A 72,089-nucleotide genomic window follows, 5' to 3' on the forward strand; every position below is an offset into this window, starting at 1 on the left:
GACTTTTTCTAGTAAACAATTCAGAATTATACCCAAACTGGGTATACCCTTTGACCTGGCACTATTCTGTTAGGCATATACCCTCAAATGATCAAAGAAAGAGTGGCAAGACCATATGAATGAAAATATTTATAGCAGCACTTTTTGTTATAGCAAAAATAGCAGCAAAATAGATGTTCATCAATTGTGGAATAGCTAGATAAGTTGTGGTAAATTAATGTAACAAAATGCTAATATACCCTAAGAAATAGTGAAAGGAATGCATTCAGAGAAATATGGGAAGATTTGTATTGTGAAATGAATAGAACCAGAACAATTTGTATGTTGATTACAACATTGTAAAGGATAGATTTGAAAAACTTAAGAACTCTAAATCAATGTAATGACCACTCTACATTTAGGAGGTCAATAATAAGCATGCTTCCCACCTTTTCGAGGTAATGAACTATAGGCATAGGAAGAGACATACATTTTTTAGACATGCCTAAAACAGCACAGATTTATTTTGACTATTCTCATTTGTTACAAGAGAAGACTTTTATATGGATGTTGAAACTTATCAATGGGAGTTAAGAATAGTGATAATAATGCCCCTTCTTCCTCCAATAAAAAAAGAAAAAGAAAAGAAAAGAGATCAATGAGATATTTTTTTCAAGCACAGAGAAGAAAATAGAAGGAAGTTCAGAAAAGGACAGAGACAAGAACAACAAGATGGATAGTATCATATTAAAGATGATATTATTTAAATTTAAACATAGTAGATTAAAATTTTCACATGCAATACCCTTCTCTGTTGATTGTATATGGAAAAATTGAAAATAAAACAAACAAACTTCCTCATATCAGCTACTCAGGAGTCTGAGTTCCCAGAACATTTTATCAATTCTTTGTACTATTATAGGATCATAGCATTTTAGAACTGGAAGAAACTTTAGAGGTCATCTAGAACAATGTCTGTATTTTGCAGTTGAGTAAACAAAGGTCATGAGAAAGGAAATAACTTATCAAAGAAAAAAAAAAAAACCCCTTTTTTCACAGAAAAATAACTTCAGTCATAATTTCTAGTAATAATGATGTGGATTTGGAATGTGAGGCCCAGCAAAGGAAGTTTCTTAGATGAGCAAGCATGAATTAAGCTTTAAGGAAGTATTGAGTGTGTATGTAAGCAATTTCTTATTGAGTCTATTTACCCTGTATAGCAATGTAAAGGTCTTATACATGCAACATGCAAATATATGGAAGATATCAAAAAGGATCTTAGGAAGTTTATTTCAATTTTTACCAATTACATTAAGTATCTACTACTGGAAACTTATGAATAGAGACATTGGAAACCCAGGTTTCAAAAAACTGACAATTCAATAGGAAGAGAGTTGGGAGTGGGAGAAGGAGAGAGCAAGAGTGAGAGACAGATGGAGATAGAAAGAGAGAGATGTTTATACCTACATGTGATGTGCTAGAAAGCAAAACCAGAAATGAAATAATTTTAAAAATTTATTGTCATCCAGCAAAGGGGAGAGACCAAAAAAATGGGTAGCCAAGTATCTGTAAGTTACATATAACACAAGATTCAAACAAAGGAACAAAGATTTCCAAATAAGAAATGTGGATTGCTTGAGATGTATAATGGGAAAAAACTCCTTATATTAATCTTCCCATCTGAGTTTCTAGTCAGCATAGCCCAGGACCTAAGTGAAACATTAAATAAACATGGTCTAAAAGCAAAAGGTTTGTTTCTTCTTTATCCATGCAGTACTAGGTTCAAAGCAATACAATAAACTTTTTCCACACTTGCTTTTATATCCATATATGTATAAATATGTGTGTGTAATTTAAAAATTAATTATAATACAAGAAAAAAATAAGCACAAAGGACAAATCCAGTAAAATATTATGAGGAATTTTGGGGGTTAGGGAGAGAGCAAGACAAATCTTAAGATTAAGATTATAAATAATATCTAAATAACTTTGGACCAAATTTTACAAAATTTATATCACATATCCAGCACAGTTCATACAATTTTACAAATTACCTAATATACAACTTAGAAAGCAACCTAGTGGTTTAAATATATTTCATCTAATTAGGAGATATAAACATGTGATCTCTTTAGGCAAGTTGCCAGAGAGCCAAAAAATTTTTAAACTTAAATCAAATACAAATTTAATTTTTTAGTAATAATATTTAAATACCAATCTATACATATTTCTAATATCTTATACCAGAATAAACAAATTCACAATTTTAGCATGTATTAATTAATAGTAATTATCTCATACAATTTCAAAATCAGAATTCCAATTTAAACACACATATAGCCCCAAAATTTAAGGTGGCAGAAAACTGCCCTTTCAAGTCCATCTACAGGGCTTTAAGAAATTGGTAAACTTTAGGACCTTGGGGAAGAGGGTCAAAGAAATTTGAACCCACATGTCTGGCTGCAGCTGTGGCCCAGTGATTAGCCCACCTTCTATGCCAGAAATGCAGGGAGGGGATGTCAAAGATGTTGGGGCCTCACTGCAAACCCCAAAAGAATCCAGGCCAGTGAGGGATACCAGAGTAGCCAGGACAGATTCCACAAGCCTCTTCAAGGAAGAGAACCTTAGAAAATCCCCAAAGAAGGAGGTTTCTTCCATTTTGAAGTTTTTCTGTAAGCCTCAGGTTCAGACCTTCAGAAGGCCTAACTACATATGTGTTAGTCATGTAAATTAGGCCTACTTAAAAATAAAATAGACTAACTCAAGTTAGCTGATTGATAGTGCCAAGCAACTTAAAACTTAGTCTCAAAAACCCCAGAATCTGCTAAAATGTTTTAGCAGTTCTATTACTTTAACTATTTCTGCGCATCCAAATTGGCCAGTTCTAGGTCCACAGAAATGCCAAATCTTTTTTCTTTTTGATGTGCTAGTTAAAAACTTTCCCCATTTCAGAACTAGTCTTTCCTCTCTCTAGCTAAAACATACAAAACAAGTGCCTTTAAATCCCAAATAGCCAGATTTTTTCCTTTGTAATTGAGCTGACTGAGAGAAACACATTAGACAAAACACAAGCTCAGATACACACACACACACACACACACACACACACACACACACACACTGTTTTCTAAGTCAATCAAGCTTCCATTCTCAGCCCCACCTTGGGGTAGAATCAAGGAGGGAAGTTCTGGAGCCAAAGCCATAAGAGCCAGGTATTGAAGACTCCTTTGAACTTATACATTTCAATACTTTATCCCAATTCTTCCTAAATGGTTTGATAAAAAGAGCCAGCTACCTTAGATTGTGATGGAGGACTCACCCAATCTTACTAAAGGAAAATGGGGGCACCCTTATGGACTTGAACCACTTAGAATTTCCCACTATTAAAGGGAAATTGGAGCATTTTAAACACCTAAATTCTCCCAATCACAATCCCAGTCACCCAAGTGGCTCACCAGTTCTTGGCAAAGGAAAAGTCCTCTTAACCACTCAGAGTTTCCCCCTCCCCCCCAGTTGTTTGCCCTACCTGAGTTGTTTCTTTCCAAGATTCACAGTATCTTATCCTCTTTTCAAACTTTTCTCAGTTGGCTTATCTCTTGAACTGAATTAATCTTCTATCTTTGCTAGCCCATTTTTATTTTTGCTTTCTCCAAGTGTCTCTCTTTGGGAATTTACCCAAATGGAGCAGGAGTTACTGAGCTGAGTCCAAAACCACTGGAGAACTCTCCATAGGGCACCTGCCCATTCGGTACAGAAGAAACCCCTCACGAACAGGAAATATCCCAGAACAAGCCTCTCCTCCACACTGCCCCCCCCCCCCACCTGTGAACCTTACCCAAATTAAAATCAGAGATTTTCAAGATTAAAAAAATAATAAAAAAGCAAAAGGGATTTATTACAGTCTCATGAGAAAGGACAGCTCCTGACAAAGTGTCAGTAGAGAAGTGCAAAGCACAAACTGCAAAACACAAGATTAAATAGACTCTAAATGCAGAAACCTTCCCTGTATCTTTTCTCCCATTGTCTGGGAGAGTCCAGGTTTACACTCTAAACACAGAAATCTATTCCAGAAACAAAAGAATAAATAGCAAACTCTTAATTCAAATTTCCCTAGAGAACTGCTATACAAGCAGATATTCTTGGGTGAGTGAATTCTGTTACCTCAATTCCCAAAGCCATCGTTGCCCTTTAAAGAAGTACTTACATGCTAATTAAGAAACGGAGGGAAACAGGGTGGGGAATGTTCATCCAAGACAATCGAATATCTTCAGCTTTTTAGCTAGAGTTCAACTTATTACTGCAAAATCTCAAGTCACAATTAGGCCACATTCCCATGAGAGGTCTTCACTCAGTTTATCCCATTCAATCCCCAGCTTGTACAGAACTAGGGTCCACAGGAAAAAAAAGTCAGACCCTTTCCCTTTATAAGGTGGGAGTCAAAGAGTTAAGAAATCTTTCCCAGTGTTCTAACTACAGCATAGAAATTTTTTCTTCCTGACTGCATTTTAAATCTTTCCTGGTAACAAAATCTAGGTCACAGAATAAACATGACACAGACATTCTGCACAGAGCTGCAAATACAGACAAAAATGAAATAGAAGAGAACTGTTCCATCTTTTCCAAAAGCCATAAAATTTCTATTTCTATAGCACTTGGCCTCCTCTGGCATCTCAGGGAGGGTGAAAAGGTAGCAAAGGTTCCATAGATAGGAAGGAGCTTTGTTGAAGGTGCAAGAATTTTCAAATCTAGTTATTTTCAGTCAAGGAAAGTTTTCCGAGTATGGAACTCAAGATGATCCAAACAAGCCTTAAAATTCCTAGGAGTTTGGTGTCCCAGTTTCAGGATCAAAGGAGAAAAGAATGGGTTGAGGGGGCTTACCATAAAAAGAGAGGTTGAATCCAGGGGAGAGCAGACTCTCCCTATACAGAGACACAAAATATTGAGGTTCAAAGGAGACCTCAAAAGGTTGGGATTTCAGACCAGTGTCATGAAGTATCTCAAAAGAATTTGTAGGCTCAAACCCATCTCCAAGTCAAGGGGCAAAGTTTGTTATAATTGTTATGCTAATTTAAGCAGGCTAAATTCCAAAAGAATTTAGCAAAGAACCAGGAGTAAGAAAATGAATTTATAGGAAAAAAAGAGCGATTAGTTGCTTTATGTCACTGATATGCTAATTTTATGGTTTAGAGGTAGAATTAAGGAGTGGTCTTAGAGGAGAGGTTGAAGAGTAGTTTGGTATGCACTTCATTATTGTCTCAGAAACTTTATTACTGATTAATAGATTGTTTTCTGATATATTGTTTGTGGACTACAACACTCCTAAGACCAGGTAGCCTTAGGGTTACCATCACATCTTCTCTAGAAGCTGTACCCCATTTTTTCCTACTTGTTAGAAGGCAGGTTTATTATGAGAAGAGGTTACAGTCAAAATGAAGAAGTGAAATAGACACCAGGAGTGGTAAATATGAAATAGATTTGGGAGAGCATATAGTTAACAAGAAAAGGAATTTTAACAATTAACAATGGAAAAGACAACTTCTCCAGTGGAACTCATAATTAACCAGGAGAAAGGGAATAAATACACTGTGAGTTAGGAATACCCCATTGACTGGAGGGCTAAATCCACAGAAGGACTTTAATATCCTAAAAGAGTTAGGTAGTTATAAGAATGAAAAAGACTCTATGAGGCAGAATATTGTGGGGAGCTAACCCAAAAGGGACAAATAAGGAAATTTAATCTATTTAGCCTATACCAACACCATCATTTGGTGCTAATTGCTTTCCTGAATCTTATTAGTATTAATTGCCTGTCTCCAGATGAGTCCCTGGGGATGTAGCTCCTACTCATAGGTATTGTTGTTAGGCCTTCATTCTGGAAAGGGACCATCACATTAGGGAGGTGATGCCATATAAGTCAATTTAATTCATGTGAGGGAGGGCTATACAAAGTCACCATTTTCTCCTCTGGAGTCATTTGAGTCCAGTGGCAAGAAATAGATCAGGATGACTGGACATGACTGGAATTTATCAGAAGACTTTGATCTTTTTAAGCTAATGTTTTTGACAGGTTTTTTCAGTTTGACTGAGGGGAATGCTCAATCAATGATTAAGTCTAGGTAAGAAATCAGGCAGAGATTGTCTTCTTTTACCCAGTCAAACAAGAAAAAAAAACCAAAGGGGAGGGGAAGACCATCAGGGTTTCTAGATAAAACAGAAACAATTGTTATTTACATTCACTTTGAGCCCAAACAATGGCCAACTGGGGCTTAGTCTGGGATCTCTTGTTGATCAATCAATGAGAGCCACAGTGATTTGGGTTTAAGGAATGATCCTAGCCCCAAGATATTTTGCAAGGTTTTAGGAATCAAAATTTGCATTACCTTGGACAAAGCATCCACAGATAAGGATATGGTACCCTATGTGGATAAAAGGAAAGAAAAGAGGAGCTGTACTGTTCAACTGACCAGTTCTAGTTGGTTCCCCCATGAGGAGCTCCTGCTCTTACAGAGGTTGTGTGTCCTTTGCTGTTGAAGAAGATCATGTTATCAGAGAAGTGATGCTATGACATGCAAATAAAAGAGGGAAAACTGTGCAAGTCACCAGCCTCAATTTCTCCTCCACTTGGGTAACACACCTTCTTTCCTTTCTTCATTTCACTTCATTTCTCTTTCTCCTTTCCCTTCTGTCTCTTCTGTCCACCTAGGGCATCATATCCTTATCTGTAGATGCATTTTCTAAAGGAATGTAAATTTTAATTTCTGTTGCTCTTACTGATATCTAGACTCAACTTTGCCTCTGATATCTACTGACAGTGTGTCCATATACAAATCAAATACCCATGCCTCTGGGAACTCTCTTACATTTCTAGTTTATGAGGTTTCATAGAAATTCAAAGGTATTTAAAAAAAAACACCCTTAGTTTATGCGTAAATGATATTCTCATTTTCTGCTCTTCCCATTCTCTTTTTCTCTTCCATTAGTTTTTTCCGCCTATAGCTAAGGTGGCACCAGTAGTAATGAGCAGAACCTAGTTCTTTCTGGTCCAAGCCCAATTCCTCTTGTTCCAAATTCTTTATTCTTTCCTTTTCCCATTCCTTTATTTGAAATTTTAAAACAACTCTAAAGTCTTAATGAGGGAAATTCAGAGAAAAGGGTGACATCATTAAAAACAAAACAGGAAGCTTTAGAGAATATAAAGGGAAAAGAAATTCTCAAGAGGGAGTGGCCCAGTTCTGCCTATCTCTAGAAGACAGAAAGCCTGCCTGAAGAACTTCATTGTTTCACTTTAAGGAAAGGAAGAAGTTCCTAGTACTAAAGAGTAAGTTCTTTATCTTACAATTATATTTCACATTCTTCATTCTGAAACTCAATTAAAGCTTCTTCGGATGCAGCTTCTTCTCATAGATTACAGTCAGCCTAGAGTTTGGTTGGATGGGTGGTGGAAAGTATGTTAGGGTATATGAGAGCTGTTGAAAGAATACAGGGATGACAGTAATAGAATTGGAAATCCCGAGAACTTCAGTTGGAATTAGAGTGTAATTAAATCATCCTTCTTTAAGCTGAGACTTTCATCATGAAAGAGCTGACTTGTAAAAATTAAATAACTAGTCAACGGAATAAATTTTCTCTTTTGCAAATTTTGACAAGGTGACTGACAGTCAACATGAATTTATTTAACAGTTACTATGTTCTAGGCACTGAGGATACAAAGAAAAGCAAAAACAATCTAATGGGGAAGACAGAACTCAAACTGTACAGACAAGATATACATACATACATACATACATATATATATAAAATGATTCAGAGGTAATCTCAGAGAGAGGGCACTACTATTAAAGGGGACCAAAAAAGGCTTGTTATATAAGGTAGAATTTTAGCTGAAACTTGAAGGAAGCCAGGATAAAGAGAAAGCACTGATTCTCCATCAGTGACATTTCCCAGAATTGGGAAATGGGGTTTGAAAGTCAAGAGTCCTATATTTTTGTATTTGTACAGTGCTTAGAGAGGAAAATGTGTGAGACTGGAAAGGTATAAAGAGATAAAGAGGGTTAGGGTTTTAAAAACCAACTAATCAATCAATTTTAAGAATTTATCATGTACCAGTCACTGTGCTAATAAGCTCTGAAGAGTGATAGATTAAGCTTAATGATTGCAATTTCATAGTAAATTGGAATTTACTCTGAGCCTCTCATTCAAGCTCCCAATCCTATAAGAGTCTCAAAATTACAGCAAGTCTTGTCATTTTAACTCCTAAGTTTCTGAAGCTTGCTTAGGCATTTCAGGCATCATGGATGATGTCCTATATAGTTGTATGAAGAATAGAAGTGGTATGTTGAGCATGGAAGTACAGAAATACAGTTTATATCATCTAATTCCTTTGATAGCAATTTCAGAGCAAAGAGAAGAGTCCTAAAACATCTCTAGGCCTTTATATTCTAGAGAAGATGAAATTTCAGCCTGAGTCAGTCTTTTATATTACCTAAGTAGGTAGGTAGTAGCAAGCATAGTAGGCAGTTGACTGTATGATAAAATTCAAAATGCATTAGGAAACCTTTCTCTTTCCTAAAGAACACTACTCTCACCAGCTTTCCAGCATTTGAAACTCCAATGGAAATTCATTTCTTTAAATGTAGACTTCTTGCTCCTTGTTCAAATCAATTCAATTTAATAAGTACTGATTCAGCACCTAAGAAAAAACATTAAGAAGTCTTTGCCTTCAAGGGGCTTGCATTATATTTAATGGATATAATATATGTACAGATAAGAATAACATATAACTCATAAGGAAATAAGATAAGGAAAAGAGAACTTAGCAAAATATGACAAGATCATGAGTCATACATATAAGAAAATATGAATACAGTGAAGGGAGAGATCATTTCTGGTCAGGGAGATAAAGGGAAGATTCCTTGAAGTAGTGAATTCTACTTGATGGACTGGCAAGGGAAGAAGTGATCAGACTGTACTGTAAGAATTAATTTTTTTTAATTTAACATTTTATTTTCCTCCAATTACGTAAAGCAATTTAAAATATTCATTTTAATGCTTTGAGTTTCAAATTCTCCGTCTTTCTCCATCGTAATGCCCCCTGATTAAGAAGACAAGTAAATCAATATAGGTTATATATGCATAGTCATGAAAAGCATTTCTACTTTCATAATGTAAAAGAAAATATAGACCTCCCCCCCAAAAAAAAAATTTCAAAAAAAAATAAGGAAAGGTTTATTTATTTATTTATTAAGCATGCCTTGGGGCAGTTAGGTGGTGCAATGGATGGAGCACCAGCCCTGAAGTCCGGAGGACCTGAGTTCAAATCTGGTCTCAGACACTTACCACTTCCTAGCTCTATGACCCTGGGCAAGTTACTTAACTCCAATTGCCTCAACAACAACAACAGCATGCCTCAATCTGTATTCAGACACCACCAATTCTTTCTCTGGTGATGGATAACATTTTTTATCATAAATCTTTCAGAGTTGTCTTGGGTCATTATATTATTGAGAATAGCTAAATCATTCACAGCTACGATATTGCTGTTACTTTGTACATAGTACATTTCACTCTTCATAAGCTCATGTAAGTCTTTCCATATTTTTCTGAGAGGATCTTGCTCATCATTTCTTATACTGCAACAGTATTCCACATTACAATCACATACCATAATCTGTCCATTCTTCAGCTGATGGCCATTCCCTCAGTATTCAATTCTTTGCTGCCAGGAAAGAGCTATTATCTATCTATCTATCCATCCACACACATATAGGTTTTTTCCCTTTTTGTTTTTAATCTCTTTTTAGATATAGACTATAAGTAGTATTGCTAAATCAAAAGATATGCATGGTTTTTATAACCCTTTGGTGTAGTTCCAAATTTCTTTACAGAATGGTTGAATCAGTTTACAACTCTACCAACAATGCATTAAATATCTCATTTCCCCCACATCTCTTGTACCATTTGACATTTTCCTTTTCTGTACCATTAGATAATCAGATAGGCATGAGGTGGTACCTCAGAACTGTTTTAACTTGCATTTCTCCAATCAATAGTGATTTAGAGCATTTTTTCATATGGTTATAGAAAATTTTGATTGCTTCATATGAATATTGTTCATTTATTTTAATCATTTATCAATTGAGGAATGACACTTATTTTTACAAATTTGACTCAGTTCTTTTTGTTTGAGAAATAAAGCCTTTCTCAGAGAAACTTGCTTCAAAAATTTTTCTTAGTAAATCCTATTTTAGTAAATCCATCCTATTTCCTCCACTATATATTCTTTTCTCTCTCACCCTATCTCTCCTCAAAAGTGTTTTGTTTCTGACTATTCCCTCCCTCCCTTCTATCACTTCACCTCTTTCCTTTATGCTCTTCCCCTCACTCCTACTTTCCTATAGGATAAGATAGATATCTATATCCAATAAGTGGGTATATGTTATTCTCTCTTTGAGTTAATTCTTATGAGAGTAACCTTCACTCACTCTCCTTCATTTATCCATCCCCCCTTTCACTATCCCCCTTTTTCCAATACATTCCTCATTCACCCCTTAATTTTATTTTTTAGATATTATTCCTTCATATTCATCTCAAAAATACTTCTTTTAACAGTTCTAATAATGAAAAAGTTCCTATGAATTACAAGTATCACCTTCCCTTGTAAGAAACAGTTTGATCTTATTAAGTGCCTTATGATTTCCCTTTCCTGTTTATTGTTCAAATGTTTTCTTGTGTCTTGTATATGAAAGTCAGATTTTCTATTCAACTCTGGTCTTTTCATCAACAATGTTTGAACACCCTTTATTGCATTCAACATCCATTTCCCCCTCCCTGCCTGAAGATTATAATTAGTTTTGTGAGGTAGGTGATTCTTGGTTGTAATCTTAGCTCCTTTACTCTCTAGAATATCATATTTCCAGCCATCCAATTCTTTAATGTTAAAGCTGCTGAATCTTGTGTTATTCTGATTATGGCTCCACTATAATTGAATTGTTTCTTATTCTTGCAATATTTTCTCCTTGACTTGGGAGTTTTGGAATTTGGTTAAAATATTTCTAAGAGTTTTCATCTTGGGAGGTAATCTTTTAGAAGGTAATCAGTGGATTCTTTCAATTTCTATTTTATAAAAAATCTGGTTCTAGAATATCAGGACAATTTTCCTTGATAATTAAGAGAAGCTGCCCAGACTCTTTTTGGATCATGGCTTTCAAGTAGACTAATAATTTTCCCCTTCGGTGAATTTTTGTGCCTCTTTTCTATTCAACCAATTCTTCTTTTCAAAAAATTCTTTTCTTACTTGGACTTTTGTACCTCTTTTACCATTTGGCCTACTCTGTTTTTTAAGGTGTTATTTTCTTCAGTATTTGTGTGTGTGTCCTTTACCAAGCTGTTAACTCTCCTCCCCACTGCCATGATTTTCTTATATCATTCTCATTTTTTCTTCCCAATTTTTCCTCTGTCTCTCTTATTTGATTTTCAAAAATCGTTTTTGAGCTTTTCCATGGTTAAAGAACAATTCATATTTTTTCTTGGAGGCTTTGGGGTAGGAACTTTAACTTTGTTATCTTTTTCTGGGTGTATGTTTTGATCTTCCTTATCACCATAGTGATTTTCTATGATCAAAACTTTTTTTCTGTTGTTTTCTCATTTTCTAGCCTATATCTTGACTTTTAAACTCTTTTCTTCAGTTAGAGTTTTCTGCCCTGGTTCTGTGAGAAGGATCCCTCCTCACTCTGACTACAAACTGGAGTGTGCTAGTGTTCCCCCTCATCCTGGAACTACCACTTCAGACTATTACCCAGATTTAAATATGGGCAAAACAACAGATTCTTGCCTCAGTGTTAGCAAAAAGATCCCTGTAATCTCCTTCTGACCAGTCTTCTGTTCAGTCTCTTTACTATTTGTAAGCTGAGAACTCCTGAAGCAGCTTTTGTGGCTTCCAAAGTCTGCTCCTGGTTTGCTAGGTCTGAGTCTGCACTGGTATGACCTGTGCTGGATTGTGCTCCAGTCTCTCCCAAGTGCAATAGACCTTTTCTGCCAATTGGAAAATCATTTCACCCCAGATCAGCAACTCACCTATAATTTATGATTTTAGAAAGTTGTCTGGTGCACTGAAAGGTTATGATTTGTTTGTGATAATACAACTAGAAGATATCAGACACAGAATTTGAACCCTACCTTTCCTGACTTCAGAACCAACCCTCTAGCTACTGTCATGCTGCTTTTCTATTTCTAATTAAGACCAAGGAAGTCTTTTGATCACAATTCTGATACAAATCAATAGGAACTCCATGTTTGATCAAGAAGCAAATAGAAACCTTTTTTCCACTACCTACCAATTCAGCTCCAGTCTGGATAATGAGGTTTTTTTCCTCTTAATTCATTGGAGTTCATTTTTAGATTCATTTTAGCCACCTTTGATGAATCCCATGAATCAGAATATAATGGGAGAGCATTTTAAACCAGATGGTTTCTGGTGGCTATGCATAATACATAATACATAGCTATACATAATTAAAATTCATATACAAAGCAGACTAGTATAATCTTAAAGATTCCTCAACATCCTTACCAGCAATATTTACACAATTTTAATAATTTCCATCCCAAATCTTAAACACAGTAATACAGTTAGAATTTTAACAATAATTCATCAACCACTTTCCAATTCCTCATATCAGTTCAAAGTACAGGAGCAATGGTCTCTCATTCAAAAGACTGCTTCCTGCTGCGGACAGTAGGACACTCTCAGTCCAGGGAGGGAAATGGGTATGGTGTGGTATGCTAATAATGATCAAAGCTTCCAATGGGCTGATCCCAGTCCCAGAAGCAGTTCAATATATCAGCAATTTGATCAAAATCTAGAGCAAAAACCAAATCTAACAAATAAAGGTTAGAATAGTCTGGACCTGCTACAAAATGTGGAGAGGCCACTACAGACTGGCCAGCAGCTCCTAAGTGAAGGAACAAGTTTGCTTCACAGGACAGGCAGACAGCTATAGTCCCAATAAATAGCAGTTAGGTTTCACAGACCACTGTGCTAATTGTCCTCTCATTATTTAAAACCTTAAAAAAACCCTGAATATCCACAGACACAAATATCCAGTAACAGATAGATGACCAGGCTAAATACTCATTTGCCTAAGTATTTAGGATATAATGATTACATACAATCAGATTGGAAACAGCAAGGTATGACATAATTGAATTGCATTAACAATTTCTATTGACCATTTGTTCTGATTATAGAAATCAGTTTCAGGAGGAAAAAAATGCAGGGACAAGATCATAACATAATATAAGCAGTCAAAATTGATCTTTCAGCACAAACAGGACAAAATACCCTTAACTCAGTTTTATTCCAGGTGATTGTCCCACTAACTGTAAGAGGGTGGAGCTTTAAAACTCCTGAATAGTATTAGCTATAAGCCCAAGAAATTTTACCTCCTATAACAAATCCCATTAACCAAAGTTTCAGATAAATCCCAAACAGGTATTTACCATGACCCTATATAGATAACAGTAAGAAATTTGTCCCAGTAAATTAACATAATTATCTTACATACCCAAGTAGATAGTTATAAAAGTTGAACATTATACAAATCATTTTGCTTGAAAATACCCAATACATAGAAAATTCCAAATTGCATATTGTTCATAACAGAAACATTTTTAAAAGGATGAGGAAAACTAATATTTTCAGAAGCCCTTTAAATAATGGGCATAACCTCAGGATACAATCAATACAATTAATTAAAACTTATACAAATTATACTAGTTCCACATAAAAGAATCCAAGAAGTTCTTAAAAATATTAATTAAACTTTTAGAAATAACCCTGCCAAATTATAGATCACATTTATAACCATATTCCTTAAACAAGAAAACCATTATGTATCTAAAAAAACAAATATTCAGTCAATTAACTTATTACAGTAAAAGTAGGCTGTCTCTTTTATATGACAATTTGCTTTCTGCAGCTGAGAGCCAAGCCTCTACAGAAGTCTTACATTTAGAACACTTAGGAGGGGAAGGGGATTCCACGTGGCAGACACTCCCCCACTTCCCCTCCAAAGAGGCAGCCATGGGCAGCAAGGGTGGGTGTAATGGGCTGAAGCTCAGCCGATGCACCGTGGTCCAAGCACTTGAGGCTAATTAGCAATTGGACAATACTCTATTAATATATGCTTGGAGAAAGAATGGCCCTGCCCACTCTCTGTGTAAGTTTGATGTGTTGTATAGGAGATTGAGTGGAAGATTTGGTGGGTGGAATGTGAGAGCCAGAGGCACTGCTAGTCGGATTCGTGTTGTGATTGCTCTCACTTCGTGTTGCCATTCCCCTTCACCTCCGCAAAGAATAAAGATCAAGGATTTTCCCGTATCCTGATTCCAGCTAATTTTAAAAATATCTGGGTGCTCAACGTGGTCATCACAAGTTGGGGTAGGGAACACAAGCTAAATCTTCATCCCTGAAGACAAAAGATTCTTTTCCACTCAGTTCTTTTCCACTCAAGAGTCCTCACTCAATTTTCTCTATCCTTCCATTAAAAACTTTCCTTTCCTTCTTGATACATACTTTAAATAATTTCCAACAACCTTTCTAACTAGATGCTCCATTGCTAAAGTAGTAGAAAGCTGTGTGTGTGGGGGGGGGGGGGGGGGGGGAGGGGATGTGAGTTGAATCTTTACCTTTTAAGACAAAAGATTCTCTCTCGTTTCTCCCTCCCCCACCTTTTCTCTCTCCTCCCAAATATCTTCCCAATACTTTCTCTCTCTTCTCTTAAATTACCTTCATTCTCCTGTCCTTTCCCTTCAAGACTGTTAAGATTCACAATACAGTGAACAGCTGAATGATTCCATAAAACCCCTATGTCCAACAGAACTGGATTTAAAGCATAACTTATAATGTTAACAAATTACCCAGTGTTTCAGAAGAGAACATACTTTACCCAAATAGAGCCATGTGACTCCTTTCAGGCAAGTTAAACTGAATCAAATCAAATACAGCTTTAAAAAAGGTTTTTTTTTTTTTTTTTTTTTTTTCTTTCTTCTGTCTGAGTGTTCTTCTCACAGAAATGAGCATCTCTCTTATCTGTCTAGGCAGAGCTTGAATTTTATTGCTCTGTCCCTTTAATCCTATTAGCAGGCTTTGAAAACTGCTTCTCAAGGAAAAACTCATCTGCCAGTTTTAAAAGTTTCTTAAAACTTTAACAGAGCTCTTTAACCAACAAAACAGACAAACAGGTCTCAGAGAACACAGAACACTAATCACACAAACATAGACTGCACAATCAACATTTAACAAAACATTTAGCACATCTAGCCAGATGGCACCAAACAAGGTACTCAGAATCAGATAATCAGATCCACTCTAGAATACCCAGAGTTGTGCCAACTGGCACAGAACCAGATATGTGTCTTAGAAGACACCCCGGTAGTGCCACACTGCGTACAGTGGACACTCAGAAATTAACACCTGTTGGCATCTTATTATTCTGAGAATCCAGATGCTAGTACAGACAGACAAAATAGGTAAACAGATTAGATTATGTCCTAAGACATCCAGACTTCCTCTCCTGTGGCCAAAATGAAGATGTCCACCCTCGGGCATGGCTGCAACTAAAAACTGCTCTCTTCATGGAGATTCTGGAAAAATCCAGAGGGCCAGCTTCTCCAAGCAAAGAACCCAGATCTCCAGCCACCCTGAGGCCCAAGGCAGAGATCTGAAGGTCTTTAAGCTATAATCCTGTTCTCATATCTCGCTGGGGCCTCCAAATGTACTGCTAGAGAAACTGAGGCAAAATAGATTTTTAAATTATTTTATTTAAAAGGGAGAGATTGTGCTGGAGGCATGTTGCCCCCAGGGCTATTGTCTCAAAGCATCCAGCAACCAATGTGAGTTTCCCATGAAATATATATACACATACGTGGCTCTAAGTGACCCAGGGTAGACTGAGGCAGAAATCTGAGCACTGAGAGTGGGAATGGATCATCAATCTGGTTCTGACAGGGTCAGGGGCAGGCCATAAATTCTTACAAATTGGGAGTAAAGGAGAGTGTCAAACTAGAGCCAGGAATTCTGAAGAGACAGAAGTAGATGATGCCAATTAGGTATCTGAAGTAGGACATCTGGAGTTTTATCTTTTGGAATGCCAGAGTGACCACGGCCCAAATTATCGAAGTCCTAATGAACAGGAGGGGGAGGTGTTGCAACCAGAGGGATTTAGGCAGAACAATAAAAGGATCTGAGGCAGAGCAGTTCAGGGAAACTGAGGCAGAACAATACAAGGGAACTGGGCACAACAAAATCACCCTCATAATCAATAAACTTAGGCAAGCAAAGCTAACCAAATAGGGCCATATCAAAAAATACATGTCTACAACATATGTTCATCATCTCTTAGTCAGGGGGTAGGTAACATCATAGCTCCACTGGAAACAAAATTGGTTGTGGATTTAATCAGAGTTCTTAAGGCTTGCAAAACTGTTTTTCTCTGAAATATTATTATCTTTGTGAAAACTGTTTTCTAGTTCTATTCACTATGTTCTTCTTCAATTCATATTACCCAGGATTTTTTTATTTTGATGTAATAACAAACAATACAGTGTAATATCTTGCATTATATAACACATCACAATTTGTTAAGCCTTTTCTTAATTGTCTAAGAAGTACTCTAAGGCAGTTCCTTAGATTTAAGTTCTCCAACCGTCTCTTGATAATCCTTCCCCTTTTAAATAAATGTCAAAATTTGTTTTTACATGTAATGGAGGGGAAAATAAACATTAAATTGAATTTAAAAAATTTCTTTTTGTATTTTTTTGTATTTACATCATAGTTTTTCTTGTAGTCAAGAAAAACAATTAAATCATCAAATACTGTGGCCACATATGCATTCAATATCCTGTTCTAGTAATTTGCTATCTCTGTGTTACAAGTTACTGCTTTCCTTTAACTTCTCAGAATTAGTCCCAAGACAGGGCAGAGTACAGAGGAAGAGCAGAAGTTATGAAGGCAGAGGAGGAAGAAAGATACTAAAGGTTTAGTCCTCATTTCCCCTCCACAGCCCAGAGTTATGGATCCAATTGTTACCACTTCTCTTCTGCCTTAAAACTGGTTGTATTGAACAAAAGAAGGCATTGTATATCTGGGAGAGATGAAAACAGTCACATTGTTTAAAGAATTCATAGCTCTGTCTCTATTTCTGTCTTTGGAAACAAAATTGGCTTTAGCAGAGCTATAAGAATGACTTTACAACAATTGAAGCACTTAACATTTATCTGAGGAACTAAAAGTACTGTTGAGAACATGATAACTGCCAAATGAGTGATTTACAGACTTAGACCCACATCCAAGTCAAGGAGCAAGTTTATTGTAATTGTAATGCTAATTGAAGTGAGCTAAGTTCCAAAAGAATTTAACAAAGGACAAGAGAAAGGAGACACATTTATACAGTTCTTCAAGTTATTTATATGCTAATTTTATGTCTTAGAGGTAGAACTGAGAAGTAGTCTCAGGAATCTGGTTATCACTGGCCAGTTATCTAAGGCCAGAAGACCTTAGAATCATTGACAGATTGTCAGAACAATAGTACTTTAAGGTCAGTGGATCTCAGGATCACTAATATCTTCCCTAAAGTTTAAGGGAAGAAATATCATTATATTCCTAAGCCAGAAGACTTTTACAATCATTAATGGACAAATTGTTAGAACAATAGAACTCTAAGGTGAGGGGGAAGGGGGGACCTTGGGATCACTGATTCAAAAGTCAGAAGACTTTAGAATCATTGACACATTGTTAGAACAGAAGCTTTCTAAGGTGTGTGTGGGGGAGCGAAGAGGGAGACCCCCCCCCCTTACTGCTGTTTTCCCTAGAAGCTATGCTCCTCTATTACCAATGTGTTGTTAGTGGAGCTGTGAACTGATCCAGCCATTCTGGAGAGCAATTTAGAACTATGCCCAATGGGTTATAAAACTGTGCAGTGCCATTACTGGGTCTGTATCCCAAAGAAAGAGATCATAAAAGAGGGTAAGGATCCACTTGTGGTCCTTTGCCCAGAAAAGCCTCCACAGCCCAGCTCAAGTTCACCAAACTATTGTGCCACAGTTTCCTTTTACTGTCCTGTCTCATTTTTCCTACTTATCCTGCCTCAGTTTCCCTAAATTGTCCTGCCTCAGTTTCCCTGGTTGCACACCCACCTCCCCTTTTGCTTCCAAGAAGCATAGCCAGATTTCGTGATTTAGGACTGAAGTGGGGATCTGGCCACTCTGGCATTCCAAAAGAGTCACAAACTGTAAAGGTATAATCTCAAGATAAGAGGGAGTTCAGATATCTGGGTTCCTAAGTCCTCCTTAAGTTATCAAGAATTTATGGTCCTATCCCCACTCTGTCAAAACTGGATTGATGGTCCATCCTTGGAAATTCCTGCCATTTACCAATGTTCAGGCCCCACCCCTTTGTCTATCCTGATCTATGGAAACATATATAATTCATTGGAATCTCACATTTGAGGCTGGATTCTTTGAGATGAAAGTCTAATTCAGCTCTGGAGGCAGAATGGATTCTACTCTGCCTCCAGACTATCTCTCGCTCTCAGAAATCCAAATAAAATATTAAAAACTCTCTAATCTCTACCTTGCCTCAGTTTCTTCTGGCATTACAAAACAACTCTCCAATAGAATTTTGATGGAAAATGGCATCTTGCATCCAGAGAAAGAACTGTGGAGACTGAATTTTTTTCATTGTTGTTGTTTTGTTTTGGGCAGTGATGCTGTCCAGGCCAGCTAGGTGGTGCAGTGGATAGAGCATTGGCCTTGGAGTCAGAGAATCTGAAGTCAAATCCAAATCATTTAACTAATTCCTTTTTCTTTTTTTTTTAAGTTGTAAAAACAAGAGAAGCGATTCTATATAGTTTGCATTATTCACTGAAATGGGGTTGAATCTAAGCCCTAAGGGACTCCTTGTAGTGTTAAACCATGAAGCTAACTGCTGTAGTTTGCTAAATAAGCAAAATGCATAACAATATGAATCTGTGAAAAACTCCCTATACTTCATTTCCTGCTCGAAAGGGATGTTTCTTGACTATAGTTAATTTCCTATACTACATATCATCAACTAGGTGGCCCAGTGAATAGAGCAGGGCCTTGAGGTAGAATGATTCACTTTCCTAAGTTTAAGTCAGACACTAGCTGTCTTATCTGGTGCAAGTCACTTCACCCTGTTTGCCTCAGTTTTCTCATATGCAAAATGAATTGGAGAAGGAAATGGCAAACTACTCCAGTATCTTTGCCAAGAAAACCCCAAATGGGGGTCGTGAACTAACATGACTGAAAAACAAACAAAAATTGAATGAGCTGCCTCAGGAGTAGTGAGTTTCTTTAGAGGCCTTCCTGTAAAAGCTAATAGGAATCTAGTCGGAGAAACTGTAAAGAGAATTCCCTTTCAGGTATGGGTTGAAAACAAGGTAACTTCCAAGTCAGAGATCCTGTGAATCTTTCCATAATTTTTGCTTCCAAGAAGCATAGCCAGAGACCAAATTTTCTGAAATCCCAGAGGTATAATACCTGTTATCTCTTCCTATTTTAGATCTTCAGATCCAGTCCTAACAAGGAGTTCCATGGCAGATGTCATAATTTTGCTTTCATTCTCAATGTTGCCAATCCTAGCATACAGCCAAATACAGAAAGGGGAGGGTAAGTATGAGATTATAACAGTAATTTTTTAAAAAATGTTTTAATTTATCCTTGAAATTTTGAAATATTTTCTTTGTCCAGAAACCTAAAATATCTTTCTACCTTGATTCAGTATTATTCTTCCAGCATCAAACTTGCAGATGTTTGTTATTATTAATAAATGTTAGTTATCCTTAACTAGGGTGACAAGAAAGTTTTGAAATGTTGATTTAATTGATACAATTGTCTCATTAGGCCATGGAAAGAATGCTGGATTTGAATAACATGAATTCAAAACACAGATATTCCATTTGCTACATCTGTGAACTTGGATTGGCTATTGAACTACTCTGAGTCTCAGTTTCCCTATTTGAAATATTAGGAAAGACTGACAGAGTTAATTGAGATCCCTTTTGATTCAAAGTCTGTGATCTCATGATCTTGGTTCTCAGGGGGTAGGAGGACTGAATCTGTGACAATGAGAACAAAGTCTATCATCTTCAAGGTAGGACCTGTACTGTGACTGTACTTCCTGACTGTGTGTCACTTTCTCTAGCACTTTTAAATTTTAAAGATGCTGTAAGAGAAAAAGGAAAGAGGAAGAAGTAGCAGTGTTTTTTTTTTTTAATCTTGATATCTTTTATTTTTATACCATTTATATTCTCCCCTCTATTCCTTCACCTTACTAGTGATCTCTCATATTAGAAATAATTTTTAAAGGAAAAAAAAACAAAGAAATAAAAGAAAAATCAGGAAAGTCAATTGATACAATGGAAAAATATAAAAATGTATGTAATGTTCTATACCCCTTTCACATTTCTGCAAAGGAGTAGAAAGGGTGTCTTCTCATATTTCTTCTTTGGTACCAGCATTTTTTTTATAATAAGAGAAAATGGGGTGGGGAGGTGCCATAATATATAGAATCTGGAATTGGAAGGGGGAAAACTCATCTTCCTGAGTTCAAATCCAGCCTCAGACATTTTCTAGCTATGTTACTTTGGAAAAGTCACCTTACCTGTTTGCTTCAATTACTCATCTGTAAAATTGACTGCAGAAGAAAATGGCAAACTACTTCAGTATCATTGTCAAGAAAATCCCAAAATAGGATCATGAAGAATCAGACACAACTGAACATGTTCTTTTTAATTTTTGGTAAATTTTTTTTTAAAATATTTTATAGTGGTTGCTATTATGATGGGGTGGCCATTGTAACACATTGTTTTCTTGGCTCTGCTTACTTCATTTTGTTTTAGTTCATATAATCCTTTCCATGCTTCTCAGGACTCATCATTTCACAGATTAATAATTTCTTATACAGTAATATTTTATTATATTCATGTACCACAATTAGTTTAGCCATTATTACTTAATCTTTAAATGTAATGACCGAGCTAGCCCCCAGGACACCCCAAAATCAGTTGGAGTCAGGATAAGCAAAAGTCCTTAATCTTTATTCTCATATCTTAGATGCAGTATTGAACAGGATGGAAGCAGAATCTCCCCGACTGCTTACCTCCTCTTCCACCGCCAAGAGTGTGACCCTGACTAGCTTTACTCCACTCCCTCGTTCCTCCTTCCATCCTCTATATATACCAATCATTGAGCCAGTACCGATAGTGGAAAAGACCATTTTCCAAGTATATGCCCATAGAGTATTGTCCAATCGGTAGTTAGCCTCAAGTGCTCAGCAGTCCTGACCTCAGTGCATTGACTCAATAGTTTCAGCCCTCTACATTTAAATATCTACTTTATTTCCATTTTTTTGCTACAATAAAAAGTGTAGCTGATTTTTTTCAAATGAACTATATTGTTGCGTTTCTAAATATATATAGAGGTGAATGTATTATATATGACTTTAGGTGCATTGTGGCTTACTTCAAATGAACCTTGTTTTGAACTACATATTTTAATCTATTTGTATTTATTTTTCCTCATTGATACTGGAATGAAGATAATCTTAAAGTTTATTTTTAGTGCTTTCAGATTATAATTATTTGGATGATATAGATATGTGCCATTATATATAGCTCTATGTATTTTATGTCTATTGTCCCATTTCCAACATAAAACTACAAGTGTCTTTAGGATAGTAATTTGAATTTTTGTTTCCTTTGTAAGTCCTAACAATGCTTACTCCAGTATTTGAACTCATTAAATATGATAATCTGGTCCACAATTTCACAGTCTTCTTCAAATGTTAATATGATAAAATTGCAAAGAGGTGGATTTGCTCCATAGCACAATATTATGGAAAGACATTTGAGTCTTTCCTTGCTTAGCCACTTGCCATCTCTATAAACTTGAGCAGAGCATCTGAGCTCATTGAGTCTTTTATAAATTATAAAATGAGAGAGAATGGGGCAGAAGATGGAGTAAGGTGGAAACTCACCAAAGATCTCTCCCAAATCCCTCCAAAGACCTTTAGATAATGACTCTAAACAAATTCTAGAGCAGCATCTACAAAAAGATGGATTGAAGGAGTTTTTCAGCCCAAGACAACTTAGAAGTTTGGCAGGAAAGATCTGTCATACCTGGGTGAGAGCGGAACACAGTCAGTGTAGCTGTCTCCTGCACAACCCCAACCCCAACAAACCAGGACTAGACCTTGGTAGCCATTGAATCAGCAGTGATGGTGGTGGTTTTTAGAACTCTTAGATCAAAGATGGTAAAGGAACCAAACAACTGATCAGAAAGAGATTATAGTGGTCTCTTTTTCAATACTGAGTCAGGACTCTGTTGCTTTGCCCAGATCAGGGTGGTAGTCCTGGGTGGCAGTCCTGGGGCAAAGAGGAGCCTTAGCACAGCAGAACTTGCAGGTCACAGTGGAACAAGCACCTTCCTCACAATTCCACGGCCAAAAAGAATGCTTGTTGTCATTCCGAAACCAGAGGACAGGCCAGGAGAGTAGATCTTACTACTTTGCAAGAATTGAAAATATATAGCTCCCTACAAGTATCTCTGAAAACACCTGCAAAAAACTTCTGAAGTCTAAAACACTGCACCCTCTACTCTGTTTTTTTTTTTTTTTGGTCTAAGTTTTTAAATGTAAAACATGACTATAATGAAAATATTTGGCATGATTACAGATGTGTAACCTATATGGAATTGCTTGCCTTATCAATGAAGAGGAGTCAGGAGGGAGAAAGGGTTTGGAAATCAAAGTTTTCAAAATGAATATTAAAAGTTGTTTTTACATGTAACTGGGGAAAAAATAAAATACTGAATAAGATAAAATCAAGGAGTTGAAATAGATCTCCAAAAGTCATTTTTAGCTTTTATATTCTTTTTAAAAAAGTAATAGCATTTTATTTTCAAAATACACTCAAAGATAGTTTTCAACATTCACCCTTGAAAAACCTTATGTTCCAAATTTTTCTCGCTCCCTTTCCCCATCATTCTCCCTTTGACAGCAAGAAATCCAATAAATGTTAAACATATGCAATTCTTCTATACATAATTCCACATTTATGAGGCTCCACAAGAAAAATCAGATCAAAAAGGGAAAAAAATAAGAGAGGAAAAATCAAGCAAACAACAACAAAAAAGGTGAAAAATACTATGTTGTGATTTCACATTCAGTTCCCATAATCCTCTCTCTGGGTGCAGATGGCTCTCCCCATTACAAGTCTATTGGAATTGGCTGAATGACTTTGTTATTGAAAAGTAGCTCTTATAGTCTAAGGAAATGAAAAACATAATCATTTTTCTCATTGCATCCACAATCTGATGGATCTACTGCTCAAATGTGATCTATTCCAACTGGTATAGCCTAATCATAGCCAGCGTCATTTAAAGATAATTTCACTGACAGTTCACTGAGGTCAGAGGTGGGGAACATCTTCCATGAACCGTATAAGACTTGCAAAATCATTTGCAAAGTCAGGTGATAATGAGCTGAAAGCTAGGTACAACAACCTTCCATTGCTTGAGTTCTCTAAGTTGGTAATTTTGTATGGCTTGCAAATAAATATGTAGATGGTCCTTGGCAGAAAAAAAGTTCCCCTCTCCCTGACTTAGGATAATAACTCCATCAAGAGAATCACCCCAGTTCAAAAGGAGACAGTAGTGATGGTAAGGTAACAACCATCATGGGACATTCAAACTGAATATGGAGTATTATTTTTAAGTGTACTTCTATATGATGATGATCTACGATCTAATCAATATTTCCATTGCCTATATAAATTGTAATTTATGCATAAAATGTAATTTATGAATATGACTTCATAGCCTGTGCAATTCTCATCTATGTCTTTTTATACATGAGCCAAACTTGACTGAAAATCTATCCTACAACACTTTCTATGGTGCCCCAGAATTAGAGAATATCTTCACATTTTCTAGAGGTTAGGGATGGAAAAGGACCCATTATATAGACATTCACTATAAAGGATGAAAACCCAATGTATTAAAGGCTTGCCTCTATTGATTTAAAATATCTTATGGATGTCCTAGTGCATCACTTGCCCATTTGTTTTTATTCCCCACTCAACATGATAAGTTCAAGTCCCTTTTCAGGAATATATTTGCTTAATCATGTCTTTTCTACCACTTCTTGCATCCAAATTATAATTCATAATACACATTAGCTTGTAAACATTCACCATTCATCAAATTCACCATGGGTCTTTCCTTTGCTTTTTCTTATTGTGGCCATCTTGATTGAGAGTTCAAAATATATGAACCCTTTGATCTCAGAGGTAAGATGAACAAGGCAGGAGACTCACAGAGTATGAATAGAGCTCCAGTTTATTATGCAGCCCAGCCTTGCTGATATACATTTTTGCAAGTGTGATCAGTGTGTGAATTATAGACAATTCCCAATCACCATTCAGAGAAGCAGTGCTTGGGCTTTGTGTATGCATGATATCTGCTAATGGGAGAAGAGCCAATCTAGCCATTCTAGCCCCCCTGCTAACCCACAGGAGAGAGACTCTTGTCAAGGTATCCCTGTTTATGAGCAACTACATTATGACCCTCGGGCTGAACCCATTCCCATGCTACACATCACTGCTCCTTGCTCCACAGGGGCATTTCTGCAATATGGCAGAAAACTTGTTGTGCACCAAAGGTAGTATGTATGTATGTATATATATATATATGTATATATATATACATAGATAGATAGATAGATATAGATATAATTTTATTAGTGAGGAAACTCAGACTCACAGAGAGGAAGTTGTCCAAGGTCATACAGCAAGTTAGTACTAAAGTTGGAATTTGAATCCAGCTTTTCTAATATTCCTAATAGTGGTCTTTCCCCTAAACCTTACAATTTTAGTGATGAGAAATCATGTTACCCATGAACTGTTCTAAATGGTATTACTTTTTGAAAGAAGAATTTTTAATCAACACAATGGCCATCTAAATTCAAGATTCATAAGTGCAAAAATTTGTACCTTTTTCCAGAATACTCTTCACATAACATGTATTTTATCAATACTGATTGGATTGAATTTATGTTATTGTTGATAATCTTCACTTCCAGATTTGCCAATTAAAAACATAACTATAGATATGAAGACAATGTTATTGAGATGGACCAATGTGGAGAATGTGAATAACGTCACCTGTTCTGTTAAAATCCTCTCAAAATTAGTATATCAGATGAAGGTAAAAATTATTATATATATCTCTATTTGTGTGTGTGCACATACTTAAAAGTCATGTCTGCATATAAACATAAACACACCTATGTGTCTATATAAACTTATGTGCATATAATACAAATATATATATATTTTTTCCTATTCACTCAATGAATAGGAGAAAAGATGATTTCAAATAACTAATGCTAAATATCAGCATCTTCATAATTAGGAAATTTTGTTCTTTGAATAAGTACTATAATTTGTTCCTGGGACAAGTGGCATCAAAATCACTCTCTGTGGTGGGGAAAGAGCAGAATACCAATCAAAGACTAAGGGATACTGTAAAACTGCTTCTCTTCCCCAATAAAGGAAGGAGGCTACTTGGTAGCTTCAAAATTACTTTTGAAATCTGTATGCTAAAGCCAATTATTTTTTTCACACTTAGTATTCCAGAGCTTAAATATTGAGTACGACACATGTAGCCTATTATAAAAACAGAGATATTTGGGTGGGTGGGGAGCAGAAACTGAAAGAAGATTTGAAATCAATCCTGTTACTTTCACACAAAAATAATAACTACCATTTGTATAGCACTTTACAATTTGCAAAGCATTGATTATCACAACCTAGTCCCATTTGGCAGAAGAAGAATCTGAAGGACAGAAAGGTTAAGTAAGTGACTTGCTTAAAGTTGTGCAGCTAATAAGGCTCTGAGGTAAGATTTAAACTAACTTTCAGGTCTTTCTGACTCCAAGTCCAGAACTTTATCCATTGCATCATTTAGTTGCCTTGAAAGAAAGAAAGAAAGAAAGAAAGAAAGAAAGAAAGAAAGAAAGAAAGAAAGAAAGAAAAAAGAAAAAAATACAACTTTCAAAACTATCATGCTAAAGTTAGAAGATTCCTCAAGAATAATCTATATAGTCCAGTGCCTCCTAATACAGAAAGGGCAATTAAGGGTCCAGAGAAGGCAAATGGTCCTAAAGGATGGCTCATTTAATACACTGAAATTGGAGCTGAGGTGACAGAGAATGATAAGGAGCCCAAATCTCAGTGATGCATATATTGGGGAGGCTAAAAGGGGTCTTAAATGACATTTTATCCATTTATAAAGGAAGGAAAAGAGAATCAGAATTATATCAGAAGAAGGAATAAAATTCAGGTCTCCTGATTGCTCATTTAATGGACTTTCAACAAGTTAGTTGAAATATGACCTTCTTCAGGGAGATTGACTCCTGGTTTCAAGATTTAGAATCATGAGTTGAATAGGTAGGGTATTCCTGGATCCTTCCAGGTGCAGCCTGGCTCTAAGTTTAGCCCCAGGTTCCACTCCTTAGGAAACATGGAGCATCTTGGAAGAGCAAAGCTTCCAAAAAATGCACACACCCCTGGGATGACAGGCAGAAGTAGCCTGGAAGGCATGGCCTTGGGAACTTAGATCCCTCTCCTGTCTTGGCTACATGAAGTGTCCATATCCCTGGTTCCTTTCACTGGTAGTTTTACATCACCAGCTCAATACAAGTTAAAAGTGTATTTAACTTGTATTGTTGACTATTTGTAATATGAGAAGCCAGGGAGGGAAGTTTCCAGAGATCAGATAATTAAGCATACTTCCTACTCAAGGCAAAGAAGTGATAAACTATTTTAATAGGATTTTGTAAACTTTGACATTTTGCTGGATGTTTTTGCTGAAATTTTTTTAAAATCTATTTTTTTCCCAATTCAGTTAGGGGAGTTAATATGACTGGGAGGTAAAGAAATGAAAAAAAAAAAAGGCATAAATAAAAATTCTTTAAAAAAACAAGCAGAATTTTTAGGGAAAGGTTCCGGTGACTGGGAGGACAAAATCTTCCTAAGAGAACTCATGGCTTCCTATAGGGGCTGAATTCCTTATGTCATTTTATTCTAATTTGGGATCCTCCTTTGTGAGTTCCATTTGTGAATTCAGCTTGTTCCCAGGTACGTTCAAGGGAAACACAGTTGCCATTCAGCTCAAAGAGAAAAAGGTCATAATTCCTGAAGCCACATATTCACCAATGATTTAATACAGAATCTCTGTATTCTTCTGATCTTCTGATGATATTGAAGGTATATCCTTAAATTACAGTCATTACCTAGACAATTCCATCTCTGGCTACTCTTTCACCTAAAATTAGTAAAGAATAAACATAAAAGAAAGGCGGGTTCCATGTACTCATAGACATTTAGTAGTGGGGCGAGACATGGACAGCTTCTTTTAGCTTTCCCTCTTCTACCCCTTCCCCCCTCTCTCATCCCCTACCTCCACTCCCATCTTGCTTCAGCCACCCCTATAAAGGGGAAAAGATGGGTTGTCCCTTCTTTACTAAACTCAGTTTTTATTCAAATAGGAGCTAGTTCTAGTGTCAGGAACATTCCAGTTAAGTCCTGACTCATACATACAGGGTATGACTGATAAAGTTGGTTGATTTTTCAGTGCTTCAAGGCAACTCATTGAGACTATATGTGTAGATTAGGTGCTCAACTACCCTGGTAGAAGAAGTTCCTCATTGGGAGCTCCCCATGTCAATGAAATCAAAAGTTCCTGGCCCCAAATTACTTCTTATTACTCACAAATTATTCACATACACATATCACAATTATGAATGAATACACTAAAAAGCATTAGGTACTTCCTATGTACAAAATATACTTGTAAGGTCCAAAAGTACAAATAAAAAAGCATGGCAGTCTCTGCTCTCAAGAAGCTCACATTCTCATTGGGGAGACATTACATGTCGATATAAGCCAAATGGGAAGGTCCAAAGAGTTTTAGGGTGCAGAAGTAAAGCAAATGATAATCCATCTTTTTAAATGTCATTTCTATTGACAAAATCGTATCCATCTCTGATGTTAAATCATTTGACAGCAGGGATTTGAATAGTGAGAACTTATTTTTCCAAGTCTAAAGTAGTTATGAGTCATGTTTCCATGTTATGATAGAAAAAAAGTATTTTACATGCAATTCAATCATTTGGTCTTGAGAGTAGTCTTGTACAGTACCCAGTGTAAAATATTGCTTTTATTTTTCACTGAGAAAATTAAAGTGTACAGATGTTAAGTAATACAGCACAGGAAGAATACCGCAGGAAGACCTGCATTTAACTCTTGCTTGGACTCTTTTTAGCTAAGTCACTTCCTTCTCCTTGCCTCAAATGTTAAATGAGGATAATAGACTTTACTTTGTAGGATTGTGGTAAAGATCAAATGATTTGTAAAAAATGCATGTTATAGTGGATGGCACATAATAAGAGCTATATAAATACTTATTCCCTTACCCCTCTCTCTTCTGGTGTCATATACCTAGTAAATGACTATGCCAGAACTGTAGCCCAGATCTTTTGACTTCTGGGTCCAGTGATCCTACCAGCACAACATGAAGAAGACTTCTGGGAAGCAAGATGGTTTAATTCTCAATGCTTATAGAATTGTAGCTTGTCATAAGTAAAAGGGACCTTAGAGAGTATTTAGGTTAATTTCATCATTTTATTTATCCAGTTTCATTATCAATTAGCTAATGATTGTGATTTCTTGTTTTTGTTTTTAGGCAACAAACAACCATAGGTGCAAAATAAAAAATTTCCATAGCTGGTGCCAAGGGGTAGACTTTGTAATTGAAGGATTTTCTGGGAAAAGATTTTCAGAAACATTCCATCTTCCCCAAAGAGGTGATGTAGAATGTTTAACATATTTTTTGAATTTTTCATCACACTCAAAACTAAAGAAAATAAAATATTTTCTTTTACTTCCATCTTCCTAGGAGAAGAAGGGACCACTAAAGAAAATGTGTCCTGTGAGATTCATGATGCAAATTTCATGGGCTGCAAATGGACAGTGAGGAATACTCCAGGAGATATCCATTATCAATTTTTTTACTCACAATCCCCACTGTAGGTTTTGGCTTGGAGGGAAATCTTTTTACAATTCTATCAAAGTTTTTTTTTTAATCTTTCAAAGCAATACTTTGGCTATTTCAGGACTTTTGTGAATAGAGAATGTCCAAATTACAAGACAGATTCTGAAGGCAGACGTGTTGGATGTCATTTTGATAACCTCTCAGAATTCCCAAACCCTTACCCATATCATTTCCTAGTGACTGGAACCAGCAATGGAAGGGAAGTCCAGTGTACTGATGACAACATTTCACTATGGGATATTGGTAAGAATAATTTATGTTTCTTACATATTTGTGTTAGTGAGACATAGATCGTGTTTTAATTTATAAAGATTGAATGAATGGTTTGGCTTTGTAGAACCTCATAAAATGTACTTCAAGTGGCTCTTCCTGCTTATTCTTGGTTCAACTGAGATAAAATGTGTCTTCCTCATTAATACGCCAACTTTTTCTTTTTTATTATTATTTAACAAAGTCTGTCTTGAAAGTTTTTATTACTATATTACCTTCATTTCCAAATAACTTTTTCTCTCCCCCTTCCCAAAGAATCATCTCCTGGAACAAAGATTTTAAAAGATAGAGTGGGGGGGATGAGGAAAGTAGTTCAGCAAAAACTAAACAATGCAACTTATGTTCTTGTAGTTTCAATCATATTCATCTCTTTGTGACACTATTTGGAGTTTGCTTGGCAAAAATATTGTAACATTTTCTTCTCCACTCATTTTATAAATGAGAAAACAGAGGCAAACAGGATTAAGTGACTTGCCCAGATTCATATAGCTAGCCCAAATTTGAACTCTGGGAAATGAATCTTCTTGACTCTTGGCCTGGTACTCTATCCAGTGTGCCACCTAACTAACCAACACACTTAATACATATTCTGTTTTGGAAAGTACACTCAATATTCCACACTTATAGTTTCCTACCTTTGCAAACTCAGAAGGGAAGTTCATTTTCCTGTATCTTTTCTAGAGATGAATGATTATTATAATTACATAATATTACTGTTGTTGTTTCCATTTACATTGTTATGGTCAGTTGGCACCCTCCTGATTCTGCTCACTTCACTTTGTCACTTCAGTTCATATAACTCTTTCCATGTGTCTCGTTTCATAGTGTTAGGAATCAGTAATATTCCCTTTCATTCATGTCCGAGTTTTACCCTTCGCCAATCAGTGAATATCTACTTCATTCCCAGAACTATGCTAGTACAAAAGGTAATACTATAAATATTTTAGTCTATGTGGGGACTTCTCCTTCTTCCCCATTTTGGGATATAGGTTTAGCAATGGAACACTTTTTCGTGTGGAGGAAAACAGGAAAAAACATGAAAGGAGAAAGTTGAAATGTGTTCAAATCAGTCCTCAAACATTTTTTTAAGTACCTTGCACTTCTTCCATTGAAGTAAATTAGCAATTCATTCATAATTTCCAGTGTTAGAAGTTTCTTTAGAAAAATTAGAAAGTTCCTTGGGGCACTGAAAGATTAAATAAACCTTGGGGCACTGAAAGATTAACTAAATTGGCTATGATTACATCAAGGGGCAGGTGGGTCATTCAGGGAATAGAGCACCAGGCCCTTGAAGATCTGAATTCAAATATGGCCTGAGATACTTGCTAGTTGTGTGACTTCAGGCAAGTCATTCAACTCCTTTTTGTTTCACTTCCTTACCTGAAAAATAAGGCCCCCTGGGAGAAGGAAATGGCAAGCCACTCTTCTTTGTCAAGAAAATCCCCTGGACACAACTGAATAACTACAGCAAGGATCACTAATATAAGAGTCTGGAAACAAATATTTATTAAGCACTTGCTATATGCAAGGCACAAAACTACAGAACATAAAAAGACAGAAACAAACAAACAAACAACTGAGTCCCTATCCTCAAGGAGTTAACTGTTGGAGATATAAAGAAAGGTTTAATCTGTCCCTATTCTTTAGCTGTTCACAATCTAATGGGGGAGACTACATAAAACAACTATGTACAAACAAGATACATATAGGATAAACTGGAAATAATAAATAGAGGGAAGATTGTAGCATTAAGGAAGATTGGGAAGCACTCAAAACCTATCATAATGTGATCACTTCTATTTCCTGTATTCTTACATCACAAGTCTAGTTTCTATCCCTAGGGACTGTGGTAAATAGATACTTTCCAAGCTATCTATAAGGAAAGTATTGACTTCTCTATTATCCATTACAATGTCTATGTTTCTATTTCAGAAATATTTAAACCACCAAATGTCACCATAAATTGTACAAGTCTTAGATGTAGACTGCAGTGGCAGATACCCAAAACAATACAATTTCAGGACAATGCCTTTGAATATCAGCTTCAAATTCAAAAGGTAATTTTTTTCTCACTTCTTAAATTATACTCCATGATATATGTTGCTTACATTGTGTGTTTTGAAAAATCAATTTACCTCAATCCAACTGTCTTTCTTGTCAGAATAATTCTGTTCCAAAAACTTGCTTCAATCTGAACAATTTTACCTTTTTGTTGTTATTTTCTCTTCTGTAAGGTACAAGAATAGTTTTCTGTCTTTTTTTTCAAAATGGAAATCAAACATCAACAATGAGAAATTAATCCTTGGATGATATAAAAGAATATCCTAACAGTAAAAAAAGTGCAAGAATAGTTATTCTCACCTTAATAAATAACAGGGCACAATATCTCTTCACCAACATTTCCAACCCATCTTCACTTCATTTATTCCAATCTGGTTTTTCTTCTTGCCAAGGTCTTGATTTTTGTCCTTTCCCATATCCAATAGAATTTTGCCCCTTCAATCATTCCTTATTTTTCTGTCATCATAATTCTCTCACCATCCACTGACTCTCTCCCCTCAACCTACAAAAATGCCTAGGTATCTCCAGGTCTCTTATTTCTTTCACAAACTCCAAAAAATATGGTCTCATTTTCTCTTCATTTATTATTCCTTTAAGGTCTGGTTTCTAATCCATCTCTACTTTCCAAAGTTGCCAGTGTTCTCTTATCAAACAAATCCAATGTTGTTGTTGTTGTTTTTTCTGTCTATTATTTTAGTTGACCTCTGTACAACTTTTGATTCATAGATTACCCTTTTCTCCAGGATGCTTTCCCTTCCATTTGTTTCTGATCTTTCTCCTGCTCCTTGTTCTATCTATGATGTCCTACCTATATATCTACCTATTTGTCCTACCTCAATCTCCTGTTGGGTCATCATCTTTCTCTTAAAGATCAAATACAATTTTTTCAAGGTTCTATATTTTCAAGGTTCTTCTTCCTTTCTGTCCTTCTATGGGTTCTCTCTTGATCATCTCAACAACTCCCATGAGTATATCTTGTTTTTTTCTGTTTGTTTGTATACCATTGTTTTCATGTAGTTTCTTTTAGACTGTGAGCTTCATGAGAGCAGAGACTGCCTTTTACTTTTCTTTATCTACTCAGTCCTTAGTATAGGTCATGGAACTTAGTAAAAGTTTGTTGAGTATTTAACTTATTTTGTTGGCCCAAGGAACACCCAGATAAGAAGAGGCCATTTTCTAATGTAGGCTGATACTTTCTCTGAAACTTTTGGAGTTTTGGAGAATTGCTTAGTTTTTCTTTTCTTTTCTTTTTGAAGAAGATATCCTTCTAGAATAATAATAGTTGTAATGTTTTCAAATTATTTTATATGCATTATCTCATTTGGTGGTGCTATTATCTTCATTTGTTATTATATTCATTTTATAGTTGCAGAACCCAAGGGTAGGGGAAGTTAAAAAAAAAACCTCAACCAAACTTGTCTATGATCATATAGCTAGTAAATAGTTGACACAGAATTCAGATCTTTCTGACTCCAGGTCCAGTTTTATCCACCTACCTATCTCCTTAACCACATTCCAGTCATAATTCATATCTCACCAAAAGCAATGTGATCTCTAGTTTGCTTAATTACCCAGACCTTATACTTTATAAATACAAATTCTAGAGGTCATAGGTTTCCTTCTGTTCTGTCTTTCCCCCAGTTATTGTCTATTAATTGCTGGTCTTCTGCATTGATTTTCTTCTTCCTCTGCTGTAAGTGTAAATTTGGGTGATATCTGACTTAGTAAACTTATTACTGGCAGCTTTCTTTTCCTCTTTCTGCTATTGAATAAAGACTTAGACAGCATGGTTATCAAATTTTTAGATGACATGATACTAATATCTTGTATAACAGAAGCAAACTCAAAAAACATCTCATGGGCAAAAATTGTGGGCTGAATCTAATAAAATGACATTTAATATAGGATATGGGAAATAAGTTTAGCAGCAATTCATATGACAGAAAAAAACAAAAAACAAAAGTGAGTTCTTAAAATAGCAAGCTCAATGTATAAGGCAACATGAGTGAAAAACAAAACAAAACAAACAATGCCAACAGATTCAAGTTTAGGCTATGTAAATAGAGAAATAGTTTCCAGAATGACTCACTATCATATCACATGTAGAATATTGTGTTCATAATTAGAAGCCTCTTTTAGAAAGGACTCTGATGAACTAGATTATACAGAGGATATTGATTAGGATAGGTAAGGGAATATTGAACATGACTCAGAATGATTGGTTGAAGAAATTGGATATGCAAAGATGAGGAAAATTCAAGGACAATGTACTAAATGCCTTCTAGGATTTCCTAGATTGATGATAGAATTTAGAGCCAGAAGAATGGTGTCAAGAGGAAGAAGAATGTGAATTGTTTTCTTTGACCCAACAGGTCCCAGGTACAGTATATAAAATAGGTGGAAATTACTGCTGAAGAAAACAACTGATTCTTTCATTTTAGCCAAATTAATCATTCCATTTTTATTAATGTAGCAATATTCTGCTAGAAGGAAGCGAGATGGCAGAATGGATGAAATGCTGGCCCTGGAGTCAGAAGGATCTGAGTTCAAATTCTATTTTAGATATTAGCAGTGTGATGCTGGGCAAGTCACTTCATCCTATTTTCCTTAGTTTCCTCATCTATAAAATAAGCTGAGGAAGGAAATGTCAAAACTACTTTATGATCTTTGTCAAGAAAACCCCAAATGGGATCACAAAGAATTGAACATAACTAATTGTAATTCTGCTTGGAAAGAGAAATAGATACTAGAAACTGCTAATCAGTGAGAAAAATTCTCCTTCCCAGGCAATTTTGCAACTCACATTTTATGTTAATCTTAAAAGAAAAAGTAAATGTACATAAATAAATTTAGATCTGAAAATACTATTTTGCCTTTGTTTTATTTTCCCCTAATCTTTTTTTCTCCAAATTAATTTTTTATTAGTTTGTCTAGATCTATAAAGTATTCCTTGATAGTTCAATTGGTATAGCAATAATTCTATAAATTAAAATATTATCATTTTTATTAAATGCATATCATGCAATCAAAATTTAATAATTTCTTGACTTCAAATTCACTGCTTTCGTATTCTCTGTAGAAGTGAACTTGAAAAGAATGAAAAATACCATGGTTAAATCATTTTAATTCACTTTGGGTTTTGGTACAATTGTCCACAGGCAGTTATAACTTCAGGATTTTCCCCAGTTTTCCATATTTTCTCATTCCTATTAGAGGTTGTATTGGCTGTCCTGAAAATGTGGAAGAAATTAGGGAGATTATTTGCCATGGGGAGTAGAATTCAAGCTACTTATTTGCTTTGCTTTTTGTTGTTGTTGTTGTTGCTTTTGCAGATTGGTGACAAGAATTTCTCTGAAGTGGTGAGTATTATTTTGTCTAACATCACTGAACTTTTGTCTCCAAAACAATAACAAATCATTCATAGCTATTTCACTTCTATTTATATAACTAACTTAGTTGCATTTATTTAGTGTATTAGTTAGAAAATTGCGTCAAAATATAATTGGGTTTTTCTGGATAGCCACAGCCAGGTAGATAGAAAATTCCCCTGCAGGGACTTTTCCTTCTCAGGATAACAGAATAAGTAAAGACTTAGAAAGATGCTAGACCTCCACTACTAAGGTTAGACTAACTGAACTCTTATCTCTCTATATTTTTTAATGAACACTAGATGTTTATACTGAGTATGTCTTCAGCAGATGCAATATCTGTGTTATAAATTTTAAGATGATATTGACGTATAGCTACTTTTTAAAAAATCTTGACTTCACTTTTGGATGCATCCAAGGTGGAGGATGGAGAGGAGGGAGAGAGGGAGAGGAAGAAGTAGGAGGTTGATATTAATTATTGAAATTCCAAATTTCCATTATTGTAAGATCTTGTAAATTTGGCTTAGGTCTTATGGATCTAATAATTAATAATAATTATAGGAAGATTTCTATGAAGTAATTTGCTTTAGTAAAAACTTAAATGAGAAGTTAATTAGAAAAAATATTATATTTGGTAATTAAATGGAGAATAAAAAAGAAAATCAATTTTAAAAGAATTTAATTGTACTTTCATCTTGCCTCTGAATCTTCCAGAGTCATCTTTGTGTTTACTAACTGCCCATAAGGCCATTTTACATCCAAATCTGGTCTCTGGAACATTTAAGGGAATTATGATAAACATGTTATACCTGCTTCCTTGAGGGGAGATGGATTTATATCCATTACACATTTTACACTTTTAAATTTAATCCACATCAAAGAGAGAGAATGGGAGAGAAAGAGAGAGAGAGCGCGCGCGAGAGAGAGAGAGAGAGAGAGAGAGAGAAAGAGAGAGAGAGACTGATAGAGAGACAGAGAGAGAGAGAGAGAGAAACAGACAGACAGAGACAGAGAAAGAGACAGAGAGACAGAGACAGAGAAAGAGACAGAGAGAAAGAGAGAGAGAAGGGGGGAGGGAGAAGGAAAGGGAGAAGGACACAGGGAAGGAGAAAGAGGGTGGAACAGAGAGGGAAGGAGAGAAGGAGGGAAGGGGGAAATAGCAGGAGGTTAAAATGAATTACTTTACCTTAAGTTTAAAAATGTTTGCACATATACACAAAAATCAATGCTGCCAAAATTAGAAGGAAAGGAAGAAATGGGGGATGCAGGAGAATTCACAGAAAGTTTTTCTGTTGAAGAGTTAATTTCTCAAATACATATGGAACTGATCCAAATTTAAAAAACAAGACCCATTCTTAAATTGAGAAATGTTAAAAAAAATATGAACAAGCAATTAAAAATTATTTAATTTTAAAATTGCTTTTAAAGCCCCAAATTGTCTTCCTTCTTCCTTCCCTAAATCACACTACAGAAGGTCAGCATTTCACACACACACACACACACACACACACACACACACACACTAACTCCCATATATGTATGTTTGTATAATATGTATATTTACATTTATCAGTTTTTTCTTTGGAGATAAGTAACATCTTCTTTCATAGATCCTTTTTATTACAATACTTAGAATGACTTGGTTGTTCCTAGTTATTATATAGTTCTCAGTATATTATTCCCAGTACTCAAACAATACTTCTGTTTTTGTATATATTTTCTTGCTTCTACTTATTTTACTTTTCATTATTTCACCCAAATCTTTCCATGCTTTTCTAAAATCAACCTGCTTAATCATTTCTTATTACACATTAATATTCCATCACAATCATATACCACAACTTGTTTAACCATTACCCTGCTGATGGACATTCCCTCAATTTCCAGTTCTTTGCCACCAGAAAGAGAACTGCTTTTAATATTTTAGAAATCTAGGTTCTTTTTCTTTTTGACTTGATCACCTTGGGAAATAAGAAATAGAAGTATTGCTAGATTAAATGGTTTATAATTCAGTATCTTTTTAATTATAAGTCCAAATTGTTCTCTGGAATGGCTAGTTACCTCACAATTCTATCAAAAGGGTATTGGGGTCTCAGCTTTTTTATATCCCCTCTAATATTTGTCTTTTCCCCCTTCTACCATGCTAACCAATCTAATAAGTATAAAATAATACCTTAAAGTTGTTTTAATTTACATTTCTCTAATCAATAATACTGTAGAACATTTTTACATGAATATATATATATCTTTGATTTCTTTATCAAAAAAAACTGCTTGCATATATCATTTGACTATCAGTTGGTGAATCATTAATATTCTTAAATATTTGCAAAGTTCTCTATTTATTTGAAATATGGAACATTTATCCAAGAAGCTATCTATAAAGTTTTCTCCTCCCTCTCCCTACCCCTGTTTACTATTTTCCTTTTGATTTTATTTGTACAAAATCCTTAAAATATGATGTGATCAAAATTATCTATTTTGCATCAAACAGTGCCCCCTACCTCTTGTTTATTTCAAAATTTTCTCCTATCTGATCTTAAAGATTTGATAGGTAATATTCTAAGAATTAGAATTCTTCTGATTTACTTATGATATTTCCATTTCTATATAGATCACATACCCATCTTGGCCTTATCTTTATAAATGGCATAAGATATTGGTCTGCACCCAATTTTTGCCAGATTTCTTACCAGTTGTTCCCATGATTTTTTAATCAAATAGTGTTTTTTTTTATCCCCAAAGCTTATTATTATATCTTTTCATTTCTCAAACTCAAGATTATTATAACATTACATTTATATTGTATGTCTACTTTGTTCCTCTGATCTGCCTTTTCATTTTGTAGCCAGTACCAGATAGTTTTGGTAATTGCCACTTTACAATACACTAAGTTGATACTGCTAAACTTCTTTCTTTTACATTTTTTGTTAAGAATTTTCTCACTTTTTTCTAGCTCAATAAATTTTTTTTGGTAATTAATAGGGATGGCATTTAATAAGTGTATTATTTTAGGTAAAGTTGTCATTTTTGTTCTATTGTCTCTGCCCACCCATAACAATTAATATTTTTCCAATTATTTGAATATGACTATAAAAAGTTTGACAATTTTGTTCATGAAGTTCCTGAATTTGTCTTATCAGATATACTCCCCCAAAATTTATGCTATCTATAGTTATTTTAAATGATCCCTTATGATTTTCTTGGTAAGGTCTAGTTGGTGATATATAGACATGCTGATGATTTATGTGGGTTTATATTATATATTATTACATTGCCAAAGTCAATTTAAAAAAATTGCATTTATTTATTCTTTTAAAAATTATTTATTTAAAACTAAATACAAAATAAGAAAAAAATAGAAGAAAGAAAAAGAAAAAACAAAACAAACTATTGTCATGTGCCCAGCAGAACATCAGAGAGGATTCAAAATACATAACAATAAATTTCCATTTTAAGAAAGCATATATGTGGTAATCAAAGACATTATATTAATGACTGTCCATTTTTGCTTCCTTGTAGATTATTATTCTGTTCTCTGCTTACTTTGGTCTTTCCCCCCTTTTATCCTCTCCACATCACTCAAGTATGCTACAGTTAAACACAGAAAAACAGACAAACACACTTATACTTTGCTAAAATTATTAATTGCTTCATTTAGTTTTTTAACTGACTAGGACTCTAGGAATGACTAATTGATGTATATGATAGTGATGGAATACTATTGTGCTTTGAGAAAAGATGAAGGAGATGTTTGCAGAAAAGCAGGAAAGACTTTTTTTTTTTTTTTAAATTTAATAGCCTTTTATTTACAGGTTATATGCATGGGTAACTTTACAGCATTAACAATTGCCAAACCTCTTGTTCCAATTTTTCACCTCTTACCCCCCCACCCCTCCCCTAGATGGCAGGATGACCAGTAGATGTTAAATATATTAAAATATAAATTAGATACACAATAAGTATACATGACCAAAACGTTATTTTGCTGTACAAAAAGAATCAGACTTTGAAATATTGTACAATTAGCTTGTGAAGGAAATAAAAAATGCAGGTGGGCATAAATATAGGGATTGGGAATTCAATGTAATGGTTTTTAGTCATCTCCTAGAGTTCTTTCTCTGGGCATAGCTGGTTCAGTTCATTACAAGCAGGAAAGACTTATGTGAGCTGATGCAATGAGCAGAATCAGGAGAACATTATACACATAGTAAGAGCAATATTATAAAGATAATCAACTGTGAAAAACTTGGATTCTCAAATCAGTACAATGATCTATGATAATGTCAAAATACTCATAATGAAAAAATGCTATATACCACCACAGAGAGAATCAATTAGATTGAAACATTTTTAAAAAATCATTTTTCTTGCTTTTTTTTTTTCTTGTATAGGAAATGACTTCATATGTATAGGCATGACTTCATATGTATCATTGGTATTATATTTTTTGCCTTTTCAATAGATGAGAAAGGGCCTGGAGAAAGGGAGAGAATTTGGAACTGAAAATAAAAATTAAATTTTATCTGCATTTTCAACACTTTGTCCATCACTTCCTTAAGTGTAGCAAGCAATAAAACAAAGAATCAAGTCTTGATTTGTATAATTTTCTGATTTCTGAAATGTAAATGCTCATATTGAAAATTTAACAATTGACTCTTTGCAAACAAGTTAGAACTGACTCCAGCACGCCCCTGAATCAAATCCTCTTCCTCCTGGAATCATATAGTTTTCTTTATATACCTACTTCTAGCATTTAGAAGACATTTGTATTGTTGTCAGTGAGTATGTGGACAGATATTTTAAAAATTATTTTATTTTCAAGGTCTTTAATATTAAAAGAACAACAAACTATGACTACACAATTAGTTATGGAAAATATACTGTGAAAATAAGAACAAGAAAGTTGTTTTATAAAAATTGGAGTGAATGGAGTGAGCCCCAAGAATTTGGTAAGTGTGCTACTTTTTAATTTTAACACACATGTTGTGGAGGCAGGGTGGGGGGGATTTGATTGGTATATCTCCCATATGGCTGCCATAGGAGCCATGGGAAAGGATATATGAATCAAGCAGCCAAAGTTCTCAAGCCCAATTTCATGGAAAGTGTTGTAATCTAAGCCTTCACACTGTGGAGAAACATCAGAGCTTATAGATAAAATGTTGTTCTTGGGTTCATATCCTGCTTTCTACAGTTATTAGCCATGTGATCATGAGCAAGTAAATGTCTTTGAGCCTCAGACAAGTCTCTAAGACAACAAATTATAGATGTGAGGTGTGATCTTCAAAGATTTAGAACTGAAAGGAACTTTAGAAAAGACCTTATGTATAAGGTAAGCAAGGAAACTACTAACAATGTTGCTTATCTTGGAAAAGATTGAATTTCTAGTGTTTTATACTTGAAAAATAAAACAAAACCAAAAATACCAAACAAAAAAACCTCAGATTTAAAAAAAGAAAAAAATTTGAGCGGGCCAAAAAGATTAAAAAAAAAATGCTAATAAATCTGCCAGATTTTCATGGAGAGGTGACCCTGAAATTGAATCTCCTCTAGTACAAGCACTTCATTTTTTATAATTTACAAAACTGGGAAGAAGTGAAGTAACTTGTCAAAAGTCAAACATAAGTAGAATTAGAATTTGAACTCAAGACTTTTGATTCCAAATACAATTCATGTTCATTATGTTTCAAAATTGTGTACCATTCTTCTAAGCACTAATTTCTTAACCATATTCTTCTTTTGTAATGTGATTTTTTTTCTTGTAAATATATCTCCCCTTTGAAATATTCTTTGGATTAAGCCACTGATCATTTAATTGCTTTTCCTTCTTTATTTTCTTCTTACTTTTCCCATGCTCAGATAATTGGGAACTTGAACTGTGAATGATTCTGTTCCTTGGTAATAAAGGACTGTATATGCTTAGAGTGCCTCAGATGACATCTCTCTGTGGAAGATGCTAGAGAAGAATTGGCTTTTCTCTTCAAGGAGGAACCTAGGAGGGAGGTGGTGTTTTTCCATAGGAGAATGGTCATGATAGATAGGAGAATTTCTCCCCTTCCATACACACTATTATCTTATATGTTAATGAATCTGTTATGCCATGATATGGATGTGAAATGATTTAGTAGAGCAATTTCTAGTTTTAAATGATGTGTTTGATATCTAGTACCAAATGATGAGATTGATGTAGGCACCAAATGTAGGAGTTCAGTCATGTAAAGAATTCACAATGGCCATTCTATTTGCCAAGAGGTCAGTTTATTTAGGAGAAGAGGTTACAGACAAAATGAAGAGAAACAATAGAGCTCAGAGAGCATATACCTAGCAAGAAAAGGGTTTTTCACAATTAATAAGGGAAAGGACAAGTTCCCTAGTGAAACTCACAATTAACTAGGAGAAAGGAAACATCCCATTATGTGGGAGTATAACATTGACTGGCAAGCTAAATCCTGAAAGAGTTAGTTAGTTATAAGAGGGAGAAAGACACCACGAGGCAGAGTGCTTTGGTGGGCTATAACCCCAAAAGGGATTCATTAAAAATGAAATGGGCCACAGACAGATTTATAGGGGAAATTTAACCTCGGGGGTTTGATATAACTTGGCTTTTATGCTAAACACAGCAAGGTAGGGCTACCCATGACCTACACAGAGAGTGGTTGATTATTGGTGATTGATAAGATTGAACTGATTTCCCTACTTGCCTCAAGGCATAATTTTGTCAGTACTTCAGTCTTTCTGTCAACTTGACTTAGTAACCCAGAACCTTATCAGATGTGCACAAATCATTACTCATCCACTCATCCAGTTCATCCTGTTCAGCTCTCATCCATATCTTCCCAAGCACTAATCCAATTAGCTCTGCCCAATATATGTAGGGTCCTCTTTGCTTTCTCTTGACATCTAGTAGAGACTGATCATTTATTCAACAATTAGTTCTTGTTCTTGCCACATAAACAGCCCATTTTCTTTTTTTTGATTATACATATACATATTTTTATAACATCCTTTACTCTTGTTCTCCCTTGTAGTTTCTATACATTATGAATTGCAGTTTGCTCACACCTACACTCTATCTCTTCACTACCCTCTGAGAATTACTGTTTTAATATTTTAGTGACTGGTGTTCCATAGCACCCAACCAATCAACCAGACCAGTAGAATACTGGTATTGAAAAATGATGTAAATTGTGTTCCCTTTAACCTTTGGGGCCCTCCAGATGTAAACTGTGTCCCCTTTGGAATGACTCTCAAATCCTGGGAAACGCACACCTTTCCCAGACAACAGTTCCCTTAAGTTAAGTAGTCTCATTCAATTGGAGATCTTGGCCAGGAGCATAATCACCACTTTCTATTAGTCCCTCAAACTGCTCCCAGCTCAGGGCCTAGGAAAACTCTGAAAAAGCCTTGGAAGGCTAAATAAAAGACGACTCAGAACCTAGAATCTTGCCAAAAGTCCTAAAAGGATTTTGCCCACTACTGAAGATATTTTCTTCTCAGTGTAACCCACCTTTGCCAAATTCCTAATCAATAAGGCCCACTAAGAAAACTGTTTTCCTAGCAAGCTATCTTCTTAGTGTAAATAAATTCCATTCTTTGCCATGAACTTTGTGCCTGTTTTTATTGGGGTTTTCGAATTCTTTCACAAAGTCTGCCACTGGCCAAGGGGATTCCCTTGCTATTAGGGGATATCTTAACCTCAATTCTTGCACTTCATCAAAAAGATGAGCCTTCATTTCCAGAAGTTTGGAATTATCAAAGGATTTTTGTAGTTTCCTATAAGAAATTCAGTCTGCTCCTGAACTGATTCTTCAGTAATCAAGTGCTCAGGATAAGTATTTGCCAAAAGACTACTATTAAAAAATTGTAGCTTATGCACCAGTGTGTGTGTGTGTGTGTGTGTGTGTGTGTGTGAGAAAGAGAGAGAGAGAGAGAGAGAGAGAGAGAGAGAGAGAGAGAGAGAGAGAGAGAGAGAGAGAAAGAGAAAGAGAGAGAGAGAACTTTCATTCTCTTAGCCACATAATGATGAAGAGTCCTAGATTTCTGCAGGATGGTCTTAACATTTCAATAGGAATTTTCCTAGGAGACTCTGGCTAGGCACTTCACCTCAATGTGTATCAGTTTTTTCATTTATATAATGAGTAAAGCTGAAAATTTTAAGAAATTTATAGATATTTTTATACATTATTATTATTTGTTTTTCAAAAAGTTGGGATAATTTACTTTTTGTCCTGTTCAGTTTTCATTTATGATTTCTTGAAATACAGCTCTGAAGAAAAACACAAACAAACCCACAAACTTAAAAAAAAGCTCATTGTGTTACAAAAAGATCTATTTAATTAAGCCTTTAAATTCACTCTGGCTTTCACTGAAAGGCCAATAATAGCCCCCAGTCCAAGTCTCTCAGTGGCTTATTGTTTCAGTTCTGATGATTTAGGATGGGTATAAATAGCATTTGTTTTCTGTTCCCAAGCTTTGAGGATCTTCCCCTTCCAGACTGATATTTTTGTGGTAGTAAATTAGGCCATCTTTTGTCTCAATTCATTGAATGGATGTTGCCTTAGAGAATGAGAAACCTGGAAAAGGCCTTGATTTAGAAAGGTCAAGATTGCTCACTGCAATCTTCAGTCATCTTCACTTTTGTCTTGATAATTCTGAAGGAGAGAGAGTGAGGCTAATGTTTTTGGGGTGCTCAGCCTCTTGAATCCAGTACATGAGCAGGCAAGATATCAATGATGTCTTTGGTCCGCTTCAAGAACAGAGGGTGAACAACAACTCTCACTCTGTGACTTCAATTCCTGATAGGTTCAGTAATCATAATATGGGTCCTAATTATACATGTTCAGATTCCCTCTCTCCTGAACTACAGATACACCTCTCCAACTGCCTACTAAACGTCTCTTTCTGATATGTGATGGAAGTCTTAAATTGCTCATATGTAAAGGAGAAGTCATTATCTTTTCCTCAACTCTCACTACTCTTCTGACCTCCCTTATCTTTGTTCAGGGCAACACCCAGGTTCACAACCTCAGAGTCATCTTTGACTCTCCTTCACTTCCTTATATTGAATCAGTTGCCAAATCATGCTACAACACCCCTTGCATCTATCCTCTGCTTTTTACTCATATCACAACTAGTTTAGTTCAGGTCCCCACTAAGTATCATCTGGAGTACTACAGTAGGTTCCAAATTGGTCTCTTTGCCACTAATTTCTGCTCTCACCAGTTCTTTTTTGTATAGCATCTAGTCAAATTTCTTAAAGTGCAGATGTGACCAGGTCAGGCTTCACTGACTCTGAATTGCCAGTAAGATAAAATACAAACCCCTCTGATCCTTAAAATTCTTCATAATTTGGTTGCATCTTGTCTTTCCAATTATTTTACATTATTCACCTTTGAAAAAGCATTAGATAGATAAAGTACCAAGTTAATAGATAGGAGAGTGGTTTGAGATGTGAAAAACTCAAGAGACATTTCTCTCAGCCAGAAAAAGATGGCACTTATTATGTGACATGGCTCATAGGCTCAATCATATACAATTAATCAAGGTAAAAACATCATGATTAAGCAAGATATTATGAGTAATGTAGACTTTTGAAATTAGAGGGAAGAAGGGGAGAGAGGCAAGGATAAGGAAGAATTAAGGAGTTGTTTGGGAGGGGCTAAGGAGGAGCCAGGGAGGGTCCTACTTTAGAACAACTCCCATGCACAGTGTAGGTAAGAAGTAGAGTATGTATCTAAGTATAGGAAGAAGTAGAGTATGATTTCTAGATATGCAAACTATAGAGTCCTAAATCTGTGTGTGACTATGAAAACAAGATGGACGGGTTAAAGTTACTATTAGAGTTTCTGTTCTACAACATCCTCACACACTCCATGGTACAGGTCAATTGCCCTACTTGCTATTCAGTAGGCTTTTGGAAAAACTGCCCCCATCCTTACCTGGAATAATTTCCCTTCTCTTTCTTGGCATCCCTGAAATGTTTAAGCCCCAGATCAGTTTCTAGCACCTAATAAAATCCTTTCCTTATCCACTTGTTGGTGTTCTGGCTACCCTTAACCTGAATTACTTTGTATTTATTTGTGTATATGTATGTTGCATTTCCTTAGCAAACTATAAATTCATTGAGGGAAGAAACAGTTTTCATTTCCTCATAGTCCCTCATGTTGGCTACAGGGAAATAGTGGACAGAGAACTGGACTCAGAACCAGGAAGACACAAATTCAAGTCCCACCTTTGACATATACTGACTGTGTATTCCTAGGCAAAGATTAATTGCTCAGTGCTCCAGACAAAGCTCTAAATTATAAAAATAAATAAACAAAAATAGGTGCTAATTTGTATTGGTAACAGTTTCTTCATCCAGAGAGTTCCCTACATTGAAGGGGCTGGAGCCAGTATGGAGTGAAACCAGGAATTTGTTTTGACTCTCCTGGTTTCCATAGGAAACAACATGAAACCAAACCTCTGAGCAAGTTCTGGAATGACAGAGCCTTTGAAGAGATGGAATGAAACAATTTTCCATCACAGGATATCTTGGAAGGACTTCAGGAAAGGTCAGTCTTACTTGGGTAAAAGGGGAAATGCAACCCAGCTGAGACAATAATGTCCGGGCAAGTCAGCAGGAGGGTCTTAATTACAGCATGGATCAACAATCAAGATTCCTCAATCCTAGTTTAATGGAATAATAGCACACTATACCAGTAGATGCAGCCTCCAGTCCCAGTGCAGAAGGCAAATTGCCAGCCTGAGAAACCAGGCAACAAAAGGCAGGATCAGTTTGGGCTATATCCAGCACACACTTTGAGCAAGTCAGCAAATATAGGGGACTTCTGTAAACCAAAGCTCAAAGCTGCACAAGAAGCTTGAGATAACACTCTCTGTGCCACAGGAGTAGAACTCAACTTTAAGTCATGAAATAGGAAGAAAATAAAAAGAAGGAAAGAAAATGAATAATAAATGAAAAAGAACCTTGAGCATAGAAAGCTACTATGATGACTGGGAAGATCAACTTAGAAGAGGACAAAATACCTACATGCAAAATCTCAAAGTGGGATATGAATCAGTCTCAAGGCCAAGGAGCCTTCTTGGAAGAGCTCATAAAGTATTTTAAAAGTCAAATAAGAGAAGTAGAAGAAAAACTGGGAAAAGAAATTAAAGGGATGCAAAAAATAGTCCATAGCTTGGAAGAGGAATGACAAAAATCAACTGAAGAGAACAATTTGTCAAAAATTGTAATTAACCAAATGCAAAAAACAACAATAACAGTTAAAAAAAAACCCAACACTGAAGAAAATAATATCTTTTAAAAATACAAAATTAAAATCATTTAAAAAAAACCTCAAGATTATGAAAAAAGTTAACTAACTAGGAAAGGAGATCCAGAGTCTTAAAGAAAAAAATAACTTTTTGAAAATTAGAATTGAGCAGAAAGACAGGAATAGTAAATGCATTTTTTTTCAGATCATGCTGCAATAAAAATTACATTCAATGAAGGGCCAGGAAAAAATATACTAAAATTAATTGGAAATTAAGCAATCTAATCCTGAAGAACGAGTGGGTCAAACAGCAAATCATTGAAACAATCAATAATTTTACCCAAGAGAATGACAATGAAACACAGAATTCCCTATACCAATGAAATCATAGTTCAAGGATCAATCCCTGTCCCTATTGCCTAGTACTGTTCCTGGCCCATATCTGTCTATTGAATGTTTGTTGAATTGAACTTGTTAACAGTATTAAAAAATGACCAAAGAGGCACAGCAGCTTTATAGTCGATATTAACTCTAAACAAATAAAAAAAACAGAGAGCTCACATAGTTTATCAAAAACCACAGTTAACTTTAAAAACTAAAGTAAAACAAAACAAAACAAAACAAAAAGCTAACAATAATTATTAGCAAAAAACTTTCTTTATTCCATTGTAGGAAGCCTGGGCCTTAGTTCTGGAAAACAAGGTATCTTCTAATAGTACAAAGAGAGAAATGATTTTGGCGTGGGGATCCTGACAGATTGAATTGACATGGCAAAGCAAGGGTGTATAAATAGGCAATTATTAATGAAAATGTGATTGTGGTACAGTTTTTCAATGCATGTACAAAATTTTGGATGAGTCTCAATGATTTATTCTTAGTAAATAGATGAAAATTACTTTAGTAAACCCCATGTTCTTTGAGGTCAGGACTTGTTTTTGTTTTTATATTCCTTACATCTGAACAAGTGTCTTACACATACTACATGCTTTATAAGTGTTTATTGAATTGAGATGAATTTTTTCTACGTTGGATCATAAAATCTGAAATGTTATAAAAGAAAAAATGTATAAAAATATTTATAAAGGCAAGGTCCAAAAAGCAAATTAATAGAGCACAGACAGAATTTACAAGCTGTAGGAGACGATATGGAAAAGAGATTATCATATAATATGTGATTCTAGGTGACACTAGGGAAATTGTAAAGATTTTGAGTATATGAGTAACATGAGAAGATTTATGCTTTGTATATCTGAGTTGTTTTGATTAAATGTAAAATGTAAAAAGTATTTAAATTGATTTTAAGATGAAAAATTTCCCTGAACTTTCCTGTTTCTGAAATTAGTTGACATAGTAGTTGGAAAGCAAAAATCTGGGATTGGGAGGAAGAATCTATGCCTTAGAAAGATTATTCTAGTAGCTGTTTGAAGAACTAATTGGAAAAATGAATAAAGGTGGAAGGAGAAGATTTTGGGTTAATATAAAGAAAATGTTCCTAGCAATTGATACCATTCAAAAATGGTTTTAGCTACTTTGAGAGGCAATAGATTCTCTGTAAATAAAGGCCCTGGAATAGCAGAAGAAAATTAATCAGCCTTATAACTTGTGTCTTCTTCATTCTAAAAAATATACAGTAGAACATTTATTATCTATTTGGCCCTACAAAAAAGTTCTTGTTTTTGACTTAACAGGTTTATTTGATTTCTTTTAATATTTTTAAATTTCCTATGTAATTTAAAAATTTTTAACATTAGGGAGGAAAGGCAATTAACATGTTAGAATTTGCGGGGTAAACTGTTTTCATTTGAAGTGATTAATATGGGACTATGAGATTTTCATGAATATTTTTCATGTTTGGCATGGGGCTTTTGATATAATATGATTTCAAAAGGTATGCTTAAAATAGCTTTTAAGTCCAATAAAAGAAAACAGTACACTACTGGCCTTTCGTGATGGGGAAAGGGAGAAGGAAAAGAAATAATTGCCTTTAGTGACAGGTATAGTTAATGTGGGTATTTTTAGTTTCAGTTCTCAAGCATTCATGGTTGTAGAAATAGATGCTCCACATTATCATAAATCAAAAATGTGTGCCTGTGTAATACATAGTCTAAACATGTATTCTTTTATTATTGTCAATGGCAAAAGTGTTCCTTGTGGAGGATTTTGGAAAGATGGTAGAGTTAGTCAGAAAATTCTAAGCTCTCCATATTTCTCCCAGAAACAAAACAAAATTTTACTTGAAGATGAATGTAGACCAGCAAAAGCCAAATAAGATTTGGGGAAGAATAGGAGTCTCCCTGGAACAACCAGAGAAGATCCTAAAAAAAAAAAAAAACACTCTATGACCAAGGTTTGGCTGTGTGAAGGGTAAACAACTACAATCTAGCTCCACTAAAATGGCATACTGGAAGCCTTGGGACTAACTGGTTTAGGAGGTACCTTCAGCCCCAACAAAAGGAACTCTTACTTCCCTGAAAGTGTAGGGGGGCCATGTTTCTGTCTGAGAAGATTGAGGATAGACTTGAATTTGATGTGATTCTAAAAAGCAAAACCATATGAGAAAAGATAAAACCCATAATTAGACTCTACAATTGAGGTACAAGATAAAGAACTGACACAGAAGCATTGGATGGGGGAGGAGGGCTGGTAATTCTGAAATAATACTTACATTGGGAATGGGTTAGAGAGTGAACAACATATATAAAGAAATAAGAGAGGGAGGGATATAGAAGGGATATAGATTAGCTGGAGTGGAATAAGATGTATAGATTAATGGGAAAGATATATAAAGTGAGGGAAAGGATGAGGGAAGAGGATATGAAAGGGATTCTTGGGGTGGGGGAGGTTAAATAATAGCATGACAGTAAAAGTGGAAGAAGTTAGTAGAAGTAAATTAGAAGAGTTAGCAGGGATAGGAAATGAGATAATGAATATATATGTATGCATATAGTATATGTTGTGTGTGTGTGTGTGTGTGTGTGTATCTGTTTGTAGACATAAATATAACTGTGCTTAACTGGTAGCCTGCTTGAGGGAAATAGGAGGAAGGAAGGGGGAATAAAGAATAAAGTAAAAAATGTACAACAGAAAACAAAAGTAAACCTACATGGAATAAAAAAAAATATGGATAGTTTTGAATACAATATGTTTTATTATTATATATGCCTTCTTGAAATAGAAATTTATAGTTATGTATTTTGAATCCTCTCATATGTTCTGTTGTGCACATGACAATATGTTTTTTCTATTTTATATTCGTTCTAAATTAAAAAAAAAGATGTTCCTTAAAACAGTTTTAATTCAGTCCCTTTACTCTAAAGAAAGGAAGAAGTGTTTTTCTATTACTTGTAAAATTACTTTTAATTCCCTTACATTATTTTTGCTATTGTTATTTTACTTGTATTTAAACAGTTCAGGCTATCATAGTCACTGTATAACAAACATGGTAGTAAAACATTACTAAATTTTAAAAATCTTTTCTAATATTTTTAAAACTTTTATGACTAAAAAAAATTTGCTTAGCAAGTATGCATTCCAAAAAATAATAAATAGGGAAAAAAATGGGAATGCATGCTCTCAAGATCTGGAAAATTCAAAAATTCTTTGTTCCTCCCTTCAGATCAGTTTGATTTTTTCTTTTTCTGTTATGGGGTGCTGCTATAATACAGTACTATACATATATTTTATGAATTTCTGAGTTTCTAAACTTTTTCTATGTCATCTGGTGGTCTATGTATATCTGCAGTTTGTACAAAACTCCCCCAAAGTTACTATTTAATTTCTTATGCTGATCCAAGATATATTGAAACCAGAATTGGGGAAAGTCAAGATGTAGGTATAACTATAATTCAAGATTATGATTAGCTTTGTTTCCAATGTTCTGTGGAAAGAATGGTCAAAGAGACTGTCATTGGAAGTAGTTAGGACTTTGTGATCAAGCCTTCTCCTCCCTCCCCCAAGGAAAAAGGAGAAATGGAAAAAAAGTTTTAAGGTGAAAGCAAATTGAATGCAGACATTCTAGAGAATTTTGGGAAAGGATGGACACCCTTAGAGCAGAGGTGGATGAGAATGGCAATAAAGATTGAGTGATGGCATATGGAGAATAGATTTTGGATGATAACAGCCAAGGGATTGAAAATTACTGGAATGAGGAGAATATGATGGATTGCGAGTTTGGTAATCATTGAGAAATGAACATGGGTTGGACTAATTGAAGCTCCTAACTCTAAGGCTTTCTGAAACATGGTGTAAAAGAAAGAGAGGTGCATTGGGACCTAGCAGACCTGGGTTCAAATCTTAACTCTGTCCATTGATTGCTGATATTGACTAAGTGTCTGATCATTTCTTCACATAAAAAATGAGGGATTGGATCAGATTTCCAAAGTTTCAATAGTCTGTGACTGTAAGCTTTCTCATCTCATGAAAATTAACAGTGGATTTATTGCTAGCAGAGTCAGATAGGATCTGCAAAGACAGGTAAATAGTTTGTATGACACAAACCACCAGATGTGTGGCAGGTCTCATAGACTATTGGTGTTCCCTGCTCAAATCTGTAAACTGAACAAATTACAAGTTACCTCACAGGGAACAAGAGAAGTTTGAGATTAGTACTTGTTATAATCTAATATTCTTATTCTATCAGGTGAAGAAGTCCGTAAAGATAATTCTCTGCCTGTAATCATGTCACTTCTGGGAATAGCCTTCATTATGCTGCTCATTATGGGATATCTCTGTAAAAGGTGAAATAAGTCGTTGTTGTATAGCTCTTATACACTTCAGGATATCATTGCCAATAGTATTTATTTTGTACATAACTATGGATATATTTTCTCCTCTGAGAGAATGCAAGTTCCTTGAGGGCAGAAACCAATTCATTTTCATCATCATATCCCTAATACTTAGAGCAGTGCCTAGCACACAGTAGGCAATTCATAAATGCTTGTTGGTTAAATGATTGAAAAACATCAACCATGTAGCAAATTGTTTTATAGGTAGAACCTTGTATCCCCTCAGTAGTGAGCCCCCAAAAGCTAAGCCAGGTCCAAGACACATCAAACTATTATCTCTAACAACATTTATTGAGAAATAGCAATACTTTCTATAAATTTCATTCCCATAATTTATGCAAATCACCATCTTGGGAATTTGTTAGCAAACCTTTCTTTTTTTTTTTTTTTTTGTCATTTTGTCTGGAATACAGCAGGCATTTAATTGATGTCGAATAAAAGAATTAATTAAAGTGAACCACTCACACAATTGCAACTTGTAATTCAAATCCTTATCCATACAGAAGCCCAAGGATTAATAACTGCTCTGAGAGTTTAGTATTTCCCTCTAAACTCAGAGTTCAATTATTTTTCAGTCACATCTGACTCTTCATGACTCCTTTGAGGTTTTTTTTGGCAAAGATGCTGGAATGGTTTGTCATTTCCTTCTTCAGTCCATTTTTGATGAGGATTAAACAGGATTAAATCACTTGACCAGGTTCAAAGAGTTAGTGTCTGAAGGCAAATTTGAACTCAGGAAGATGAGTCTTTCTAACTCCAGGCCTGCCACTCTATTCACTCTACCTCTTAGCTGCTCTGAACCTTGCAACTTCTCTTTACTAGCTCAAAGTAAACAATGACATTTGCATTGACATCCCATTAAACATGATCTTGATTCCATTCTTTTCCTCCATGTTGCTAATAAAGTGAATAAATGACAAACTCTGAGGATGCTAGTTTGCTGACTCCAAAAGAGACAAATTATATGATCTAATTAAATATTTTTTTTGGATTCATCATAATCTTTACCAAAATAATGTTTGAATTGTGGAGTTTAGTCTTTAGTCATCCAAATTTAAATTTTAAAAACAGTTGAGAAATCCGTACTCGTCAACACTAATGGCACTCATTGGTTCTCTGAAATCAACATGCTATCACTATACCTTACCATAAGCTGCTCTCCATGCCTGCAATGCCTTCTCCCATCATCTCCTTCTTTTGTAATCCTTATTTTCTTTCCAGGATTAGTTCAAGCATAACTTCCCACATGCACATCTTTTACAGATACTAGAACTCTCCCCCCAGTATGTTTTATTCTCTTCCATCAAAATGATCGTGTATTTATTGCATTAATGAAATATTTCCATAACTCTTTGGAATATGTCTTTTAAACTTTAGGAACTAACCTAAGACTTTATACATAGCAGGTTCTTATTGAATATTGAACTGAATGGCTTTAAGAGAATTAAAAACAGATCAAAGGTTTTCACACTCACCTACACTCACACACACACACAGAGTTCAACTTCCATTATTCATCCATATGAGGAAAGGGAATGATTAAAAGTTTCTTTTAATTACTTTTAGATGCACTCATGAAAACAATTGTGTAATACTTCTATACCTCATGGGGATAGCTATCAATTTGGAAAAAATAGAAGGCCCTCAATGAATCTAATTAAGTGACCTACATCAGGAGGAATCAGTAAGAAAATTTCATTCAAAAATCAGAAAGCTATGTGATAAGAATCCTAATTTGTTATTTTATAGAACAGTAAGAAATACAATAATTCAAGCTAATGTCTTTATGTAACAGGGATCCATGTCATATTTGAAAAAATCCCTGAAAAAAAAAACAAACTCTTCCATTATGAGAATAAGTGGAAAATTTTTCAGGAGAGGGAAATTCTATCTAGCATTCAAACTGAGAAGTCTGTAAGGTATCCTTAGGGAGTTGGGACTATCTACAGAGTAAAACTGGTCTCTCTTTTCCTCACACACCATATGTCATTGTCTCTGTTCTTTGCACTGGTTATTCCTATACATATTTGCACTCAACTAATCTTCACACAAAATTCTTCTCTTCCTTTCTTGATCTCCCACATTGTTAGTGCCTTTTTCAATTACCTTAACTTCAACTATTTTGTATTTGTTTCTATTTAGTTTGTATATTTTTAAACGATGTGTCCCAAAAGTCTTAATGAAGGTTTAATCTTTGGAGATAAATAATTTATATGTCCTCTTGTTCTCCACCTATTAGAATGCAAGCTCATTGCAAAAAGAATTATATTATTCTTTGTCTTTGACAAAGGGAGACTAAAATGGTGCCTGGTACATAGTAGGTGATTAATAAATGTTAATTAAATAGAGCTTAAAATGAATATATTCATTATTAGGAGGATGGGCAGAACTCTGCTTTGGTAAAATAGTTATGGCCTGAGGTCACTGAGGCAAGGAAAAATATACACTTTAAGGAGGCTCAGATTTGGCTCAGGTTTTTAATCAGTTATAGACCAAATTCATTGCAGTCCTATAGGGACCTGTCTCTCCCTTCATGTTATTTTATGCTCATTTTGTGTGATTATTATTCACAGCTTTACATTTACTTTCTTTTTTCAAGGTATTATGTGCTTCAAAAAATAATTCCTACTGTCCTCTATATTAGGAGACCAAGTTAGTGATAATTTTTACAAATATCTCAAGGTAAGTTGTATTGCTATAATTTTACAGAACTGGTTTTAAGGAATGTGTGATTGTGTGTATATGAGTGTATGTCTCTCTCTGTCGCTGTCTCTCTCTCTCTCTCTGTCTTTCTCTCTCTCTCTGTAGCTAAGCTAGAAGGCACCAAGGTCATCCACCGCATGTTGAGTCATCATTGGTCATTTTGACTCTGTCCTGCTGCTGGACAGTGATGACTTTAGAAGAGAGAGTAAAGTTGATGACTTTGTGCAAGTCTCCCTCATTTAAGTCCCATTTATGCACGAATTAAAAAATATCCCTCTAATATTCATTTGGATTATTTGTGTTCAACATGTGGCAGAGCACTTTGAGCTCATATAGGTCTGCTCAGCCACAATAAGTCAGGCACACTCTAACTTGACTCTTACATAGTGATGTCATTTTGATCCTCTTCAACAATGGGCAACAGCCAACCAAACCAACCAAGTTCCCTGTATTTCCCAAATTTGCAATTATAGGCTCTAGGAGATAGTGGAGAACAGATGTATAAAAATTCTAAAAACTATTTAATTATAGTTTAATTTTGAAGAAGTATGTTATTCTCCTTTCAAGGACTTTACCACTGTTTTTCAACATAGTTGGGCTTCCCTCTTCTTTTAAATCATTTCATGTCATCATTGCTTACCTCCCTTCCCTATTAATAAGTTTGAGTTTTCCTAGATAAAAATTAGTGTAGCAGGCATGTACTCTTGGGCAAATTACAAAACAGCCTGATCTTCATCTACAAATTAGGATAATTTTAGATATCTTATTAACTTTTAATTTATTAAATTTGAACACTCACCTAACCCATTAACTTTTACTAGTGAGATATCAGTTTCTATATTCCTATATCTTGATTTTCATTCATTTTCCATGTCTGTCTTATACTTTTATAAAAAAATAATAAAGTTGATTGATACACAAAAGAATTTAATCAGGTATCCTTTTTTGTCTTTTTCTTTCCTTAGGTGGCCTGGGAAGAAAATAAAATACTTCCAGAAAAAATGTAAAATTGAAGAGATTATAGGTCATGGAGGAAAAAAAAAAATCAAACAGCATAAAACTAAACAAGATGTTTCATTGGATAATGTTCTTAGAAGTTTATTTTCTGCTCTTTTTTCTAATTCTATTTTTTTCTAAATAATGTTATAGTTACACATAGGAGGAATATATTGATAAATATTTAACAGCTGGTTCTTTGGGGAGAAAATAATGTACTCAAGATATACTTTTAAGTTACATCTGTATTATTATCATTTTTTCCATCACTTTATTAATTTTAAACCACCAATAAAATAATATTGAACTCCAATTGGTAGTGTTTGCTCATTTCTAAATTGTAAATGCTTAAATAGAAATTTTATTTTATTTTACCTAGTAGCACTTTATTTTTATTATATGTAAAATAGTTTTCATTATTCATTTTTGTAAGATTTGAATTCCCATTTTTTCTCCCTCCCTTTACCTCTCTATTCCCCAAGACAACAAGCAATCTGATATAAGTTAACTATGTATAATTCTTTTAAATATTTTTCCTTATTTGTCATGTTGTGCAAGAAAAATTAGAACAAGGGCAAAACCACAAGAAAAAATATCAAGCAAAAAAGGTGAAAATAGTATGCTTTTTAAAAATGTATTTAGTTCCCATAGTTCTCACTCTGGGATGCAGATTCCAAGTTTATTGGAATTGTCTTTGATCCCTGTACTGCTGAGAAAAGCTAAGTCTATCATAGTTGACCATCACACAATATTTCTACTGTTAAGCAGAAAGTTTAACGATTGGAATTGTAAGAATGCAGGCATGCATAATTAATCACCTGCCCAAGCAAAGAAATGGAATATGGTCCTGGCAAAAAGCTCCAATTCAGGAACTAAAGCTGGAGATATAAATATTCCAAGGAAGAAACTGATCAGTATTAAAAATTATTATATATATGAGATCTCTCATTTAAGGGGAGCCCCTTTTGAAAGACTAACAACATAACTATAAATACCATACTCAAAGGAAGAAATGCACTTTCCACAAAGAACATAAATATCTAGAAGATATGAAGAAAACAGAGTGAAAGATATAGAGACAAAAAATTTAAAGAGAACAAAAATCTCACTATGTAAAAGGTTTTTTTTTTTTTTTTTTTTTGGTCTTTGGATCTTGCTGAGGATATCTATGATTGTGGTGGTCATCTTGATCTGTTCGTGTCTTATTTGATAAGAATAAAAGGATCATTGAAACAGAGTTGTCTCTGTGGTTATGTTTACCCAAGAATCATGAATATGGTGTTGAAATCTCTGTACTTTTCAGTCATATGTTTGACAATAAGGATGTGGTCTGCAAGAAAAAAATTAATTGCAAAAGTTTGTCTCTTAATTTCTCAATGGTTTCTTCAATGTATGTCTAGGTCATTCTGAGAATTATAATTTCATAAAGATGAGGAAGTTAGCATATAGTTGGGTAATTATTACCATTCTACTCAATTTCTACTTTGGACTAATTGTATTATCTATAGTTTTCCCCACTGCTTAGATATCTTATCCTTATTGAAAAATCTATAAAAAAAAAACTCCTCATTATAAAATAATCCCTTTTAGGGATTATATCACTTTCAGCACTGAAAACATAGTCAAGCTGCATGCCTACAAGTATTGCATATAAACTTCCAACAAATTAAAGATGCAGGTCATTTAGAGGTCTATAGGGAGGTAATTTGTGAACATGAGTAGACTGTAATATATTGCCAAGAAAGAATTCTGTAGAAGCAACCGAGAAGATATTATCAAGAAGCATAACCAGAATAGGAGTCACAAGGAAGTGAATGTGAAGAACTGATGACTAGCCTGCAAACTCCATTGATATCCATCTATCTATAGTAACAACTACACTGTATAAGAGTGGTCTAGTGTATGACTAATAGGAAGACATAGATAAGCATTTTACAGGATGAGAATGTATTGATAAAGTGAGATTGATGAGATGCCTATGTCAGTGAGATTATAGGCATCTAGGTGGTGCAGTGAATAGAGGGCTAGATCTGGAGTGAGGAAGTTGTTCTGTTGTTTTTCAGTTGTGTCTGACTCTTTGTGACCCAATTTGGTATTTTCTTGGCAAAGATGATCTGATATAGGTTAGTGGTTTATTGATTTGCCATTTTTTTCTCCAGCTCATTTTACAGCTGAAGAAACTGAGGCAAACAGGGTTAATGGCTTGCCCATGGTCCTATAGCTAGTAAGTGTCTGAAGTCAGATTTAAATTCGAGAAGTATCTTCCTGACTCTAGACAAATCATCTATCTGCTGTTTGCCTTAGCTTCCTTAGTTGTAAAATGAATATAATAATACCTACTTCATAGAATTATTGCTAGGGTCCTATAAGGACCCTATAATGAGTAGAAAGCAAAATTTTAAAGCACTATAAAAAATAACTGTAGTTGTTGTTAGATCAATGTATTGCAATATCAGTAGTTATATGGCAGTATTGATAAGGTTCTCCAGATACTCTTATTAGCAGCTGGCATTGTGCTGATAATATTAGGACAGTGAATTTTGCAAAATGTCAATTCTTTACTCATTAGACAAAGAGTTAATGTAAATGATAATGAAATGTAATGTAAAGAGTTGTTAATATTGATTAATGTTCCCCAAACCACGTGATTCTCTGTCCCCTCTTCTACCACTTCATAATTTCACAGTGGAGAGAGAAATGTACTGCATAGGACATTCTTTATTTCACAGAATGCCATTGTTAAACAATTCTGTTGGGACCCAACAGAGATGTCATCCTGTACATTTTCATCCATGAAACTGATGGCAAAAAATGATGTAGGATAATGTGTCAGAATTTTTTTTGGCTATGGTAATCCATGAAGCAAAAATGGAACATTTTAAAAAATTATAATTTACAAGAAAAAATAAAACTTTTCTTTTTGCCATCTGAATTGAGTAACTTGCACAATTTGTAAGTAACTGAGATCACATTTGAATTCAGGTCCTTCAAATTCCAGGGCTGGTTCTCTATCTGCTCAGCCACCTACCTGCCCCTTTCATTTCTTAAAAAAATAAACAAACAAACTTATTTTTATTATTAGTGATAGTAGAACCATTGCATTTGAATTATAACACCTCAGCATCCAAATGTTATGTGAAAAAATTGAAATGATCCTTAAGAAGGTGAAATCAGGAAGTGAAGAGATGGTTGCCAGGGTAGTTTGACTGTGTCTTTCTCCATAAAAACTCCAGGGACTACTCTGTCCCTTGAATATTCTTTTTAATTTCTCACTTCCAATATGTTACAAACAGTCACCTAAATGCCCTTGGCTATATTTGCCTTCCATCTCTTCATTCACCTGTTGAATTTCTGCCCTTTCTTTTAGGCCTCAATCAAATAAATGTATTCTAATGAAACAACTATTCAACCAACCTACTGGGGACCCAAATGGAACCAGCCAGTTGTCTGTCTCGGTCTCTGTCTCTGTTTCTGATCTCCGCCGTATTTCTTTTTTAAAAAAATTTTTCTTTCCACACAACAATATTTATTTTTTTCCAATTATGTGTTGAGATAGTTTTCAACATTCACTTTTATAAGATATGGATTTCCAAATTTTTTCCCTCTCTTCCTTCTTTTCTCCTTCCCCAAGGCAGCAAGCAATCTGATATAGCTTATACATATACAATCAAGTTAAATATATTTTCACATCAATCATGTTAGGAAAGAATAGTCAGGACAAATGGGAAAACCCAGAGAAAGGGAAAAAAAAACAGAAAAAGTGAAAATAGAATGCTCTGATTTGCATTCAGACTGCATAGTTCTATCTCTGGATGTGGATAGCATCTTCCATACATTTGAAGTGTTTTAGATTCTTGTATTGCTGAAAATAGTTGAGTTTATCGAGGTTGATCATTGCAGTGTTGTTGTTATTGTACACAATGTTCCTCTGGTTCTGCTCACTTCACTTACCATCATTTCATGTAAGTCTTTCCAGGTTTTTCTGAAATCTGCCTGCTTATTATTTCTTATAGAGCAATAATATTTTTTATAAATTTGACTGAGTTCTCTATTTATTTTGGAAATGAAGGCTTTATCAGAAACACTGGCTATAAAAATTGTTTCCCCACTATGCTTAAAGGATTATGAAGCTCTGTATACTCTTTGATCCAGCAACATCACTACTGTGTCCCAAAGAGATCATAAAAGAGGGAAAAGGACCCACATGTCCAAAAACATTAATAGTATCTCTTTTGTGTAATGGAAAGGAAGCAGATGTTGAAGGGATGTCCGTCATTTGGAGAATGACTAAACAATAATGAAACAGTATTGTTCTGTAAGAAATGATGAGCAGGCAAATTTCAGAAAAATTTGGAAAGATTTATATGAACTGGTGCTGAGGCATGTGAGCAAAACCAGAATATTATACACAGTAACAGAAAGAATATGCAGTGATCAACAATGATTAGACTTAGCTCTTCTCAGCTATACAAAGACCTAAAAGAATTCCAATAGAACTGGGATGGAAAATGCCTCCCACACATGGAGCTCTGGAAAACTATGGAGATTGAATGCAGATTAAAGCACAGTGTTTTCACCTTTTTTTCTTTTCTTTTATTTGTTTGTTTTTTCTCATGAATTTTTCCCTTTTATTCTTTTCTTTTACATGAAAGAGGGGAAAAATTGTAACTCAAAATCTTACAAAAATGAATGCTGAAAATTATCTTTACATATAATTGGAAAAATAAAATACTATTGAAAAGTTTAAAAAATGTTTCCCAGATTTCTGCTCCCCTTCTAATCTAATCTTCCCTACATTGGCTTTGCTTATGATAACTCCTTTTAATTTAATTAATCAAAATAATCTATTTTGCATTTCATATTGTTCTATATGTCTTATTTGGTCATAAATTCTTCCCTTCTCCATAGATCTGATGGGTAAACTCTTCCTTGTTTACCTAATTTGCTTATGGTATCACCCTTTATATGTAAACCACATACCCATTTTGACCTTATCTTGTTACAGGGTATTCTGTCATAATATTTTTCAGTTTTCCAAGTAGTTTTTGTCAGATAGTGAGTTTTTATTCCAAAAGCTAGAATCTTTGGGTTCATCAAAGAGTAGCTTATTATGATCATTGATTACTGTGTTTGAGGTACCTAACTTATTCCATTGATCCTACCTCTATTTCTTAGCCAGTACCAAATGGTTTTGATAATAGCTGCTTTATAATATAGTTTTAAATCTGAAAGAGCTAGGCTACCTTCTTTCCATTAAAAAATATTTCCTTTGATATTCTTGACCTTTTGTTCTCCTGTATGAATTTTATTATTTTTTATAGCTCTATCAAATAATTTTTAATAATTTGGTATGGCACTTTTTGAATAAGGTAATTAAGTTAGATGGAGCCATCCCTTTTATTGTATTAACTTGACCTATCATGATCAATTGGAATTTTTCAGTTGTTTAGATCTGACTTTATTTGTGTGAAAAGTTGTGTGGGATAGATCGGGTGCAAGATCCCCTTCCCAATTAACTAGTCAGAGACATCATCAGGTGCAAAGAGAAAGCATTTATTTAATCCCTGCAGGGAGAGGTCCAGACACACAGCTGGGAGCCATCCCAGCTCCACCATATGCTCCTGGAACCTGGCTAGCTTCCAGCTTGTCCAGGGTTTAAAAGCAAAAGACTCGAGCCTTCTCATTGGATAGACTAAAAGAACATAACCATCCTTGACCAATGTGACCCAATGCTGAGAAATACTTCATTCAATCAGTCCCATTCAAAATGTTTTGTAATAGTTTTTATATAGTTCCCGGGTCTGTCTTGGTAGATAGTCTCCCAAATATCTTATATTGTCTACACTTATTTTATATGGAAGTTCTCTTTCTATCTCTTGTTGCTGGGTTTTGTTAGTAAAATATAGAAATTCTGATGATTTATATAGGCTTATTTTATATACTGCAACTTTGCTAAAGTTCTCAATAATTTCAAGAAGTTTTTTAGTTGATTCTCTAAGTTTCTCTACGTGTACCATCATATCATTTGCAAAGAGTGACAGTTTTGTTTCCTCATTTATTGGTAAAGCTAACATTTCTAGTTCAATATTAAATAATAGTTGTGTTAACAGGCATCCTTGCTTCACTCCTGATCTTATTAGGAAGGTTTCTAGTTTATGTCCATTATATGTAATGCTTGCTGATGGTTTTAGATAGATACTGCTTAGCATTTTAAGGAAAACTCCATTTACTCTTATCCTCTCCAGTGATTTTGATAGAAATGGATGCTTTGTTTTAAACGAAAAACTTTTTCTGCATCTATTGAGAGAATTATGGTCTGTTGATTTTGTTTTTGATGTGGTCAGTTTAAGCAGATAGGTTTCCTAATATTGAATCTATCCTGCATTCCTGGTATAAATCCCACCTGGTAATAGTTTATAATCCTGCTGATAAATTGCTGTAATCTGTTTGCTAATATTTTTATTTAATATTGTAATATAATATCTTTAATATTATATATTAACACATATTAATATTATTAACATGATATGATATTTATAATATTATTTAATATTTCAGTATTTCAACAAGAGGGAAATTAGTTTTCTTTCTCTGTTTGGCTTTTCTTATTTAGATATCAGTACCATATTGGTATCATAAAAGGAATTTAGTAAGACTCCTTTTACTTATTTTCCAAAATATCTCATATAGAATGAGGAAAGTTCAGTCAACTTCTGTCATCTTGGCTCTGCCCTTCCTCCCTCACCCCCCAATCTCTGCTTCATTTTACTTAATCACTGAATGTGCATTGCCCCAGTCAAACTGAAATTTGTTAAAGACCTTAACTTAAAAAGGCCAACTTCTGCCATATCAGGGTCATCTTTAGTCATCCTAAGGTATATCAGGACTGGATTTAGATCCAGAGTAGAATGAGACTGGTGACTTTGCACAGCCCTCCCTCACTTTAATCCAATTCAATTGTAAATTATGGAATCATCTCCTTGATGTCATGATCTTCTTCAAGAATGGAGGGTAAATTCTCCAAATGATAAATGGTCAAAGGATATGAACAATTCTCAGACGAAGAAATCAAAACTATTTCTAGCCATATGAAAAGATGCTCCAAGTCATTATTAATCAGAGAAATGCAAATTAAGACAACTCTGAGATACCACTACATACCTGTCAGACTGGCTAGAATGACAGGGAAAAATAATGCAGAATGTTGGAGAGGATGTGGGAAAACAGGGACACTGACACATTGTTGGTGGAATTGTGAACACATCCAGCCATTCTGGAGAGCAATTTGGAACTATGCTCAAAAAGTTATCAAACTGTGCATACCCTTTGATCCAGCAGTGTTTCTACTGGGCTTATATCCCAAAGAGGTCCTAAAGAAGGGAAAGGGACTAATATGCGCAAGAATGTTTGTGGCAGCCCTCTTTGTAGTGGCCAGAAACTGGAAAATGAATGGATGCCCATCAATTGGAGAATGGCTGAGTAAATTGTGGTATATGAATATTATGGAATATTATTGTTCATTAAGAAATGACCAGCAAGAGGATTTCAGAAAGGCCTGGAGAGACTTACATGAACTGATGCTGAGTGAAATGAGCAGGACCAGGAGATCATTATATATTTCAACAACAATACTATATGATGATCAATTCTGATGGACGTGGCCCTCTTCAACAATGAAATGAACCAAATCAGCTCCAATAGAGCAGTAATGAATTGAACCAGCTAATAGTATACCATTTCAAAGGCTGATTCTTTTTGTACAGCAAAATAACTGTTAGGTCATGTATGTTTATATTGTATTTAATTTATACTTTAACATACTTAACATGTATTGGTCAACCTGCCATCGGGGAGGGGGGGAGAGGAGAGGGAGAAAGAAGGGAAAAACTGGAACAAAAGGTTTGGCAATTGTCAATGCTGTAAAATTACCCATGCATATAACTTGTAAATAAAAAGCTATAATAATAAAAAAAAAAGACAACAACAACAACAAAAGAATGGAGGGCAAACAATAACAACAACAACAAAGTCCTACAAGTATATGGAAACTACTCCTTCCCTAATATGGTCCATTCTATGGTTATACAGGTCAAATAGTTATAATTGAACCTAAACCTACCTCTCTGAAATTTCTACTCATAGCTCCATGGGACCCAGCATAATAAATTGGATCCCTCTTTCACATAGTAATTCTTCAAATATTTTGACTGGGCTTGGAAATGATGTTTGCTATTCTCAGTTGGTCCAGTAAGATAGCTGGACCAGAGGCTCCTTTTTTTCCTAGGCTTTCGCTAAGAAATAAACAAAACAAAACCCAACACGTTACACTGATACAATTTAACCATTAGAGGGTGCCAACAGCAAATAGTTTCCCTTTTTCAACAGCGACTATTCTTGGTACAAAAGAGTCTGTGATCCTCTGGAAAAAGACTAGGTTTGATAGTTGGATTCAAATCTCACTGTTGGTTTACTATCTGTGTGGCTTTGGGCAAGGCATTTAGTTTTTCAGGGGCTCAATTCCTTATGTATAAAATAAGTGGAACTGGAGTTGTTGGTTTAAGAAAATGTTAATATACATTAAACTTAAGTGTTTCATGCATACATTTTTTCTTCCTCCCATGCCTCCCCTCACCTCATACATTGAACAATGTATACCCTGACTAGATAATTTCTGAGTTTTTGTTGTTGTTGTTGTTGTTGTTGGTTTGTTTTAACTGTACATGTTTGGTATTATGACCTTCATTGCCTGGACAGCTCAACCTAAAAAGGTTTGGGTTTTTGCATGGATTTTTTTTTTAAGTCCCAATCTTACTCCAGAATCTCAGTGGAGTCAGAATTAAGGAAATTTGTAATTTTGTGTGTGTGTGTGTGTGTGTGTGTGTGTGTGACAGAGTACATCAATTTGTAGTTTTTAAAGCTTTCCTGCTTGTCTGTACTTCTTTTTGGTCTTAATACTGTTCTTTGCACTAAAAAACAATAATAACAACAACAAAACCTTAATTATGATCTTTTCTTTCTTCTTCCTATTTTTATTTTTTTTGTCCTCCCACCCTATCCCTAATTTCAAGGAAAAAAGAATAAGCCCGTTTAATAAATATAAATAGTTGAGCAAAACAATTTTCAACCCTAGCTGCACCTAAAAATACATATATTAGTCTTCAAGTTGAAGCCATCAAACTTCCCTTTGTCATGAGATCTAATGGGTAATTTCTTGATCAATATCCTTTTCCTGGACAATATAATAGTTTATAGGATCAGTAATACTTGGCATTCTAGAACTGATAGAACCTGATAATGCCTAGTATACTAATTGGACCAATATTCTTTTGCCATTACTTTTCTCCAAATTGGAGGCAGCTAGTGGTACAGTGAATAGAGTGATAGAACTGGAGTCATGGACACTTGTGTACAAATCCAAATACAGACATTTATTAGCTGTGTAGTCAAGGACAAGTCATTTAACCTCTGTCTTATATGACTCTAGATATGAGATCCTCTCACCCTGCCCCACTCCCCCTTCATCCCTGCTCCATGTAGATTTTTTTGTGGATTGTGGATTTGTGGATGGAAACATAGGGCTGGGGAGGCCAAGAGCTGACACATATTAGCTGAAAGACCTTGGTTTAATTTTTCATTACTCTTGGCAAATCTTTTGGATAATAATTCCCATGAAGATGATTTTCTGTATTGACTTAGGGAGTTTTTCATCAGGAGGTTCCTACACCTTATAAATCATAAAGGTGGTTAAACAAACAAAAAAACAAATATTGATATTTTATTTAATTAATTCCTTTGAAGGAATGTACCTTGTAGTTCTATTGGATTAAATGGGGCATTATTTGAAAAGTGCTTTGCAAATCTTAAAATCTTATATAATAGTAGTTATTGTTATTATTATTTTATACATTTTAAATTTTTTTGAGAAAGGAGCTAGAGACTTCATCATCATCATCATAATCTCTCTCTCACACACTCATCATCATGATCATGATATAATTTTTCTCTCTCTCTGTCTCTGTTTCTCTCTGTTTCTGTTTGTTTCTATTTTTGGCTCTGTCTCTATGTCTCTCTCTCACACATGCAAAAATACATACATACACACACACACAGAGTTAAGAATCTGTGAATTAGAACAAAAAAAAAAAAAAGGAAAGGAAAGGAAAGGAAAAGAGATGGGAACCCAGGAGATGTTTGCAAATATATGGATGGCAGAAAAAATCCTATATGATTTGTCTCTATTTTCACTATCAAAGACTAATGAATTTCAAGCTAAAAAGGGGGGAGAGGGAGAATTGTTAAGATAAATTTTCACTATTGAGAATATGTCCCAAGAAACTCAAATATAGAAATAAAGGTCTAATATATATCCACATAGTCAAAGCAGTATTCTTTATGGGAGTAAATACCTGGAAACATTGTGGGTGTCTATTGGTTGGAAAATCACTGAAAAAAACAACAACAATGATATCTAATGTAATTTGATATTATTGTGGAGCAGGAAATAATGAATAGTAGAAATTCAAAGAAACATGGGGATATTTGGGAATTGATAAAGATATAAGTATGCAGAAACAGAAAAGTAATATACCATGACTACACAGTACATTTGGTATAATATCTAATATTTGGGATTTGATAGCAATATAAATAAGTAGATGCAGAAAAGCAATATTTATAAAGCAATTATTACCCACAGCCTAGGAGGTAGGTGCTATTATTATCCTGATTTTACAGATGAGGAAACTGAGGCAGACAAAAATTAAATGATTTACCTGGGATCACACAGTTAGTAAATGTCTAACTTGATTTGAACTCAGATCTTTCTGACTCAAGTCCCTGTGCCATAGTCTGCATAAGAACCCAGGATTTTTTTTTACTTTAAATCCAACTCTATCTCCTTTAGTAATAGATAGCATTTACATATGTCTTTTAGATTTGAGAAGCACTATGCACATGTTATTTCATTTAATCCTCATAATAACCCTGTATTATAGGTGTTATTATTATTTTCATTTTACATATAAAGGAATATATGTTAAACAAGGTTAAGTGACTTTCCCAGAATCACACAACTAGGACATATCTGAAGTACTATTGGCATTCAACTCTTCCTGATTCCAGGTCCAGAATTATTTTATCTAGATGTCATACAGCTACTAGCTTGAGATTAAATTGGTCTCTCTCTTCCCCTCTCTCTTTTTTTCTCTCTCTCTTTCTTCTTGTTGTTCTTCTTGTTTTTATTCTTTTTCTTCTTTTTCTTTTTCTTGTTTTCTTCATCTTCTTTCTTCTTTTTCTTCTTGTTCTTGTTCTTGTTCTGCTTTTTCTTCTTCTTGTTCTTTTCTTTCTCTCTCTTTTTCTTCCTCCCTCTCTTCTTCTTTCTCTTTCCCCTTCCTCTTCCCATCCTTCATTTTCTTCTTTCTCTCCTTTTCTTTCCTTCTGTCTCTTTTACAAAATTACCTTTGTTACTCAGTTCAGAAGGCATTCATTCATATATATTTTTGATTTGTTACAAAGTATGACTCTGATGTGGAAATTATATATCAAGCAGAGAAATTTGAATAATTTGCCTTTGTTAAGGTATTTAATTGGCATGGTATATTGAATGTAACACTTTACTAGTATCATATTATTATATATTATTGTTAAATAATATTAAATAGTAGAAGAGCTGCAATTTGTGTTGAAGGGATTCAATGGTATGGGACTTACTTACAAATTGAAATTATTTTTCCTCTTCTCATTAGTTTCTTTTCTACTCACTTGCTGCTCAGGAGAGTATTGGTTAGGGGAAATTTTGTCAACATTGTGAAATATGGGAATTTTCTTTGGTGTGCCCTTCTACTCTCTTTCTTCCACTTCTGTAACCCTGAACACTCTTAGTATCTAGAACCCTACTGACTCTCTTCTTAATTAAAGCCTGTTAAAAAAGGCTCTGACATCTCATTGAGACTAAGATATCTCTCCATACACTATATGTTTTTGATGAGATTTATTATTTCATTATTATAAAGAACTTCCTATGAGGAAACCTTCCTTACAAATGCAGGTCAATTCCTATTCTACAGCTTATCATTTTATCATAAATACTTGTAATTTTTGTCATTAACAATGTTAGCAAAGGCAAAATGTCTTTATCAAGTGCTTTGTAGTTTCAAAAGTGTTCCTTTCATAAATCAGTGAAATACACAAAAATCATATTTAATAGATTTGAAAAATGAGGCTCAGGGAAATAATGTGATGTGGGGCAATGCTGTGAAGTGGATACAATGCAAGAGTCAGGAACATCCAACTTCAAATCCTGTCTCAGACATTTATTAGCTGTGTGACCCTGTTTGCCTCAGCATTTTTTTTTTTTTTGAGGCATCATAGTAATAGAGAAAGAACACTGAATCTAGAGTCTAGGATCCTACCTAGGTTCAAATTCAACCTCTAACATTTACTACTTAGGTGACCTTGAGTATGAGTTTTCTCATCTATAAAATAAGAATATTGGATTAGATGACCTCTGAATCTCCTTTCAGCTCTAGGTCTGTTATCCTACTTGAGCTGTTTATAATCAGAGCTGGTCTAATCGATCCAATTCAACAAATGTATATCAGCTGTCTTCTAAGTGCAAGGTTTTATGCCCTGTTTACAAAGGTCAATAATTTACAAAGTTTACAAAGGTAGGAAATGACAGGGAAATAGAGAGGGAGGCATGGGGATTTGAGGAGGGAGGTTCAGAATAAAAGATTTCTATCAGGAGGACCAATGTTTTCTTTCTCTCTGGAACCCCCATTTGGATATAGAATGAAAAGATTTGTCTTTTGGGAAAACAATTTCATGTATCAAGAGAAGAAGTTGTAGAAGTTTTTATGGAGAAAGGAGACTCTGGATGGCTTTGAAATTATATGACTTTTTAAACCAACCCCTTTGTCTGCAGTATTTGGAAGGCAAAGCCCCAGGATGCACCAGGAATTTTCTATGCTGTTTTCTCTTTATTTGTTTTGATGCTGAGGCTACTCTCTCCCCAGAGATAAAAACACATTTTTGGGTCATTTACAGAAAAAACAACCTCCTGCTGGGGTTACTCTGGAGCAGGTTCCTTTAAAAGAACATTTCTCAACTTTTCTTCTATATTTTCTAGGTTTTCTGTGCTTCACTTGTGATGTCTTTTATGGCTATTAATGAAATTTGTGTTAGGGGCTGGAAGTTGAGGATAAGTCGAGTTGCCATGTTAATAGACCTGAGGTCAAAGGAGAACTTAGAAAGTGTTTTTCATGTTCCAGAATGATAACCTCCCTTTTAAGGGATAATACAAATAAAGTTCAATCTGTCAGAAAGCAAAAGTAATAGCTAGGGATTTGTGTCTCAGGCTCATTGTATATACTTATTGCCATATGCATGTAACTGTCATAGCTACTGCTGGGGAAAAGAAAGAAAAATCCTTTTGTCCCAATCCATGGAGTGAAGAAGAGAAGTAGGAAACCTCTTCCCCTTTTGAAAAGGCAAATTTCCCCAGAATGATGAAACTGGGACAAGCTGAAGTAGAAGGGAAAGTACAGAAAATGGCATATGTCTCCTGATCCTGTGACTTCAGGTGGATGGTGTCTAGCTATTCTCTGTGTTAGACTCGCATCTTTTTTCTTGATCTTTTGGCCTTGTGGAGAGAGGGCATTTCTCTCTTGACTTCCTCTTTACAGTGGAAAAAGTAGCATTTCCTCCTGGCTACATCACCATTCCTTCTCTGTCTCCTTAAGATCATGTCCTGTAACCTTAGGTGACCCTCAGAATTTTGTCTTGGGCCCCTTTTTCTTCTCTTTCCATACTATTTTACTTGGTGATCTTATCAGTTTCCAATGACTTAATTACTATCTCTATGCTGATAATTCTCAAACCTATCTTTTTGCCCCAATCTCTCTATTAATCTCACATATTCGACTGCCTTTCAGACATCTCAAACTAGAAGTCAAGTAGACATTTTAAACTCATATTTTCAAAATAGAACTCATCATCCTCTCCCCAATCATTCTCCTCCTCTAACACTATCCTTCCAGTCTCTCTTGCTTCCATCATAGAAGTCATTCTGGATTCCTCACTATCTCTCCCCCCACCTCCCCAATATTCAAACTGTTGACAAGATTTGTTGATTTCATTTTCACAATACCTCTTGAATAGTTCCTTTTCCCTCCTCTGATATTGTCACCATTTTGGTCAGACCTTCATCACCTTATGCCTTGATTATTGCAATAATCTGCTGATAGATCCACCTGATTCAAGTCTCTCCCAACTCTGATCCATTTTCTATTCAGCCACTAAAGTGGCTTTTGATCATATCATCCTATTCCCTCCCCTATTGCTTCTAGGAGCAAATACAAAATGATGTGTTTGTCATTTAAAGCTCTTCACAACTTAGTCCCCTTTTACCTTTTTTTTAAGTTTTACAAACCACCAAAATATTCTCTTTGCTTACAAACCACCAAAATAAGCTCACCGGCTTCCTGGCAAATCTATGAAGAAGACACTATCTATTGGCTCTTGACACTCTTTTTGTCCCCCATACCTAGCATATTCTTCCTGCTCTACTCTAAGTACTGACCTCCTGGACTTATTTATATCCCACCTAAAATCCTACCTTCTTTAGAAAGCCTTATATTCCCCTTAATTCCAGTACTTTTTCTGTTTTTAATAATCTCCTATGTATTCTGTCTGTAGCTTCCTTTGTATATATTTGCTTGCACATTGTCTCCTTCATTTGATTTAAAACTCCTCAGGAGCAAACTGTATTTTGCCACTTTTTGTATTTCTAGCACTTGGAAGAGTACTTGGTACATAGTAGATGTTTAATAAATATTTAATAAATTGAATTTGCTTGGTGAGGTGAGCATCAAGTCACCTGGAAATTCTACCTATTTTTGCCTTTCTCTTTCTTTTCCTGAGCTTAGATCAACCTGAAGAGATGATATATGGGCATTTCTAACCTAGGAGGGTACCTCTTTTGTTAGAGTTCTCCAGTTTTTGATTACAGTGCTGGCTGTCCAGAAGATTTCCTCCATAGAACTTCTTTAGAGGGAGGATGATAATCAGAATCATCCTATTGCTGAAGAATCAAAGTAAACTATTCATTAGCTGGATGGGAAATCTGAATTACTCAAATAACTGTGGATTTCTCAAATAATGATAGTCAAAAGTGAGTATATGTTACCCAAAGATCCATAGCTTTCTATGCTTTCTATGTGAACACTAAAGATTGTAATAGGCTTTTGGAGATGGTTTATGTTTCCATATTTGTTCATGTGTACTCATAAGTCTTTTACATCTGATAAAGTTTTTTTGGTGGAGGAAATAAGCAGCTATCTATCCTTGACTCTCGTATATGCTGAGTATCTTTGGTGGGAAGAGGAGAGAAATTAACCACATTTTTCCCAAGGCTCTGTACCTGAACCATACTCATCTTTGAGAGAGTTCCCTATAGGATAAGGGTAGAACTGAAAGGAAAAATATGACCTCCCTCTTCAGAATCACAGAATCATAGAATTTAAGAATTAGAAGACCTAATCTTTAATGGACATTTAATTCAATCCATAGCAAAAGGAATCCATGTTCTGAATATATCTGACAAAGGGCTATTCAGTATCTAATTGAATATCTCCAGAGTCACCCCGGGATTGAACTAGGTTCAGTTGAGTCCATAGAGTAAATCTCTTGTTTCGGGCTCCTTGGCTAAAAGTGCAGGAATGCTGCTAATTATCCCAGCAAGCTGTGTCAGCTAATGATTGATATATTGATGATATTTTAAGATGCAATGTATATACTTATACTGCATGCTTATATACACATATTGTCTACCTCATTAGAATGTAAGCTCCTTAGGAACAGGAACTGTTTTGAGTTTCTTTTTATATCCTTTGTGATTAGTATGAAATCTGAGAAATAGTTACTTAATAAATGGTTGTTGACAGATTGGTTGAAGATTTTTAAGCAATTAACTCCTTAATTTTGTGTTCTGTATCTTTATTTTATTTTACATTCTCTTTTTTCCTTATGTTATAATAAATTGCTTTTATAAAACTCAATCTCCGGGGCAGTTAGGTGGCACAGTGGATAGAGCACCAGCCCTGAAGTCAGGAGGACCTGAGTTCAAATCTAGCCTCAGATACTGAACACTTCCTAGCTTATGTTACCCTGGGGAAGTCACTTACTCCAAATGCCTCAGCCAAAAAAGAAAGGAAAAAAAACTCAATCTCTCAACAAGGAGAACAAAGTGAGTTTAAGTGAGGACTATCAGAGGTGATAGACATACAGAAGAGGATTCCATGATGAGAAGAGAATTTAGCTTCACTATAAGGGAAAGTTTCCTGATATTTAGAATTGTTCCAAAATGCAATGGGAAGACTTAGGACAGGAATGATGAATCTTTTTTCCACTAAGGACCATTTGAATATTTATAATATCACACATGGGGCACACAAAATTATCAATTTATTGAATCCAGTCAGTGGGAGATTGTTGTACTTAAGCTTTCATTTCATCATTAACTGTGGTTGCTTTAGGAAATGATTTTGTGGGTCTTATATGACTCATAGACTGGACATTCCTCAACCTTGACTTAGGATACAGTAAGCTCTCCCTCAACATAGAACTTTCAGAAAATGCTGGTTGACCATTTTCATCAATATTATAGAAAACATTTTAGAAATATAAACTGAATTAAGTGGTCTTTGAGGTCCTTTGTAACTGAGCAAGTAAATTAGATAAAAGGGAAATGTCAAAAACAACTAGATTTTACAGCTGTCTTTTCTGCTTGTGTACTTTTTCTTCACACTCTAGAAAAATTTCTAGTATTCATTCAGGCAGGATTAAATCTGGGATATTTCCCCCTTTTATCTACATTCATCTATTTGTTTATACCTATAATAATCACCTTTAAAATACACACACACATACATATACACACACAGAGCTGTGCCTCAATTTACATAGTGCATGTTTTCCCAAAAAGTGGGGTTTGAATTTTTTTCTTGTGAACAAAATTATATTTTGAGTTCAATGAGTAAACTATCTATTTAAAGTTTTTTTTATGCTGTATTATTTTGTAAAGTCAATAATTCTTTGGTAAAGTGAGATACAACCACAACACACACACACACACACAGACACCAGCCCTTAACCTAAAAATAATATCAACCTTTGTGTTTAAAGGTCATTTAAGTTCAGTTTAGTTCAGTTCAATTCAACTTAACACAATTCTTTGAATCAGTTGACAAAGGGAAGTGGAGAAAAATTCAGGAAGTTAAGACATGCTGAAGATTTTTTTTTTTTTTTTTTTGATACAACAAAAATACCTTGCTGCACTAGTTTGGAGGAATGAGAAAAACATGTATCAGTGAAGTGCAAACAGAAAAGGTAAACTTTAGTCCAGTGTTTGGATAATTCTAGGATCTTAGGCTTCAGTATTGGAATCTACAAGGTTTCATTGCTCCCCAAACAGTATGATCCAAAGC

General features: G+C 34.8%; 1 protein-coding gene across 2 annotated transcripts; it reads left to right on the forward strand.

Moving 5' to 3' along the window:
* Nucleotides 1-7,084: 7,084 nt before the first annotated feature.
* LOC105749995 (interleukin-3 receptor subunit alpha) lies at nucleotides 7,085-54,960 on the forward strand. 2 transcript variants are annotated; one of them, XM_012546125.3, is made up of 12 exons: nucleotides 7,085-7,297; nucleotides 19,559-19,665; nucleotides 25,136-25,260; nucleotides 28,801-28,921; nucleotides 29,014-29,143; nucleotides 29,231-29,412; nucleotides 31,372-31,496; nucleotides 34,833-34,859; nucleotides 39,694-39,820; nucleotides 50,763-50,859; nucleotides 53,507-53,589; nucleotides 54,576-54,959. In XM_012546125.3, the coding sequence occupies exons 2-11, from the start codon at nucleotides 19,590-19,592 to the stop codon at nucleotides 53,562-53,564; spliced, it is 1,068 nt and encodes a 355-aa protein (XP_012401579.1). In that variant the 5' UTR covers nucleotides 7,085-7,297; nucleotides 19,559-19,589; the 3' UTR covers nucleotides 53,565-53,589; nucleotides 54,576-54,959. The 2 variants fall into 2 exon arrangements, 1 of the variants encoding a protein (XP_012401579.1); XR_001120833.3 differs by lacking the exon at nucleotides 50,763-50,859 and having other exon boundaries at nucleotides 7,086-7,297; nucleotides 54,576-54,960.
* Nucleotides 54,961-72,089: the final 17,129 nt, after the last annotated feature.

This window comes from Sarcophilus harrisii, chromosome 3, assembly GCF_902635505.1.
Source record: "Sarcophilus harrisii chromosome 3, mSarHar1.11, whole genome shotgun sequence".
In the NCBI taxonomy this organism is placed as follows: domain Eukaryota; kingdom Metazoa; phylum Chordata; class Mammalia; order Dasyuromorphia; family Dasyuridae; genus Sarcophilus; species Sarcophilus harrisii.

Excerpts from the sequence above, each read along its gene's own strand:
- LOC105749995 (XM_012546125.3), top strand. The coding sequence starts at position 19,590 with ATGGCAGATGTCATAATTTTGCTTTCATTCTCAATGTTGCCAATCCTA. Across the intron at positions 28,922-29,013 it reads ATTCCATCTTCCCCAAAGAG|GAGAAGAAGGGACCACTAAA; the intron begins GTGATGTAGAAT and ends CCATCTTCCTAG. Across the intron at positions 29,413-31,371 it reads CATTTCACTATGGGATATTG|AAATATTTAAACCACCAAAT; the intron begins GTAAGAATAATT and ends TTTCTATTTCAG.